At 39.4% G+C, this 72,089-nt stretch overlaps 2 protein-coding genes across 4 annotated transcripts in view; one reads left to right on the top strand and one right to left on the bottom strand.

The window, feature by feature from the left end:
• LOC127575200 (G-protein coupled receptor family C group 6 member A-like) overlaps window positions 1-8,182 on the bottom strand; it is a 10,535-nt gene extending 2,353 nt beyond the window's left edge. The window contains exons 1-4 of the mRNA XM_052024905.1: window positions 7,913-8,182; window positions 4,407-4,718; window positions 1,394-1,594; window positions 163-283 (exon numbers count right to left, since the gene is read on the bottom strand). Of these exons, the coding sequence (XP_051880865.1) occupies window positions 163-283; window positions 1,394-1,594; window positions 4,407-4,718; window positions 7,913-8,182 (904 nt within the window). The remainder of the gene's footprint in view (window positions 1-162; window positions 284-1,393; window positions 1,595-4,406; window positions 4,719-7,912) is intronic.
• Window positions 8,183-36,591: 28,409 nt separating this feature from the next.
• On the top strand, window positions 36,592-70,021 carry mcm9 (minichromosome maintenance 9 homologous recombination repair factor). 3 transcript variants are annotated; one of them, XM_052024680.1, is made up of 14 exons: window positions 36,592-36,856; window positions 41,262-41,376; window positions 41,591-41,905; window positions 42,857-43,173; window positions 46,536-46,617; window positions 50,732-50,932; window positions 53,486-53,611; window positions 55,040-55,159; window positions 59,682-59,856; window positions 62,416-62,618; window positions 62,784-62,987; window positions 65,704-65,786; window positions 66,127-66,272; window positions 67,407-70,021. In XM_052024680.1, exons 3-14 carry the CDS (start codon window positions 41,596-41,598, stop codon window positions 68,884-68,886), a joined length of 3,447 nt encoding a protein of 1,148 aa, XP_051880640.1. In that variant the 5' UTR covers window positions 36,592-36,856; window positions 41,262-41,376; window positions 41,591-41,595; the 3' UTR covers window positions 68,887-70,021. The 3 variants fall into 3 exon arrangements, with proteins under 3 accessions (XP_051880640.1, XP_051880643.1, XP_051880642.1); XM_052024682.1 differs by lacking the exons at window positions 41,262-41,376; window positions 41,591-41,905 and having other exon boundaries at window positions 36,834-36,856; XM_052024683.1 differs by lacking the exons at window positions 59,682-59,856; window positions 62,416-62,618; window positions 62,784-62,987; ... (1 more) ...; window positions 66,127-66,272; window positions 67,407-70,021 and having other exon boundaries at window positions 53,490-53,611; window positions 55,040-55,156.
• Window positions 70,022-72,089: the final 2,068 nt, after the last annotated feature.

Genomic DNA, 72,089 nt, shown 5'->3' with positions numbered 1-72,089 from the left:
AATATCCAACTCTGGAGTTCAGATTGAAATAAAAATACTTAATTTTGTTCCTGGTTTATAATGATTTGGAGATTTCATTAAATAAAAAAGGCACATGGTCCTAAATATAATTAGCAACTTTATAATAAGTGATGATTTTCTTCCTACCATCTTGATACTTACCATTTTTTTCAGAGTAAGTTCCTGGAGAGCAGGTACTACAATTGTAACAACAATTGTTTTCAGGTGAAACAGTCTTTCTTTCTCCGGGTTTACATGTGTATGAGCAACGAAAAGATCCAACCTATGAGAAGCATAAAATGAAAATGCCTGAGTAAGTGAATGTTTTGCCTGTAATAGTGCTCCTCTTAATCTATTGCCCTAAGGCATCTTTAGGGATAACTCAGAGGCACAACAAAAATATTGAAAAATAAAATAATAATGGGAGGGTGAAAGTTGATTTCTGTAAATATTTTTTATAAAAAAACTTGGTTTCAATTTCTCACTCTGGATTTAAATCATTCTCTGACAAATATCATTCAAGCTTCTTTCCTTCAACGTTCATCAGGTAATTCTGTGAAGGAAATGTAATCAGGCCTGTAGTGAAGGCCTGTCCACAGCAGGTGAAAAATATAAATATTACCAATTCTTATAGGAAAACAACATTAAAGCTCATTATTGAATTGAGGAACACCATCAGAGTTAAAATTGGCTGGAGAGTTTCTAAAGACTAGGATAACACATTTGAAAGCTGCATCAGCCAAAGCTCTGGCAAGGAATTAAACTGATGCATCCAGCCACTGGAACTTACAAAGAGAGAGGAAGAGGGAAAATGTATCCCTTCTTTTAATTAGAAAATTTGTATTCACCCAAATTGTTCAATATGCCAGGGTACAAGTAAAATTAATATATTAGACTATACTCCAGTTATCCTGATAGATAATTTGTTTAATTGCCTCGTGTAATAAATCTTTCTTATTGGAAGCTGGCAGCTCTATCACTTAATGCAATACTATAATACCTCTGTGCTTGGATTTTTAACACTAGTCTTGCTTGTTTCAGTTTTGTTTCCTTCCTTGCTATTAAAATGTTCTATCATTTGAATGTTGCATGTCATTCTCAAGGAATAATGTAACATTTAACAAGAATTTTAATTCCAAATGGTAGTCTTATTAATGTGCTGTTAAAATATTGTATATTTGATATAGTTTGTTGTAAAGTGTATAAAATATTTTAAACAAGTCACAATTCAACATCCTTCCTTAATTTTTACCTAGAATGTGAATTTGCCAAATTAAGCTTAAAACTATTAAGAAGAATTATACAATATAGGTACAATTCTAATCCAAATTACTTTATCATAGATATTTATATGAAATTGTAGAGAGAAAAAGCATCAATTTAAACTAAATACCTGTGCAATTTTTTCGAAATCAGCATGGATGGTAATCAGCCTTGTTGTTATGTTGTAGTCACCAACTTTGTTAAATTGCATGGAATTGTTCACCCATCTCCAGTTTATTATGTCATATCCACTTGAATAATCTCCTGAACTGTCAAATTGAAAGTTTCCATTTTCTGTCAGAAACCTAACATTTTTCAATTCATTGAGCAACTGTAAATAAAGCAACCACCAATTATTTGAAATTTATAAAGCAGTAAGTTGAACACAGAGCATAAATGTCACATTCTGATTCTTGTGAATGCAAAGGTGCATAATAGTTACGGGTGCAAGGTACGGTGGTCTTGGGCTGATCAATAGATTCCTTGCAACAATGGATAGAATTAAGACTTAACAGGAAGATTTCAATTTGGTTTGGTTTTGTTTCTCCTTACTTCCCTTATTATTTCAGCTCTCAGTGAGGAACTTCAGCTGAGTCCATGAGTTCCAACTCTTCCAAAGTACCAGCTCAGTGAAGTTGCGAACTTTGGAAAATAAGGGTTCTGAGGAAGGAGTTCACCCTTTTTGGTTGTGACAAAAAAAAATAAGTTTGTTAAGCAAGTGGTATACATCTTTTTTATGGAGTTTTTACTTTCCCCAAAGAAGGCTGTAACTTCCACTTCCTTCTCTGCAGGATGCCAATATTAGATCTGATGACAAATCATTGACCTGGAAAGTTATGGTAATTCTTTCTGCCAGCCCTGGTGTGTATTTCTAACATTATCTTTTTTTATTCATACTGCTGACTGATAACTGATCCTGGCCCAGATATACTAGGGCGAGTAGTAACCTGACAAAGGAAGAAAGTGATGGGAGATTGATGAGACCATCACTGGTGCCCTATTTTCATATTTTCTTGACTTGGAAATCCTGTTCATTGGAAAATTGTGTCATTCCACAATTTAAGAACAAAGGAATTACAGATAAGTTAGGTTAACTTCTATTGACAGGAAATTACTAGCCTATAATTAAGGGCAGAGTAATTTAACACCATGAAAATGTTCAGATGATCAGAGAGAGCCAATATGGTTGGACATGCCTAAAGAACTTTGTTGAATTTTTGATGAGGTGACTAAATAATCCACTGGGGAATGTCTGTTGATACTAACTATAAAGATTTTTAGAAGGCATTTGATAAACTTCCTAGTATGAAAATGTTACCTATAGTTAAAGCCCATGGAACTGAAGGTAGGTTATTGACCTGGTTTAGAAATTGGCTGAGCAGGTGGAAACAGAGGAGGGTGAATGGTCAGGTATTTAAATTGGCAGATTGGAACTAATGGTGTCCTGCAATAACCTGGTTTGAGGCTGCAAATAGTTATTATGTTTTTAACCAACAACTAGTGGGATAGAAAGTCCCGTATCCAAGTCCGCTGATAACAGGGTTATATTCACCATTGTGAGCAGTGCGCATGGAAATGCATGAATAAATTGAGTGGGCAAATCTGTAGCAAATGGATTTTCAGAGAAGATAGATTGGAGGCTCTTTGGATCTAAAAAGACTAAGACAAATTATTTTCTAAAAGGTGATAATTTGATTCAGTGGAAATTAATAAGTAAAATGATCAAAAAGGTTGATGGAATGTTTGACTTCAAATCTGGAGCACTTGAGTACCAGGAGGGAGAAGCTATTCCATCATTAGTCAAAGCCCAAGAGTACAGTGAACAGTTCTGAGAAAGATATGTTGGCCTTAGAGGGAGTCCAAAGTAGATTTACCTGACGTTACATAAATTAAGGGTTTATTCCATTGAATTTAGAAGGTTGATGGGCAATTTGAAATAAATTGTCAAGATATTGAAAGAAAACTTTTCTGTTAATTGGGTAGCCTAGATGGTATAGTTTAAAAATTGTAACCAGCCCTTTTAGGAGTGAAGTTAGGAAACCTTATCCAGAAGCTGCTAGGACTTTTGAACTCACTGCCTGAAAGGGTGGTGGATCAAAAAAAAACCTCTCTACACTTAAACATATTTGAAAGCACTGTGAACTGATTATGGACCTAATGCTGAAACGTGCATTATGGTTGGATAGCTCTATTTTGACCAGCACAGACAGAACACAGAACATAGAACATTATAGCACAGTATGGGCCCTTTGGCCCACAATGTTGTGTTGACATTTTATCCTGCTCTAAAATCTATATAACCCTTCGCTCCCACATAGCCCTCCATTTTCTATCATTCATGTGGCTATCTATGAGTATCTTAAGTGTCCCTAACGTATCTGCTTCCACAACCACGGCTGGCAGTATGTGCTGGATGACTTAAAATAATAAATCTTCTATGATTCTATGAGTAGAAGAATAGAATGTGCATATGGAGCATAGATATGAAGAGAATTTCGGAAGATTTCGGAGTGAAGATTTCGGAATGAAGTATGGAAGAGAAATATCAATTAAGAAAGTGCTAGAACTATCAATGCTGGAAGATGTACATCTGTCAGCAAGGAAGAGGAGTAGGCTCTCAATGTTTTAGAGATGCCTGGCTAATACAAAAAGAACCTTGATATTTTTACCTGCCATGGTGGGAAATCAAAATTTCTATTGCAGTTTTTTTGATTACAGTTGAGTATCCTCTGAAGAGCATAAGTAATAGCATCAATAGTTAAGTATACACCATAGTTAGATGCTTCATCAATATTTTCCATAATTTGGTAATATTGCTGAGATTCAGTTGACTGTGAACTTGTGCCAGTCTGAGTTACATTATTTCCATTGTTATTACTTGGAAGGCTTAAAAATTCTTTAGTAAAATCATCGGTATTGGGATTTGTCACCAATTTCTTTAAGTATTCTTTAAAATTTGGAATGGTTCCTTTTTTGAACGTAAAGCCCAAAATAGTTCCAATTTTTTCAATATGCTTCATGCTGGCAACTGATCTAGCGCTGGACCAGGCATCACTGGCAATCCAGGTTTTATTTACTTTTTTACTAATCAGTAAGTTTAACAGTTTGCTAATATCTGAAGACCTAATAAATGCGACCATAACTTGTGCAGTTGAATTCTGAATTTTTTGTGCAGTTTCATTGATCTTAATGTCCTGTTCTTTACTGTTGACTACAGGGATCAGAAGACGAAAATCAACACATATATTGTTCTTTTGTGCATGTAAGATAAAACTGTTCATTGCTGACTGTCCATAATCATCTTCAGTTGCAATGACTCCAACCCAGTTCCACCTGAGATGTCGAATAAGTTGGGCAATGGCAGATGTTTGATGCTTGTCACTGGGAACAGCCCGGAAAAATGATGCAAACTTTATTTTGTCACTGAGTATTTCTGCTGATGATATGTAACTGATCTGTTGAGAGTTCAAAGAAAGAGCAATGTTTCAAGATAGAACCATTATTGGCACAAACTGAAATAAATTCTTATAACCCAGTAACTACTTTAGAGACATAGTTGCAAAATGACAAAAGTTGGGAATTAAATATTTCAGAACACTAAACTTCCGGGTGAGATAGACAACATGTAAATAGTTTTCCAGATCGGTGTGTTGAGGAACTAACAAGAGAACAGTTTATTTTAGATCTGGTGTTCTATAATGAGAAAGGATTAACTGATCATTAAATGACCTTCTGGGAACAATGAATATGACATAATTTTACATCTAGACTGAAGGTGATTTAATTAAATCTGAATAAAGTAATAAAGCGGCACAGTAGTGTAGCGGTTAGCATAACGCTATTACAGCGCCAGCGACCCAGGTTTAATTCCTGTAAGGAGTTTGTACGTTCTCCCCGCATCTGTGTTGGTTTCCTCCGGGTGCTCCAGTTTCCTCCCACATTCCAAAGACGTACAAGTTAGGAGCTGTGGGCATGCTATGTTGGCACTGGAAGAGTGGCGACACTTACGGGTTGCCCCCAGCACATTCTCAGTAATGCAAAAAGATGCATTTCACTGTGCATTTCGATGTACATATGACGAATAAATAAATATCTTATCTTATGAGGATATTAGACTTGAGTTAGCTACAGTAGACATGTAAACTAAGTTAGAATTGCTACCAGTAATCCAGCAAAGATTATAAAGAGTTAGTATTGTGAACACTAGTGGTGTGGCAGTAGTGCTGCTGCCTTACAGCTTCAGTGACCCATGTTCCATCCTGACCTTCAGAGGCGTCTGTGTGGAGTTTGCATATACTCCCTGTTACAACAATGGTCTCCCCTGATTCTCCTGTTTTGTCCCACATCCGAAAGGCATGCTAGTTGATAGGTTAATTTGCTACAATAAATTACCACAAATATAGTTGTTGAAGAATCAGGGTGGAGTTGATGGGCAAGAGAATAGGTTGCAAGGAAATAAGTAGGGAAAAGGGATTGATGGAATTGCTCTGAGAATCAGCAGAAACTTAATGAGCTGAATAGCCTCCTTCTGTATTGTAAGAAAAACTGGGAATATGTATAGAAAACAAGTAATATTAAGGCAAAAATATCAAAAGATAGCATTAGGTTAAAGGAAAAGGCCTAAAAAATTCCCCAAAAATAACATTAGTCACATGGATTGGAAAATTTTCAGAAATCAGCGTAGGTATTGTTAAAAAGGAAATTGGCTAGGTTGTAAGAGTTTCTATAGCTATGCAATAAAGAAAAGATTTGCAAAAGTTAATGAAGAAATTGTACTGGGGAATAAAGAAATGACAGAGAAATTAAGGAAATACTTTTGTTTATCTTCATGAAAAAATAGTGGACTGCAGGTCTAGAGTAAATGAGAAACTAAAAGAAATTAGCTTCAGTAAAAAAAAGTCTAGTATTGCATAAATTAATGAGAATGAAAGGCAATAAATCCCAGGACCTGATTACCGGTATGCTAGGGTTTCAAACAGATAGGTAATAGAGATTGTCTTTGCACTATTTGTCATCTTCCAAAGTTCCATAAATTCTAGAATGGTTCACATATATTTGAAAGTAGCAAATGTTTAAGAAAAATGGGAGAGAGAAAACAAGGAACTGTACATCAGTTAGCCTAACATCAACAGTAGAGAAAATGCTGCAAGGTATAATGAAGGAAGTGGTTGCACAGCATTTGGAAGTAAATGATAGGATTGAAGAGCGCCAAAATGGATTTAGGAAAGGAAAATCATGTTTGACAAATCTGTTAATGTTTTAAGTTGTAAACAACAGAATAGACAAGAGCATAGCAAATGTTTTGGACTTTTCAAAGGCTTTTGAGAGACATCACACAAGAGATTATGAAACAAAATTAGAGTATTGAAGATAATGTACCGGCATGGATTGAAGTTTGGTTAATGGACAGGAAACAGAGAGTAGGAATAAAGGATCATTTTTAGTTTGGGAGGCTGTAACTACTAGGGTGTCAAAAAGATTGGTGTGGGGGCCCCAGTGTTCACAAACTATATCAATGATTTGGATGAGGGAAATCTTTTGAAATATCTAACTTTGTTAATGTTACTGAGTTGGGTTGCAGTGTTAGAAAGAAGATGCATAGAGGTTTCAGAAAGATACCATAGGGCAAGTGAATGGCTAGTACAGAAAAATAAGAAGTTATTCTCTTTGGTGGAAAAAAACCCAGAAAGATGGAGAATTTTTTAAATGGTGAGAGATTGAAAGGTTTTGGTGTTCAGTGGGGCCTGGGTGTTCTCATACACAAATCACATGCAGGTATGGCAAGCAATTCGGAAGGCAAATAGTAGGCTATCCTTCATTGCAAAAGGATGAGTACACAAGTAGAGAAATCTTGCTCTGATTCCCGATTACATAGATTGCTGGTGAGACAGTACTTGGAATTATGTGTGCAGGTCTGATCACCTTATCTATGAAGGATATAGTTGTGATACAGGAAGTGCAGTGAAGGTGTACAAAATTGATTGCTGGGATGTGCTGGTTTGTTGTCTAAGAGAGTAAGCAGACCAGACCTGCATTCTCCTGAGTTTAGATATGGGATGATTTCATTGAAACATACAAAACTCTTACAGGGCTTGTCAGGGTAAGTGTGGAGTTGATGTCTGCCCTTGCTGTGGTGTCTGGAACTAGGGGGGGGGGGGTCACAATTTTAAAATAAGGGGTCAGCAGTTCCAGAGAAGCATGAGAAGAAATGTTTGGAATTCGGTGCCCAGGGAAGTGGCATCAAGGTAAAATATCAGCCGTGATCTTGTTGAAAGTTGAAACAGGTATGAGGGGCCAAATGACCTACTCCTGCTTCTCCTTTTTTTTTGTGTCCTATGTTATTAAGACACTAGTAGTCACCACTGGCCAAAATCTAAATTGAATCAGTCACACGATTGTTATAGCTCGCTGAGCAATCAAAGGTTGGTTATTCTGCAGTGACTATCTCACCTTTTGTGTCTTTAAGGTCTCCTCACCACGTTCACAGCGGAAGTCAACAGTTTGGTGGAATATTCTCCACTTGTTTGGATGGATGTAACTCACCAACACTTCTGTGAGCAGATGACTACATCTCAAAAATGAATTACAAAAACTCACGGTTGAAATAAAAATGACTACCCTTCACATATTAAAGAATAAATGTACATACCTGTGGGATGAGGTAGAGGTTCAATATTCTTGCAACCACAATTGAAATTTCTGAGTATAAACCCCCGACAATTATTTTGGCAGCTGGTACATAGTCTGTGTAATTGCAGAGAACTGCAACACCTTTGTCCGAGGAATTAAATTTGGAAAGAAATCCCATGGTGGCTTGTACTGCAGCGGCAACATCAGTGCAGCTGTCATGAATTTCATATCCTAATTTGATGCCTGGCAGCAAGGTAGAATTGTTTATCCGCTCGATATTGTATACCATAGTCTGGGCCATGATGAAATGGGAAATATCAAATCTAGAAAGATTATAAAAGTTTAACAGTCTTTATATTCCATCTTGTGTTATTTTGATACAGTTTAATCTTAAAGTAACAAAGACAGGAATTAATTGTTGATATCTAAGCAGTACTGCTTTGTAACTTCTTCTCGTAGAGGGTGGTGAATCTCTGCAATTCCCTATCCCAGAATGTTGTGGAGGCTAGATCATTGGGGGGCGGGGGTATTTAAAGAGGAAGTGGATAATTTTTTGAAGGATCAGGCAATTGTGGGCTGTGGGGAACTGGTTCAGAAGAAGAATTGAGGCTTCAGCAGATCAGCCATGATCATACTAAATAGTGGGGCAGGCTTGAGGGGCTGAGTGGCCTATTTCTGCTCCTGTTTTCTTATGTTCTTATGTATTGATTAGGAAATATTTCCCAATGTGTCAGCTATTTCTCTTGAGGGACCACAATTTTGTGAGTTTAGTGCAAAGTCAAGGCAGCATAGTGCTTTCTGATATAGCAATTACGTTTATATAGTGCCTTTAATTCTGAGTTACTTCATGGTTATCAAGCAATAGTTAGCCTTCTGAAAACCCAAATACAAAATCAACTGTTATGTTCTTAACTATTCTGCTAGTTACAATCTTAAAAAAACTCAAAATAATTTGCCAGATCTGATTTCCCTTTCATAAATCCATGTTGACTCTGTTGAATTTTATTATTATTTACTAAGTGCTGCATCCAATGCTGTTGGACATGCTCTAGAATCCTTGGAATTTGACACGATGATAACCAATGCATCTCTATCTCCATGGCAATCTCCCTCAAAACCCTAATTCGTCCTGGGGATTTATTGTCTTTCAGTGCCATTAATTTTACTAATACTAATCTTTAACTAATGCTAATTTTCTTCAGTTCCTTATTCACTGAAGTCTCATAAAGCAGACACAAAATATGTAAAGACGGACACGAAATACTTGAGTAATTTCTCTGTCATTTTCTTGTTTCTTAATATAATTTCCCTGTCTCATTCTGTAAGGGGCCTACCTTAATGTCAGCTGATTATTTTGCAACTCTGTACACACACTTACATGTACTGTTACAGTCAATTTTTACATTTCTTGCTTGATTACTTTCACACTCTATTTTCCCTTTCCTTATCAATGGTCCTTCTTTGCTGAATTCAGAAATTTTCCTGGTCGTCAGGCTAACTGCTCTTTTTGTCATTATAGGGCTTTGGTCTATCTTTAACTTCTTTTTTTATAGCCATGGTTGGAGTACTTTCCCTGCTGGGATTTTTGCCTTCAGGGTTTTTATATTACTTGAAAGCTTTGTAAACTACTCTACACCTAAAAATCACTGAGATTCCTATGTTTTTTCAGTTCTGGTCTCTTGTTCTTCTGCTGCCTGGATCCAAAGTTCATCTTCCTGCCTCACTACCTCTTCCTCTTCCTTTAAGACACTCCTTACAATCTTCCTTTTTGACAAAGCTTTCCATGATTTCCATGATACCTCCCTACACCTTGTTGTGACCTTGTTGTTGTGACCTTGCACCTTATTGCACTGCACTTCCTCTGTAGCTGTGACACTTTACTCTGTACTGTTATGTTTTTTTACCTGTACTACATCAATAGACTCTGTACCAACTCAATGTATCTGCACTGTATAATGAATTGACCTGTACAACCGGTATGCAAGACAAGTTTTTCACTGTACCTCGGTACAAGTGACAATAATAAACCAATAACAATATCATTGCTCTATGTTTAATTTTGTATTATCTTGCTCCTGAAAAGCATATTAGGATATTTTATATTAAAAATAATATACAAATCTAAGTGGTTGTTATCATTTCCACATAAATGTAAGAGTTCAGTTAGTAGAACAGTTGCATTAAGCAGTTTGCTAAAAAAAAAAGAATGGAAGTTGATAAATATAAATAGTTGGGTTTCTGACTCCCTCATAATAACTCCCACGTAGACCCTATGTACATGGAGTGGGAGAGGTTTCAGGTGAGTGTGTCAATGTGGAGCTAATCTGGCTATACCTCACTGACTGTTCAATATTCTGGGGCATTGAAAAACTCTGAAACACAGCATAAAAATGTCTTCCATACTTAGCTTCTTTCAAACACCTTTAAAATAATTGAAATTAACTCTCCTTAACACACAAGAATTAAATCAAAGGGAAATGAACAGTGATGCCAAACTTACTCTGAGCAGTTTAATGGTCCTGGTTGTGTCCGGTTTGCTAACTCCACTCTTCTGTGGATTGGAAAGATCCCTCCAATGATGATGTCTCCTGGAGCTCTGATTCCTCCAAAATGATTAGAGTTATCACAGAGTCTGGCTGAATGTAAAATTGAAAGTAAGGTAAAAAAAACAGATATTGTAAGTGTGGAACGCATGTTCAACAAATTGTCAGGTAGGCTCTCAGTTTAGATGAGGCACATAGGAGGTAATCTGTATTATGACTAAATAAATTCCCAAGTAACACTACCCAACCTTTGGGAGGAGCTATACTTGTATCAAATTTCTCTGTCTCTTTCAGGTTATTTTAACATTACAACACTGGGCTGTGCTTTAAAATACTTTCCTGACTATTATACACTTTGGAACACCTATTTGGAATACCAGTTTTTTTTTCCTTTCTGTTTATTTTAAATGGTTAATGATTCTATTAAAATACAAGGGAGAAAGTTAACAGCACTTTGAACAGGAGTAGAATAATAGATCTAAAAATCATTTCTAGCTTTTGGAGAAGGCAGTTAAAAATACAGTTTTTTAATATTTTTTGTCAATGTCAATTACGTTTGAATTGAAGATGCTTTCACCAGAGTTGATATGTAGGAGAAAAATAGAGTGTGTTTGAGCACCAAATTTGAAATTTCCTCTGGCACTTACGACTTACATATTGGCTTATTCACCAGTGGGTGAATCTCAATATATAAATCTCAATATGTAAGCTCAATTTTTTTCCTTTCAGAACTACATGCACTGTTCTAAAGACATCAAGTCACCAAAGAACTCATTTCAGACAAATATCCAGAAATTAGATCAGAGAAAATGCATTTGCACATTTTTTTATATAGCACATAACTCATGATTTTGCCCATGTTTTGTCATGTTTACACTCATTTCCCATTGAGAAATTGGACCAAGCATTCCCTGCAGTGGCTCATCCTTATGTGATGTTATTTCCCCACTGTTTTTCTACACCTGCAAATATGTCATCAATGACAGAATATATACTTAGCAACAGAAGTTGGATCAAAAGACCAGATTTCACAGTTCAATAATGCACACATTACATCAAAAGGAGAGAATCCTTTACAATCTAAAGGGACATTGGTAGGACATGTTATCTTTATTTTTTAATAAATCACAAACAATTTCCTTTGACTTTTATCTATGGAGAATGATGTTTGGAATACCATTTTTTTCCTTTCTGTTTATTTTAAATGGTTAATGACTCTATCAAAATACAAGGAAGAAAGTTAACACAGCACTTTGAACAGAATAATAGCTTGCACCCAATCTGACTGCTGCATTTGCCCCTCAGCCTGGGGCCTAGGCATTTTTAAACCCTTTCCCCTTGATTTCCTTGCAACCCCCTTTGCCTTCCTGCATTCCCACTCTGTTTTCCGGACCCCTCCCATCCTCCACCTCTCTCTTCATTTCCCCAAAATCTAAGGTAGTCTGAGTGAATGTGTAAAATATTCAAATTAAGTTGAAATATCTCTCACAGTATGCAAATCACACTATTGCTTTCTTAAAATAAGCATGCCCCAATTTTGCAATTTGTTTGAGACCTTAGATGTCACATTAACACTAATTCAGCCCACATTTAGAATGCCCAAAATGCACACAATTCAATTTCTAGGCAAAGGTGATTTCTGCAACAGCGAAAGGCTTTGGGCCAGATTTTGCAGTAATAATGACAATATTCCATAGAGCCCCACTTCCTTCTGAACAAGCCTCCTTGTATCTTCTTGCAGTTCATAGATACCCTGTGCCTGCCAATTGATGAACAATGCAGAGCTTAGCTAAAAATCATTCTGCCCCATTTCTTCAGTGTATAGTATCATAGAGAAAGATACAATATGGAAAGAGGCTCTTTGGCCCGCCAAGTCCACGCCCACTTTCAGTCACCTATTTACACCAATCCTACATTAATCCCATTTTTTAATTCTCCCTACATGGATATGTTCTTGAATCAGGTGCTGCCTCTAAACCAGGAAAACCTGGTTGATACATGTGAATAAGAATCTCTTTGGATTGGGGAAGGTCTCATTTTGTGCTGACTTCCCTGGGGTACAAATCGTAAGTAGGATATTGCTTTTTTGAGAACCTGCAATATCAGCTATTTTTGTATCAGCCCTGCTTCTGTTGCTGGTTACTGTCCCTTTATGTGACACTACTGGTTATATAATGTATGTCTGAGATTACCACCATCCTTCTTATTAAACTATGGGCAAGCACAATGCTGAATGGAATGGTGGTTCCACAAATTGGAGACACACAGTCCAGTAGTATTTGCTTGCCTTTCTGCAATGATGATTTTAGAAATTGTTATATAAACCCTGAGTTTTCTTATCAATTATACAATGGTTAATGCATTGTGGAAGTATTTTCAGAAGGATCTTTGTGTCAAGTGAGCTAATGTAATATCCTCGACATTAAAGTCCAATGCTATGTTCTACCTTTAGGAATAACTGGTTAATCTAGTCCTCATGGGAGCTGTAGTGAGAACGACGTCCTCTTCAGTATACCCCAACACAGATCAGTGTGAGATAAGGTTTTCCTTCTTCAGCTGTTTCCATTTCCAACTCCATCCCTTTGCTGTGTGTGGATGAAGATCTGAGTGATACTACACATTAATGGCCAGGACAATGTCCACACAGTTTACATTAAGAATCCAATAAATAATTGGATGCCAATGGCACTGGGATAAAAGGCTACAGCTCACCTGTCCTGTATCAGTTTAGCACAGATATTTAAGGCCAAAAGCACTTCTAGACATTTATAAGACTGTAAAGAACTCTGGGGTATCCTCAAGTTAATAATGGTGCTATGTAAATGCAAGTATTTTGTTAATGCCTATTAGGATTTTCCAAAATTCACGATTGATGGAACTCGTTATTCTTTGTGCTGTTTCAGAGGAGAGTACCCCTTTTATATACGCTTCATATCAGCTTTGGATGCACTCAATTTTACAAAGTGTTGAATATGGGAAGGTGATTAGGTGTGCATTGAAGTAATCAAATCTAGAGGTAACAAAGGCATGGATGAACGTTTCAGCAACAGGGGAACAGAGACAGGGATGATGTTGGTTATTATTCTGGAGGTGTTCGTGGAGGCTCATATCAGGGCCAGATTTAACATTAAGGATACAAACATTTGTGCTCAGCCTCAGATCATTGCCAGGGAGAGGAATAGAATAAAATGAATCTCAATAAAAGTAAATTTTCAAAGTTGCAAGAGCTAAGGCTGACCTGAAGCAAGCTGCTGTCATTCCCTTGAGAAACCTCACAACCTGAACATTAACTGAAGTTAACTGAGCCCCCCTAGTGGTATGACTGAAATTTGAAAACTTCAGAGCCAATAACTGAAATAAAAACAAAGAATACTGGAGATACCAGCAGGTCAGGCACTATCTGTGGAGGGAGAAACAGAGATAATGTTTCACCTCAGCGATCTTTCATAGAACTGGAAATAAGGCAAGTTTCAAGTTTTTTTTAATGGAGGAGTGGTTGGGAGATCTCAAGGGAATGTCAATGATGGGTGGAGATCAGGAGAGGTTAATGATGTGTGGTGTGAGCTGAAAGAGGGTGGTCGAGGTGTATGTGGAGGAGGAGATACAAGTAGGAGGAGATAAATGTCATTTGAAATAGCAGAAGGCGAAAGGGAAAACAAACTGAATGCTGGAAAATGAAATACAAGGTTAGGATGACTTTTAATTTCAAGCCAAAAGTAGCTTTGAGTTCTTTTTCCTCCAGCTTTATCTTTACGTTCATATTTCTGGCCAAGAGTATTCACCCCAGACAGTGAATCTTTTCTTCTATGTTCAGAATTCACAGTCCACCTCTGGCCTCTAATCTACTCTGGATTACTTCATCACAAACTGCACACTTGACTGTCCCAATTATTCCACATCTCTTACTTACCCTTACTACTGCCCCTGCCACTCACCAAGCCCACCCTCCCCCACAACTAAATATGCAGCATTCCTTCTTCCAATACATTAATCACAGCTCTGGTGCTGCTTCCTGGTTTCATACAGAGCATGAACGTTTCATCTTTGGTGCCAGTTCCACCATGTTCTTACTTTCATGTGGTCCATCTTTAACACTTCCCTTTCCTCTCTCAACTCTACCATCACCATGACAGGGGATAGGTTAGAGACCAAAATCCATTACAACCTAGTACTCCCACAGTAATTGAGACTACACTTCCTCCTAACATTTTTCCTGCAAGGACTCCAGTCCATTCTTTCAAATTCTTCATCTCCATTGCATCAGTCCTGACAATGCCATGTTTTATATCACTGCATTTGAAATGTCTTCCCTTTTTCCTCAACTATGGTTTCTGTTGACAGGACTCTCAAACACACTTGTTCCATTTCCCACACTACACTCCCACCCAGAACAAATTTAGGGATCCCCTCTCCTACCCCCCCCCCCCCCACCAGCCTCCATATTAATAACAAAAATGCAACATGTACATGGAACCAAAAGTTCAATTTTTGCATGTGATATTTGTACCCAATTGTTTACACATGCATAAGGAACATGCATTACATGAATGAATTTCTAGAACAATCATTCCCCACTGGCGAGTCTAAAGGAAGCAAAGTAGTGTAGTGGTTAGTGTAACGCTATTACAGTGGCAATGACCTGGGTTCAATTCCAGTCGCTGTCTGTAAGGAGTTTGTATGTTCTCCTCATGTCTGAATGGGTTTCCTCCAGTGCTCCGGTTTCCTCCCACATTCCAAAGATGTACGGGTTAGGAAGTTGTGGGCATGCTATCTTGGCGCTGGAAGCGTGGCAACACTTGCGGGCTGCCCCCAGAACACTACGCAAAAGATGCATTTCACTATGTGTTTCAAAGTACATGTGACTAACAAAAAGATATCTATCTATATCTAAGCTATATTCAGTTCAGAGTTCAGTCCTTCAGGATAGATGTTAGGAATCATTCCTACACAGAAAAGTTGAAACTTTCTTGCAAAAACCTGAAGACTGCAGTCTTATTCATAATTTTCAATGTGAGATCAATTTTTTTAACTACTCATGTTTTTCAGGCATATGGAGCCAAGTCAGGTGGATGGAGTTAGATCAGCCATCATCTGAGTAAATGGATGAATAGGATTGAGGGCTGAATGGCCTACTTTTGTTCTTAAACAATTAAGTCATGCATAAACTGAGATAAATAAAAGTCAAGGGTTGGTCGACACACTAAATATAGCATTGCCAGCTTGAAGAAAAATAGGCAGTAAGGTGAAATAAGTTACCCCCAATGAGAAAATTAGCTTCCCTAATGTTACACATCACCAAAAGACATTTGATCAAAAACATAATGAACAATTTCATGAGAACAGTAATTAGGTTATAAGCAATGATGAGCTCCTTTTGCAGATTGTGCACCTGCAAATGTGTGAAGTTGTTAGTTTTTCGGCAGGCATTGTGGAAATAGATTGTAGTAATGATCCAAAATAATTCAGTTAAAATTTTTTTGTTACTGTAGTAACAAGTTTACTTTTGGCACATATCAGAATAGTACAAAAATAAAATGATGAATATCTCTTGGATAATTACATTGTAAATTAATCTGGAACATTTGTATTTTACAATGGTTTACTGATTGAATTTTGAATCCAACTCTCTGCAATAATTAACCATCTTGGAAACAGCATGACAAATCATAAAAGCTATGGTGCAGCTGTTTTTAAACGAGAATTTCTGAATAAATTGGAATTGTGTATTTGCTTTATTATACATATTGTTTCTCTAATAAACAGTATGTTCATGTAAATCTGTACATATGTTGCTAAGGAAAGTTCTGACAATAATTTTAAATATCACTTGATTTAGAGTAGTGTGTATATTTAGATGCATTTATTTGCTAAAGAAACTTCTCTCATCAGTGCTGTGATTAATGTAATTGCAACTCTCCTTGGTTTTGCATAATTCCAAATCCATGATTTTACTTTAAGTTATCTTGTTGTAGTTTGCTTACAATTTGTTTAAAAATATATCTGTACATCCACATCAAGTGGTACTTGTCTTTGAAATTGCTTGATAACATATGGTATACTTTATTCCTAAATTAACCTTTAAAAGAAAGCATTGAATTAAAAAGTAGGAAATGAACTGGAGCTCTGTAGAGATTGTTAGGGAAAGAAGAGTAAAGGAGGGAATTACTTGCATCCTGTGATTCACTGATTGGTATCATAGCAACAGGAAAATCAGGGTAACGTTAGCTACATCAAGATGCCATCAGCATTCAGCAATCGAAGTCAACAAATCGAGATCAAGCAACTCCAAAATAACAAGATGTGATCTACTCTTCCAAACAACAGTCTAAATCCTCCTGATATGTGATTTTTGGCAAGTGGACTTTGAATTATTTACTTTAAAAAATTGGAAACCTGCTGAATTTGATCGATCTCTGCCATAGTTCTGCTACATTTGACTCTGACATACACTGACAATGCTGAAAAGGTTATCATCTTGACAGACATTTTCTCTCAGTTTCTTTAGTCATTGGTTTTAGAGCCCCAACATCAGCCAAGCCTTTCTGGGTAAGTGGAAATGCTTCTATTTTTATCTACAACCTCTGCAGTGTTGAGTGAATAAATTCTCTTCAAACTTCAATTAAGTGATTTTTTTGATTTTCCCTAGCTCAGTGATATGGTTAAACTTATCATGGATTAAACTTTATTGTAGAATGTTTAGTATGAGAACCTGCTGTTTTTAAAGCAAACAGTGTTTCTTTGTACTATCACAGATGACAGTCATTAAAATCTGGTTTTCTGATTTCTAATTAATAATACATTTGTGGCTAATGGGACTGTTAATAAAATTGTTATGTATTTTAACAAGGTGGATAACAACATAAAGACAAAGTCATGGAGACCATTCAGCCTATCCTACCTATGCATCTATTCATTAAGAGAATGGCTGATCTTAACAGTCCTTTTCTGTATTAACTCCATCTCCCTTGATTCCCTTAATATCCAAAAATCAATCAATCCCTGCTTTGAATTTACTGAATGATTGATCCTCCACAGCCCTCTTGCATAGAGGATTCTAAAGATTCGACATCCGCTCCTGATTCGTGACTTTTGGCAAGTGCACTTTGAATTATTTACTTAAAAAATTGGAAACCTGCTGAGTTCGATCAACCTCTGACACAACTGAATGGCTAGTCCCTATTATGAGACAGTGATGCCTGGTTGTAGACACCTCAGTTAGTGAAAACATCATCCCTGCATCTACCCTTTCAAGCCCTATAAGAATTTTATATGTTTCAATAAGATCACCTCTTAGTCTGCTGAACTCCCAGCCTGCTTAATCTTTCCTCGTAGGTCAAATCCACTATCCCAGGAATCAGTCTGATAAACCTTTGTTGCATACCCTCTGTCACAAGTACAGTATATCCTTCCTTACCAGACCGTAAGGTAAGGCCTTATATTGCAGACCAGACTGGTACACAATATGTACCAGGTACAGCTTTGGCAGGGCCATAATTAATTGCTGGAAGGCATCTTTACTCTTATATTCAAATCCTCTTGAAATAAAGGCCAACATACTGTTTGACTTCTTAATTGCTTGTTGCAACAAGCAATTAAGAAGTCAAACCCAGGCCCCTCTGAACTCCAACACCTTTCAATCTCTCACCAATTAAAATATACTCCACTTTTTAAAATCAAATAAAATAAGCTGACATGTTCTGATTTGTCCTTCTGTATTATCCTCACCCATTCAGTTTGTCTGTTTACATCCCTTTGAAGCCTCCCAACAAAATCACAGCCGACACTGACACCCAGCTCAATACCATTCAGCAAAAACTTGGATATATTACACTTGGTCCTCTCTTCCAACTTACTGATATAGATGGTGAAAAACTGTGATGCCAGCACTGATCCCCGTAGGACCTCACTAGTCACAGCCCCCAACCTGAAAATGACCCATTTATTCCTTTATTGTTTCCTATCCTCAATTGACATTTGTATATCATCCCTGATTTTGCTTAACAACCTCTTGTGTGGCATCTTATCGAGTGCCTTCTGAAAGTTCAAATGCACTGCATTCACTGGTTCACCCTTACCCATGGGAACCATTCTAGAATCCATGGATTCTAGATGATGGCAGCCAGTACATCCATAATCTCCTTAGCCACTTCTTTCGAAGTCTTGGGGTGCAGGTCCTGTGGATTTATTGCCTTCAGTTCCATTAGTTTCTCCAGTTCTATTCTTTCACTGATGCTAATTTCCTTCAGCTCCTCATTATTCTCCACTATTTCCTGGAGGTTTTTCTCTGTCAGCTTCTATGAAGACAGACTCAAAGTGTTTATTGAATTTATCTGGCATTTCATTATTTCCCTGTATAATCTCTCCTGTTACAATCTGTAAAGGATCAACATTAACTTCAGCTGCTTTTTTAAAAAACTTTTTATGCATCTATATATGCATTTACAGTCTGTTTTAATTTTTCTTTCAGGATTACTCTCAGATTCTACTTTCCCTTTTCTTTCTAATGTCTCGGTTCTCCTTTGCTGAATTCTGATTTTTTTTTCCACTCAGTCTTCAGGCTTACTGCTTTTTGACACCAATATTCCTTTTTCTTTAATCTAATACTATCTTTAATTTTCCCTCATAGCGTAATTGCACTATTTTTCCTTCTACTTCTTTAGCCTGAAAAAGATAAATGATATATACATATCTGTGCATAAAGATACAAAGGTAATATTTCAGGCTGATGATCTTCCATCAGAAAGACTTTTCTCCCTTTGCAGATGCTGCCTGATTTGTTGAGCACCTCCAGCATTCTTTGTTTTTATTTCAGATTTCTAGCATCTACAGGTTCTGGCATTTAGATAAATTAATCCTTTCTCAATTCACAATATGATATCTAAAATAGCCACCTTCCTCACTGGATCATCAGCACACTTATTTAGAAAATCACCTCTTATACATCTATGAGCTTGTCTTTTGCACATTTACTGCTAATTTGGTTTGCCTAGTCCACATGTAAACTAAAGCCCCCTATAATTATTTTACTACCCTTGTTACATGTGCTTTTAATTTCCCGATTATTACTAGTCCTTATGTTACTATTATGGTTTGGTGACTGTCTCCAGACTATGTTGCAAAATAATAAACCAATATTTCATAAATAATCTTTGGATTTCTTTATGCACTGTGTGTAGGGAAAGTTTCCATTGACTTTGTAATAAGCTGAATAATTAACAACGAAATACATGCCTTAATGATTAACATTCATAATTAAGTGCAATAGGTTATATCTGCCTGGCTTCCAGTCAATAATAAAATTATACTTTTACGTTAGATTGCACTAGACTCTATTGGCCTAATATTACAATAGATATAATAATTACCATGAATCTATGTCCTCTTGTGATAATCTAGATTTATAAAATAAAAGTTTAAAATGTGACACTGAAGTATGTTTGTTACTTAAGAGTGAAAATCTTTAAATTAAATAGACCAACATAGAAAGATTGATTGACCAAAGACAGGACATATATTTACAATGACGTCATTTACTGAACATATTCTTGTTTAGTAAACCTTGACAATTTAGTGCAGTTACAATGGAAATATATGGAACTATGATGATTTTGTATAATTATCAACTTTGATATAGTTTTGTTTTTAATTCTGCCACTCTTCTTACTTTAGGTTTTTCAATGTAAATTTTATGAAATAAAGCACCTTCAGTAGTTTTGTTATTTGATAAGTTTAAAATAATGCAAACAGAATGTTTATGTAAAGAGAATGATCTTTCTGTGAACTATATTAACAATAGAAAATTTATCTCATTTATTATTGTACCTATATGTCTTAGTTGTTAAGTACTAGAGAATTACAACCCCTAAGTCTCATTTAAATTATTAGGTGGATTTATTTAACAAGATGAACAAGAAAATAACTAACCATGCATGTGTATACTGTTCTTCTTCTTCTTTCTAACACATGTAAAAGGTCACAATCCAATGCACAGAATGCATTGTATTGAATGCTGTTATATACCTGTATGCTATTTATTATTCTTTTTATTGCTTATCATCATTGAAACTAAAAAAAAACCTTGCTCTATCTCCTAAAGATTCTCTGAAGATTAGAATATCTGCAGAAATGTAGATATCCTAGGCTTGAAGACCAGCTCAATTTGAATAACTTGACATTCAAAAATAAGAGTTCAAGTTAAGCTTGGTACAATTCCGAAAGCAGCTGGCTTTTCCATCCTAAATGGAGTGTGACTGAATTTAAAACAGCCACAGCAATGGTGGCGCATGATCTATCTCTGACTCTTCTCTTCCCTTTCAGAATCTCTCTCCCTCCTTCACAGCCACAAACATCCATTACAAGTCCACAGACTCCAACAACTATTTTGGCAAAATTTCTTCCCACTCAGCTTTCTGCAAGGACTCCATTCCATTCATTCAGTTCCTCCACCTCTGTCATATTTACTCTATTGGTACTTTCCACACAGATGCTTCTGAAATGTCTTCCTTGTTCCTGAATCATGCTTCTCCCCTGACATAGTGGACAGAGCCATTGATCGCATCTCATATCCTACACTCTGCTTCCACCTCTTCTACATCTGGGCACAGTAAGAAATGAGTTCCCCAGATCTCACATTTGACCCCAATAATCTCTGCATTCAATAAATCACCCTTTGCAATTTCCACCAGCTCCAATAAAATTCCACCACTAGACATATATTCCTATGCCCTCCCCTTTCAGCATTTCAAAGGATTGTTCCCTTTGTGACTCCCTGTTCCACTCTACCATCCCCACCAACCATTCCCTGTCCTATGGCATGTTCCCTGTCCTTTCACATTCCCCTCTCATCATCCAGAGACCCAAAGAGTCTTTCCGGGTGAAGTAGCAATTCACTTCCATTTATCCCAATCTAGTTTACTGCATTCAGTGTTCACAATGTGGTCTCCTCTGCATTGGAGAAACCAAATACAGATTGTGTGACTGCATGGCAGAGCACCTGCATTCGCACTACAGAGGCAACTCTGAGCTTCCTATTGCCTGTCACTTTAATTCTTCATCCCACTCTCAGTCTGACCTATCTGGCTAGGGATCCTGCTATAGCAAGGCCCAAAGTAAGCTTGAGAAGCAGCACCTCATTTTCCATCTGGCTATCACAGGTGGATAGGGTAGTTAAGAAGGCTTATGGATGTTAGCTTTCATAAGTCGTGGGATCGAGTTTAAGAGCCGTGAAGTAATGATGCAGCTTTATAAAACTCTGGTTAGACCACTCTTAGAGTACTGTGTCCGATTCTGGTCGCCTCATTATAGGAAGGATGTGGAGGCGTTGGAGAGGGTGCAGAGGAGATTTACCAGGATGCTGCCTGGATTAGAGGGTATGGATTATGAGGAGAGACTAAAGGAGCTAGGGCTTTACTCATTGGAGAGAAGATGGATGAGGGGAGACATGATAGAGGTATACAAAATATTAAGAGGAATAGATAGAGTGGACAGCCAGCGCCTCTTCCCCAGGGCACCAATGCTCAATACAAGAGGGCATGGCTTTAAGGTAATGGGTGGGAAGTTCAAGGGAGATGTCAGAGGGAGGTTTTTCACCCAGGAGTGGTTGGTGCATGGAATGCGCTGCCTGGGGTGGTGGTGGAGGCTGATACGTTGGTCAAGTTCAAGAGATTGTTCGATAAGCATATGGAGGAATTTAAAATAGAGGGATATGTGGGAGGAAGGGGTTAGATAGTCTTAGGAGTGGCTTGAAGGTTGGCACAACATAGTGGGCCGAAGGGCCTGTATTGTGCTGTATTGTTCTATAGTTCTATGGTTCAATGTTGCAGCTTACTGGATTCAACATGCAATTCTTAAACTTCTGATCACTCACTTTATCTGCATGTATCAGAATTGGCCATTTCTGCTGTAGGTCATCTGCCTGCAATATTGCTTATTTTTTTCCTCCCTCTCCATTAGCACACCCTAACTTGCCATTTACGTCACACTTCTTTGTCACCCTCCAACTGCCCCACTAGCAACTCATCCCCACAGCAACCCTGACCTGACCCTATTTCCCTTTCTCCTATCCATCACTGCCCCGATCCTCTCTGCAACTTAAAACTGAGATTTTCTCTCTTTCCCGGTTCTGATGAAAGGTCTTTGACCCAAAACATTAATTATGTTTCTCTATCAAGAAATACAGCCTGAGCTGCTGAGTGCTTCCAGTATTTTCTGTCTATGTTTGAGAAACCCAGATTGTTTTTTCCTAAATATTTAAAAATACAATATCTACTTCTGCCTGAAACTATTTTGTTTAATTTTTGCTGAGTATGCTCTACCCCACCTCCATCCATCTTCCCTTAGATGCATAAGACCATAAGAAATATGAACAGGAGTAGGGCATTTAGTCCCAATCTACAGCAAGATCATAGGTGACTCCTTAAATAGGGAGGCCAAAACAGCACAAAACCCTGCAGAATTGTAACAGACATCCATACAGTTAGATTCCACCTCCTCTGGAATGAAGGCCAATATTCCACTTCCCTTCCCAATGACTTGGTGCATCTGTATGTTAACTTTCCTCGCTTCCTCTGTGAAGATACCCAGATCCCTTTGTGCAACAGCATTCTGCAGTCTCCATCTGAATAACATTGGGTAGCACAATGGTGCAGCTAGCAGAGCCGCTGCCTCACAGTGTCAGAGACCAAAGTTCAGTTATGACCTTGGACGTTGTCTGTGTGTAGTTTGCACATTCTCCCTGCGACTGCATGGTTTTCCTCTGGGTACTCTAGTTTCCTCCCACATCCCACTGATGGCAGGTTAATTGACCACTGTAAATTGCTGCTAATGTGTAGGTGAGTGATAGGACCTGAGAGGAGAAAATGGGAATGTGGGGAGAATAAAAGATGAGATTAATGTAGGATTAGTGTAAAAGGGTGGCTGATGGTCGGTGCGGACTCGGCGAGCCAAAGGGCCTGTTTCCGTGCTGTATCTCTCTATGATGCCAGTCGTCTTGAAATGGACAACCTTTCATTTTCCCAAGTTACATTTAAGTCACCCATTTTTACACAGAAATTGCACATGAAGCATTTTTGTGCATATTTTGAATCTCAGCCATCAGGATAAAGAGTGGGCTCATCTTGAGATGATTCATCCTTGTATGGTTGTCATTTTCTGAGCATCATTTGTGTGCAAGGTAACACCACCAAATGTGTATTTCATTCATTTCTATCTCACTGATAGAAATTGGACTAATAAAGTCCACCTTCTGATCCTCATTTTTCACTCATGATCAAATTAGGAGCAAACTTTGCAACAAATTATTGAGCAGATGTGAATTAAAGCATCCTGATGGAGATATTGCTCTTTTACTCTTGGCACGTGCCAGAGAACTGCGCTGTGCACTGCAAATGTCAATGCTGGGTTCCATATTGCTTATTGAAATAATGGCAACACACATAGAGTACATGCTGTGATTTCTGCAGGCTTATGAGCCCATATCTCACAGTGGCATGGGTCCATAAGTGAGAAAGGATCGACTGACATTGGCAATTGAAATAGGAGGGAGGAAAAATTTGTGTGGCCACAGACATTCAAGACTCCCCCTACTTCTTCATTTTCCTTCACCTCCACGGCAGCCTTATGATGTGGTACTGCAACTGCCACAGAGAGTGTACTTTATGATACTCAGTTCAGGAATAATACAGCACGTTCAAGTTCTACATACCACTGGCATCAGAATATGCACAGGCAGTGTCTTAACACAACAAGAAGGGGGAAGAACACACTAACCATTTCTCACCTACAAGTAAATTTCACCTACAAGTCAAACTGGATGTCAGAGTTAAACCATGTAATGCACCAAGAATGGATGAACTTCAATTTCTATGCACTGGTGTCTTCCTCATAATTGACTTTTCATCCTATAATGGCAATATACTTGGTCCCTTTACCCAAGTTATTTTTTTAGGTAGTAAGTAGTTGAGACCAGCTCTGTTTCTTATGGCATTCCTTTAGTTACAGCTTACCAGCCATTCACCCTAACCCTCTGTTGTCTGTTAGCCAAACCTGTGAATCTCTATTATGCCCGTACTATGAGCTCTTATATGCAGCACCTTATCGAAATTCGAAATCTATTACATCCACTGGTTTATCACCCTGCTCATTACATCTGCAAAAGAACTAGTCAAATGTGATTTCCTTCATAAAACCATTTTGGCTCTGTTTAAATAAATTAGTACTTTCTAAATCCTCTGCTGCACCTTTCTTCAAAATGGATTCCAGCATTTTTTGCATGGCAGATGCCAGGCTAACAGGTCTAAAGTTTCCTACTTTAGTTTTCTCCCCTTTCTTGAATAGGGATATTATATTTGCGGTTTTCCAATCCACAGGGACTTTTCTAGAAAAAGGGAATTTTGGAAGATCAAAACCAATGCGTCTATCATTTCTACTGATAGCTCTTTTATGAGAGAATGCAGGCCACCAGGTCCAAGGAACTTGTCTGCCTTTAATCCTATTAACTAGTAATGCAATTTTCTGTGTGGTGAATGTAATTGTTTTAACCACCCTGATTTTCACTTTTATCGGGATGCTTTCAGTGTTTCCTACCATGAAGACATACAAATATTTGTTCAAAGTCTGGGCCATTTTCTTATTTCCCATTATTGATTTGCAAGTCTTACCTTCTAAGGATCCAACATTAACTTTAATTACTCCTTTTGTATATACTTGTAGAACAAAGTTTTACATTGAATCATCAACTATTAGAAAAGCAGAGGCTTCTCATTGTGGTAGATGAGCTGTTCTTTACTCATTGCTTTATTAGTACACTAATTAACATTGTTTTTCTTTCAGGTATAGTTCCTAAGTGGATTGATCATGATAGCAACAGGGGGTGTTCTTCGCATTACAGCCAGGACAAATAATTCCTTCCAATCTTGTCGCCGTACAAATAAATTCAGAAGGAAAGGATCAAAAAAAACTAAGAATAATGTGGTAATATTGAAAGCCAAATTGAAACTGTGTTCTGTTCCAGGACTAATTACTGGCTTTGGGATCTTGGTAGTGTTGGGGGGAATTGCCATGGTAATAATGGGCTATTGGCCCCTAGCCTATAAGATTTCTGAAACCATATCTTATAACACCACCAGCAATAATACAACAGCAGAGACCACTACCTTGGAGATTATTTCTGGATTTGTGGCCAGTTACATACATTCTGATAAACTGAAGATTTTAGGACCAATGGTTATGGGAATTGGCATATTTCTCTTTATCTGTGCCAATGCAGTTCTTCATGAAAGCAGAGACAAGAAAACAAAGGTACTTAACATGCAAGATATCTATTCTACAGTGATAGATATTCACAGCATAAAGAAAAAGGAATATAGTCCTAAAGGATTTGTGAATTATGTGCAATGCAAAAGCATGTATAATCTTAAACTTCCAGATTCCTGCAACACAGTAAAATTGGCTAAGGGTTCATGTCAGACACCAACGGTAGATGATATAAAAACAGTGTGATTTAATAAAAAAGGGAAAATAGCAGTTATTTTGAAAAGTAGCAAGGACTTAACATCCGAGAACAAAAAGACATTATCAAGAATAAAAGAGGGAAAACGCCTACACCAAATGGATCCGAATACTGCACTGCTTCTGTTGACAAACTTACCTTCCCCACAAGAACAATGAACAGATCTGTTGACAGTAGAGAAGACACAAGATCTTCCGAAGATGATAGTTAAGCCCAGATGTAAAAAAATTGATACATTTAACAAAACTTGAATCAATACATCCATCATTTCTACTGACACTTCTTTTATGAGAGAATGCAGGCTATTACTTCGCTCCAGAGGAGCCATTGGACTCATTTGAGAAGGCAGTAACTCAGCTGTATTTCTGAAACAATAAAGATGGAATCAAGGGTGTGACTTTAAATGCTGTCTAGTTAGATAATATTTAACTGGTATCCACCAAAGTCTTATAAAGATTCATTATTTATGGTTCTCCGTTATAGATCTCATAGAAAACAGTTCTTCAATAGCTCTTTCTATATCTTATGCATTCACTTCAACCCTCTGGACTTAGGCAACCATCCTTTCCATTAACAACATAGAGTGAGAAGAGACATTTAGTTGGTCCAGTCAAATGAAACCAGCAGTAAAGCTTTTTTTTCAAATCGAGGTGGCATCATGTCAGGTAGAAGGTGGGCAGCTCCCAAAATAACAAAAACAGGAATAATTGCTGACTTTTATGGAACAGGATCTGTTTGCTGTTTCTCTGGCAGCTCTGTTACTGGCACCATTTGCGATGGAGCCTGAGTTTTGGCACATGGCCCTATTTAAATATGTTCATGAAGCTTGCCTGCCTGGAATTGGTGTCTTCGCCACCTCTTAAAAGGGCAAGGTTGAAGTGGTGATAGACAAGACCTCATCAGTAGTAAGCATGCAACTGCAATTTTCAATCAAATGCTTGGCCTCTTCCTGTAAGACAGGAAGGGTTAAATTTGGACCTTTAGTGTTAAAGGTTAAAGAAAGCACTCCTCAAAGCAGATTGAGTTGCCAGAAACTTCAAACAAACCTTATGGTTAAACTTTGGGAACACAGCAACAGAAGAGTAAAAATAGTTAAACCATGGTGAATGGCATGGAAATAATACAGAAACCATGAGAAACTGGTGCATTCCAAATTATACAGTGGCCTAACGATGATCAATACTGTGATGAATTTCAGAGTGGTCAGTAAAGGAGCTTTGTGCATAATCAGCCACAAAAAGCATTCATTTAAACATGCTGATTGCTGGAATAAATTACTAGAAATCACAGATAAATTTCTTGATGTTATTGATTACTAAAATTTAATCAAGCCCCCGAAGACTCAAATTTGTTATTCTTGAAGTTTTCCAACCAGCTTCTTAATTCTTGTCAAGTATGAATTCAGAGTTGATATTGTTTATTACAGTAAAATAGAAAGTAAGTTGAAAGTATGTCTAATTAGGATCACTGTCTGCTCTTGGTTTTTAGACAACTCCAGTTTGGATGGATTCTATCTTAAATTCATTTTGTAATTATATCAGGTTCTACAAATGAAAGAGAAAACAAGTAGAGGACCATGTAAGATTCTTGCAAAATACTGGCAATACTTCCCCAGTATCCAAGTTCTTAATAAAACTGATGAAAACAGATTTACAAAATAAACTTTGTGTTGTGATGCAACTAATTTTAAATTTCAATAATATGTAGCTTATTGTTTTAATAGGACCTTTTCATTTTGTGTAATAACTGTAAAGCTTTTTGAATACATTGATGAATTTCCATTGTAGTGTTTTATTCATTGTTAGTTTCGAGATGATACAAATTTGATTTCAAACATTGATCTTAAAGGGAAACAATAATTTTTACCATTGCACTAATTTAGCGTATTTGTCTTCATGAAGAGTTCCTATTACCCATTTAGTCCATTCCTAACAATAGTGAAACTATTTGGAGTAACTTTCCAAGCATACACTAGTAATAGTGTTCAGTAGTGGACTCAGCCCAATACAACACGAGCACATCCCTGCCCACCATCAGAAGTATCTACATGAGGCTCTGTCTCAAAAAGGCAACATCTATCATTAAAGATCTCCACTATCTGGGCCATGCCATCTTCTCACAGCTACCATTGGGCAGGAGGTACAAAAGCTTAAAGTCCCACACCATCAGATTCAAGAACAGCTATTTCCCTTCAACCATTTGGTTCCTGAACCAACCTGCATAACCTTAATCACTACCTCAGTATAGCAACACTGTGACTACTTTACTCTTCAATGACTTTTTTTTGTTCTAATTGTGCTCCTTCTTGTATAATTTTGTTTATGTTTTTCTTGTCAATGTTGCGTCACCAGTGCTATATACCTGTGATGCTGCTGCAAATAAGTTTTTCATTGCACTTGTGTATACATGTACTTGTGCATATGACAATAAACTTGACCTCGACTGATGAGAAAGAATTTCCATAACTGACCCCTCCCACTCACACAACAGTGTATTATGCCTGCTGAATCTCTGATATTTTTTGAGGCACATTGATGCAGAGAGTATAAATCCATGCTCCCATTAATTTACCTACATGTTCAGTTGAACAAACAGTTGATCTTGAAGTTCAGATTTATCATTTTACAAGGTGGCCTGCATGAAGGACTGTCAAATATGATGCTGAAATTCAAGTTAGACAAGCTAACCTTAGCCACACTTCTGCTGATGCAAAGCCAAAGGTCAAAGAGCCGTGGATTTCCAATAAAGCAGGCCCAAGAATTATGGATGACCTGACGGATCTTCAGAGGCAAGCAAAGTTTATACTGTGACATGTGGATCTATCCAATGTTCAAAGCACCTCTGCTAGACTGGCCCCAAGCCAGAGAGAATTTCTGTATGAACAACAGGAATGGATGCTCGGCAGTAAATTGGTAAATTGCTTTATTATTGTCACATGCACTGACATTATTGAATAATATGTTTTTGGTTCTGCGGTACCCAGCACAATTTTTTCCACTATGTTAGCATCTATATTCAAAGCACAGTAGATCAAATTTCTTCTTTTCATTACGATTTTGCATTTTGTGCAAGATCATTCAAATTCAAAGTATGGCTAAAATATGCAGAAGTTATGCTCTACATGTTGTGGTTATGTGACTTCCATCTGTGCCCATGGATGGACATCCACAAAACTTGGAAGAACAGAACAGCATCAAGAAAGTGAATGTACCGTTGAAAGAGGATGTCTCAAAAAATATATACAGCTAAAACAAATTAAATAACAGCAAGGTTGCTGCATCCATATAAATTAAGTCAGTAAATTTCTTTTAATCATCTGAGAGACACCACTACTGTGACACAATGAGCAACATCTTGCAATTACATTGGCTCTCTGGTAGGGTAATGAGTTGGTTGGGCAGAATGAAATTAAAACTGCGATGAGAGTTTCCGCTCCTAGTCATAAGAAGGAAAGAAAAAGAGATTTTCATCCAGATCTCCTACCTCTCTGATTTGTTTCAATTTCTCCAAACTGCTCTTTTTTTATCTGCAAATTTTTCTGAAAACGTAAAACAGTACCCTTTACATTTCACCTCATAAATCTCTATCTAGAAGCACAGAGTAGATTTACCCCAGGTCCAACGAGGGTGAAGAAAATTTAAAATAAGAAAACACGTATCAGAATCAGATGTATTATCACCTGCTTATATGATGTGAACGTTGTAATTTTGCAGCAGCAGTACAGTGCAAAGGCATAAAAATTACAATAAATTACAAGATAAATAAATAGTGCAAAGAAAAGGAATAATGGAATAACGAGGTAGTATTCATGGGTTCATGGGCTGTTCAGAAATCTGATGGCGGAGGGGAAGAAGCTGTTCTTAAATCATTGAGTGTGGGTCTTCAGGCTCCTGTATCTCCTCCCTGATGGTAGTAACAAGAAGAGGGAATGTCTTGGATGGCGAGAGTCCTTAGAGATGGATGCCACTTTCTTGAGACACTGCCTCTTGAAGATGTCCTCAATGGTGGGGTGGGTTGTGCCTGTGATGGAGCTGGCTGAGTCTATAACCCTCTGCAGCCTCTTTCGATCCTGTGCATTGGAGCCTCCATAGCAGGCGGTGATGCAACCAGTCAGAATGCTCTCCACCATACAGCTATAGGAATTTACAAGGGTCTTTGATAACATACCAGATTTCCTCAAACTCCTGACAAAGGCTAACATGCCTTTTTCGTGTTTGCATCAATGTGTTGGGCCCAGGATAGATCCTCCGAGATGTTGACGTCCAGGAAATTGAAGCTGCTCCCCCTTTTCACTGCTGACCCCTCAATGAGCACTGGCGTGTGTTCTCCCGACTTCCCCTACCTGGTCCATAATCAATTCCTTGGCCTTGCTTACGTTAGTGCGAGGTTGCTGTTGCAACGTCACACAACCAGCTGATCTATCTCACTCTTATAAGCCTCCTTGTTGCCACCTGAGATTTTACCAATGGTGGTGTCATCTGCGAATTTATAAATGGCGCTTGAGCTGTTCTTAGCCACACAGTCATGTGATTAGAGAGAGTAGAGCAGTGAGCTAATCACGCATCCTTGAGGTGCCTTGCCCCGATAAAATTGTTTAGTGTTTGTTTCTGTATATGTACTATTGTGAATTGTCATGCCAATCAAATCCAATGAATTTTTACCTTGATTGCCTATTGTTCTGGTTATACACTATAAGCTTTAAAATAATTTTTTAAAAGTCTGTTATAAAAAAGAGGGTTGGATTTTGAAGAACTGCAATTGAGAACAGAGGCAAGCAAGGCTGGAAAAAGTAGTAGATATCAGAGAAATTCATCTTCATCACAAGATGTGCATCTAGGTAGTGCTGCACATTGTACTCAGGTTCCAAAGTTTGTTTCATTAACTTCCAGATGATCCTATGACCCTGCACTTCCAGCAATTTATGGTGTCATTTTTTTTGCTCTGCTCAGTAAGGAAAAGAAATTAACTCATGAAACATGCAACAGGTGCTTTGCTCTAGCAAATTCTGGACTATTAAAACAGTGGGGTCAATTGAACTCCCAATGTGAATAGGAAACAAACCACCCTCAAATCTGCTCATGTTAGCAGAAGAGGAATAAGGAGTCCATAGCCAATTAAAAAGAACTGATAAAGAGGCTGTCAACCCTACGTATTTTAATAGCAAATCTATTTTTAACTACAGTCAGAGACACAAGAGACTGCAGATGCTGGAATCTGAAGCAAAAAAAAAGCAAACTGCTGGAGGAACACAGCATGTCAAGCAATATTTGTGGAGGCACAAGGATGGTTGACGTTTTGGGTTGTGAGCCTGCATTAGGTTACAGAAACCCAGGCACTTGAAGGCAAATGAGGAGGGCTGCAATCATGAGTTGAGTGGCAATGGGCCAGGCCTACAAAGTTATCAGTAAACAGACCTCTGCCTGCCACTCTCCCACCACTGTCCCCTCCCCCATATCCTTTAACATTTCACATCACAGTTTGTCTCGTTTTCATGACCACTTTCATTCAACAGAGCACAATCTGGATACTACTCCATTCAACTGAGGCATCCAATATAAGAAGGAAGCCTTCTGCCAATCACAAGACAACCCTATTTTTGACTTAGTTCTGTGTAATGAGAAAGAGGTAATTGAATATTAAAGGTAGTTAGGAAAGAATTTTATATAAAGTTGGAAGTGACATAGTTCAATCTAAATGTAGGTATTAAATCTGAAGAAATCAAACTACAGAAGTATATCTGAGTTGGTGATAGGGTAGATGGGAAACAACAATGAAAGGTTTTACAGTAAATTAGTTATAGCTACTTTTTAAAGAAATAATACATTTTTTCACAGATAAAATATTTTGCTTTGAGGCAAAAAAAAACAAGAGATATGGTCCCATGATAGCTATCAAGAGAAATTAAAGATAATATAAGAACAAGGTAAATGGTGTACAAAATTACCAAAATAAGCAGTAAACCTGAAGGTTTAATAAAATTTCAGAATTCAGCAAAAGAGGACCAAGTCATTGATAAGGAAAGAGAGAGTATAATAGAGACAGATTGCAGGAGTTTTTACAGATTTGAAAAAAAATGATTAGCAGAAGTTACATGGTTCCTTACAGAATGAGATGAAAAATTACATGGGGAAGGAAGGAAGGAAATGACAGAGAAATTAAACAACTATTTTGTGGCTGAATATACAGAAGACATAAAAATCTCTTGCAAATAGCGGAAGGCTACAGCTTGAGAGTAAATGAGGAACTCAGAGAAATTAATAACAGTAAAAAATTAGGTTTTAAGAAATGAATGGGATAGAAAGTTAATAACTCCAAAGGACCTGACAGCCTGCATGCAAGGGGTTTTAAGGGTGTGGCCAAGGATGTAGTCAATGCACTGGTTGTCTTCCAAATGTTCGTAGATTCTAGAATGGTTCCACAGAAATGTAACCCTACTATTTAATAAAGGAGGGAGAGATAACAGGGAACTATTACCATTTAGTCAGATATCAGCGGTAGGAAAAATGTTTAACCTTTTATTAAAGGAATGATAACAGGGTATTCTGTACTCCCTGCCATTTAGAATAGGAGGAGATATTATTAAAAATTTCTTACAGGGCTTGACAAGGTAGATGCAGAGTTGGTGTTTCCCTTGGTTGGGATGTCAAGAACCAAGATTTACAGTAGCAAAGATGTCGGCTAGTAAGACCAGAAACTAGAAGAAATTTATTCACCCAGAGACTAGGAAACCTTAGAAATTTGGTATCCAAAAGGACTGTGAAAGCTGTCATTGCCCATGTTCCAGGCAAATATTAATAGATTTTTCATCATTAAGGGCATCAAGAGCCATGGTGTCTGCTAAGGATCATGGTGAATAGAGAAGCAGGCATGGAGGGCTAAATGTCCTTTTCCTGCTTCTATTTCTTATCTTCTTATGCTATGTTGTAAGTCCTCCAACCCCCATCCTTTAGAAGCACTTTCTAAACAATAGAAATCCCAGATATCACTCACCCAGCCCCTTGGACTATTTTGGTCCATGGTTTGCCCATCTGCTGGAGTAATAAGTTGTGGGCTGTCATGAAATTAAAGACACAGTTCTGATGAAGAGTCTATTTTCACAGAGACTGCTTGAACTGCTGAGTTATACCTGCAATTCCAGTTTCCTCCTTTCACGGTGGAGGAGTTTTTCCTAAGTATTCATTCCAGGCTGACAGTTTTCTTGGCTCTTAGTGAGATTTTTCACCTTGGGCATTTAGGTCAACAAAGCCAAGGATCCATGAATGCTATGGTTACCAATCAGCTGCTCTTCCTTCACCTTTCACTCTTCCTTATTTCTTTTCTCTTCCTCTTTATCCCTTCCTTCGCTTTTCACCCCCTCCCTTTCCAGCTGTTGCACTCCAGCTTCAGTTGCAAAGTGCAGTATTGAGGAAGTGCTGTGCTGTGAGAGTAAATTGGTAAAGGTACAGTGAAAAACTTAGTTTTGCGTGCCATCCATACAGATCATTTCATCACGTCAGTACATTGAGGTAGTACAAGGGAAAAGCAATAATAAAATGCAGAATATAGTGTTACAGTTACAGAGAAAATGCAGTGCAGGCAGAGAATAAGGTGCAAGGCCATGACGAGATAGATTGTGAGGTCAAGAGTCCATCTTATCGTACAAGAGGACCGTTCAACTTTGAGTTGAAGTTCTGATGAGAGCCTAAATTCTAATAAAAGGCCAGCGACCAGAAGCAAAGGACTGCAACTTGCTAGGAATTGCCGGCAGTTCCATGGTACACTGCATATTTACTTCTGCTGTTGCTGGCATCTGGGATGCCTATGTGAACGCTCAAGTCCTGAACTTGGTCCCCAAGTTCTGCCAGCAATTTCCTGGCTGTGCCCCACCACTGGACGTGCATCATGTCCAAGCTAGATTCCTCAGAACCTCTGCTGGGGAATCTGTGGCACATTGAAGCTGACACAGGATCCGCGAGGAAGTACGGTAACAAGCTTCTGCATTCTCTTTTGTCTTCACACCACGTAAAATTGTTACATTTTCTTAATAATTTTAATCATCATTGCTGCACAACTGGCATTATTAAATAACGTTTTGCACCTCTTTTTTCTCTATGGATGCTTTGTCTGGGTCATGTGACTGGTATATTTCCAAGTGCAGACCAGGAGCCACAAGTCATAGGCTGCCAAATGTTTCGAATGTCACGAGTTCATACCTGCCAAATCATGAAATACGAAGACACAAGAGAGACTGCAGATGCCAGAAATCTGGAGCAACACACACAACACTAGACGAACTTAGCGGTCAGGTAGCATCCATGGAGGGAAATGGACAGTCAATGTTTCAGGTCCAGAGCCTTCATCAGGACTGGAAAGAAAGGGGGGAGATAGCCAGTATAAAAAGGTGGGGGGGGGCAGGGGGAAGGAGTCCTACCCAAGATTCACAAACTAAACTGCCCAGTAGCCCATTGTTTCTGCCCGCTCCTGTCCTACCGAACTCGTATCCTCATATCTAGACTCCATCTTGTCCCCCTTGGTTCAGTCCCTTCCCACCTACATCTGTGACACTTTGCATGCTCTCTACCACTTCAACAACTTTCACTTCTAATTTTCTCCATGGGCATCCAGTCCCTGTACACTTCTATCCCCCATCAGGAAGGCCTCAGAGCTCTCTGCTTCTTTCTGGAGAACAGACCCAACCAGTTCCCCTCCACCACTGCCCTCCTCCATCTGACAGAGTTGGGGCTGACCTTCAATTACTTCTCTTTCGGCTCCTCCCACTTTCTCCAGACCAAAGATGTAGCCATAGGCACTCGCATTGGGCCGCAACTGTGCCTTCCTTTTCGGTGGCTCCGTGGAAAAATCCGTGTTCCAAACCTACACCAGCAATGCTCCACAACTGTCTCTGCTACATTGACGACTGCACTGGGGCCGCTTCCTGCATCCATGCGGAGCTTGTCAATTTCATCAACTTCGCTATAAACTTCCACCCCACAGATTCACTTGGTCCATCTCTGACACCTCTCTCCCCTTTCTTAATCTGTCTCCATCTCGGGGAAAAGATCATCCACTGATATCTTCTGCAAGCCCACTGACTCCCACAGTTACCTCAACTACATTTCTTCCCAACCTGTCACTTGAAAGGAGGCAATTCCCTTCCCTCAGTTCCTCCATATCTGCCACATCTGTTCTCATGACGAGGCTTTCCACTCCAGGACATCTGAGATGTCCTCTTTTTTCAAGAAAGCAGGGTTCCCTCCCCCCACCCCCCACTATTGATGCAGCCCTCACCTGCATCTCTTCTATTTCCCTTACATCTTCCCTCACCCCAACCCCAGATATAACAGGGATAGAGTTCCCTTTGCCCTCACCTCCCACCCCATGAGTCTATGCATCCAACATATCATTCTCCGCAACTTCCGCCATCTCCAACAGGATCCCACCACCAGATACATCTTTCCCCACTCCCCTCCACAGGGATCGTTCTCTCCATGACTCCTTTGTCCGCTCGTCCATCCCCACTGATTCCCCTCCAGTCACTTATCCCTGCAACCACGCTGAGTGTTACACCTAGCCCAACACCTCCTCCCTCACCACCATCCAGGGCCCTAAACAGCCCTTTCAGGTGAGGCAGTCCTTCACATGTGAATCCATCGGTGTCATTGATTGCATCCAGTGCTCCCATTGCGGCCTTCTCTACGTCGGTGAGACCCGACTTGGTAGTCTCCAACGTGAGGGCACGAACATTGATTTTTCTAACCTTTGGTAACCACTCCCCTGTGTCCCCTTTTTGCCTTATCCTACTGGCCTCATCACCTTGCCCTCCCCCACCCTCTTGATCTGTCCATTACCCACACTGTCCTCTCTCTGGTTCCCCTCCTCTCCTTTATTCCATGGTCCACTGTCCTTTCCTATCAGATTCCATTTTCAAGTCTTTGTCACTTCCACCTATCACCTCCCAGCTTCTTCCATCATTCTCACTTTCTCCCTCCCTCCCCTGCCTATCACCCCCCTCACCTGGATCCACCTATCACCCTCCAGCTCTTGCTCCACCCCTTCCCCCCAGCTTTTTTATACTGCCTACCTCCCCTCTTTCTTTCCAGTCCTGGGGTCTCGACCCGAAACGGCGACCGTCCATTTCCCTCCAATTGATGCTGCCTGACCTGCTGAGTTCCTCTAGCTCCTTTGTCTGTTGCTCCAAAGAATGAAACATGCTGAGCCTATCAAAACTAAAGTTGCGAAATGAAAACCTATTGAAAAGTACAAAATACACATTTTTGCAGTAAGATAAATGACCTCTTAACATTGACTAATTAGTTTCGTTTTGTAAAAAAATATAACATTTTACTGCGCCTGCGCTGAAATAGCGGAGCCGGGAACGACCATTGTCACGGGGGGGGGGGCGGAGGAAATACAAGTTTCACCCCTTGAAGTATTGTTAGCACACAATATCGACCAATTTGGAGTGAAATATGAAATACTCAGCTTATTAGATGTTTCACTTAAATGTCGCAGTATTTATAGAAAAGGTGAAAACAGTGGAAATAATGTCTTCCTGCCACCCCTGGCGCTCTGCGGTGGCGCGGCTGGCGGGAGATGTGAACAGCTGCCTCTGCGGAACATCCTCGCTACTGTCAGTTGTTACTGTTGCCTATTGTGATGTCACCGGGCTCCACGCCGCCTGAGTTCGCCCTACTATGATGTCACTGGGTTGTTTGACCACGCGCTCTTTCTGCTGTTACGTCATTGGGAAATACCGGGTTCCCGCACGAGCACGATTTACCTCTGCGATTCCACGGGGGGGATCACGTCATTCCGTGGAACCCCAGTGAGTAGTGACGTCAGCACAGCTTGCCCAGGCCGGAGGGTACGGTCAGTGGCCTCACAGGAGTCCTTGGAGCAAACGGATTTATCAGCTTATAATGCTACTTGAGAGGTAAGCTGGGACCAATGTCACACATGCAGCCGGAGCAGAATTTACGCTTCGTGCTGCGGTGTGAATCTTTGTGGCAATGTATGGAATTCGGGAAAATAAATGTGGTTGGGAGTTTATGAAAATTTGTTGGTATTGGTTTATTATTGTCACGTACCAAGGTACAGTGAAAAACTTGTCTTACAAACCGATCTTACAGGTCAATTCATTACATAGTGCAGTTACATTAAGTTAGTACAGAGTGCATTGATGTAGTACAGGTTAAAAAAAACAATGTAAAGTGTCACAGCTACAGAGAAAGTGCAGTGGCATAAGGTGCAAGGTCACAACAAGGTAGATCGTGAGGTCATAGGTCATAGTCCATCTCATTGTATAAGGGAACTGTTCAATAGTCTTATCACAGTGGGGTAGAGGCTGTCCTTAAGTCTGGCGGTACGTGCCCTCAGGCTCCTGTATCTTCTACCCGATGGAAGAGTAGAGAAGAGAGAATGTCCCGGGTGGGTGGGGTCTTTGATCATGCTAGCTGCTTCACCAAGACAACGAGAGGTAAAGACAGAGTCCCAGGAGGGGAGACTGGTGTTCGTAATGCGCTGGGCTGTGTCCACAACTCTCTGCAGCTTCTTGCGGTCTTGGGCAGAGCAGTTGCCATACCAAGCCGTGATACATCCAGATAGGATGCTTTCTATGGTGCATCGGTAAAAGTTGGTGAGAGTCAAAGGGGATAAACCAAATTTCTTTAGCCTCCTGAGGAAATGGAGGTGCTGGTGAGCTTTCTTGGCCATGGCATCCACGTGGTTTGTCCAGGACAGGTTGTTGGTGATGTTCACTCCCAGGAACCTGAAGCTGTCAACCCTCTCGACCTCAGCACCATTGATGTAGACAGGTGTATGTACACCGCCCCCTTTCCTGAAGTCAATGACCAGCTCTTTAGTTTCGTTGACGTTGAGGGAAAGGTTGTTGTCATGACACCATTCCACTAAGCTCTCTATCTCCTTCCTGTACTCCGATTCATCACTGTTTGAGATACGGCCTACAACAGTAGTATCATCTGCAAACTTGTAAATGGAGTTAGAGCAGAATCTGGCCACACAGTCATGAGTGTATAGGGAGTAGAGTAGAGGGCTGAGGACGCAGTCTTGAGGTGCACCAGTGTTGAGAATAATCGTGCCAGAGGAATTGCTGCCTATCCTCACTGATTGCGGTCTGTTTGTTAGAAAGTCAAGGATCCAGTTACAGAGGGAGGTGTTGAGTCCTAGGTCTCGGAGTTTGGTGACAAGCTTGCTTGGTATTATTGTATTGAAGGCAGAGCTGTAGTCAATAAACAATAGTCTAACGTAAGTGTCCTTACTGTCCAGATGCTCCAGAGCTGAGTGTAGGGCCAGGGAGATGGTATCCGCTGTAGACCTGTTTCGGCGATAGGCGAATTGCAATGGGTCAAGGTCATCTGGTAGGCTGGAGTTGATGTGTACCATGACCAACCTCTCAAAACACTTCATGATAGTGAATGTCAGAGCCACTGGTCGGTTGTCATTGAGGCATGTTACCTTGCTTTTCTTTGGTACCGGGATGATAGTGGTCTTCTTAAAACAGGAGGGAACCTGAGATTGAAGCAGGGAGAGGTTGAATACGTCCGCAAATACTTCTGCCAGCTGATCAGCATAAGATCTGAGCACGCAGCCCGGGATACCATCTGGGCCAGGTGCTTTCCTCGTGTTCACTCTTCGGAAGACTGATCTTGCGTCCTCCACTGTGATCACAGGTTCAGCTGCGTTGGTGGCTGTCAGAGTGGATGGTAACAATCCACTTCCTTTTTGTTCAAAACGTGCATAGAATGCATTAAGTTCATCAAGAAGGGATGCGCTGTTGTTAGCTATGCAGCCTGACTTCGTCTTGTAGCCTGTTATGGCATGTAAGCCCTGCCATAACTGGCGGCTGTTCAGGGGTCTATTTTGAGTTGGTATTGCCTCTTGGCATCCCTTATAGCTTTACGAAGGTCATACCTCACTTTCTTGTACAGATCAGGATTACCAGATTTGTGTGCAGCAGTCCTCTCCTTCAGTAGGGAGTGGATCTCCCGGTTCATCCATGGCTTCCTGTTTGGGAACACCTGTATTGTCCTCTTTGGTACACAGTCCTCCACACACTTGCTGATAAAGTCTGTGATGGTGGTGGCATACTCATCAAGGCTGGCAGCTGAGTCTTTGAACAAGGTCCAGTCCACTGTCTCAAAGCAGTCACGTAGAAGCTCATCTGCTTCCTCAGACCAGCACTGCACGACTCTCCGTACCGGCTCCTCCCGTTTCAGTTCCTGTTTGTATGCAGGGAGAAGGAGCACAGCCTGGTGGTCTGATTTCCCAAAGTGAGGATGAGGGGTGGCTCGGAAGGCATCTTTGATGGTTGTATAGCAGTGGTCAAGAGTGTTGGCGCCCCTGGTGGAGCAGGAGATGTGCTGATAGTATTTTGGTAACACACTCCTGAGGTTGGCCTGATTGAAGTCCCCCGTGATGATGAAGAGGGCCTCAGGGTATCCTGTCTCAAGATCGTTGTTATGTTGTTTCACAGTTGAACAGGTAAAAGGGAATTTGGTTTTAGAACTTGAAATGGTGGGTTTGATGGAAAGTATTGGTTTATTATTGTCACGTACCGAGGTACAGTGAAAAACTTGTCTTGTACACCGATCGTACAGATCAATTCATTACACAGTGCAGATGCATTGAGTTAGTACAGAGTGCATTGAGGTAGTACAGGCACTGAGACCTATATTACAAGGACACATGTATTGCCTGATCCTCCTTACCTAGAGATAATATTTTACCTTGCACTTGTTTTTACAACTGATCTAAAACATCAGGACCCTGCCCCATATTGCAAGATTGGAGTTGTGACTAGGTGCTTGGATAAGGATGTTGGGGTTTTATGATAATCTGATATTGGTCGTTTTTGTTGTCAGTCCACAGTTCACCAGATGCTGTGAATTTAGTTTATGAACTTTGATCTTAAACAGATTTTCTGGGTTATTATTCCTTCAACGGCACCTGTTGGACATGGCCTTACACCTTGGACATGAATTCAGTTCTAAATCTGGGATGCTTAACTCTTTGGGTTGGGGAGTTGGGGTGCCAAAGATTAAAGGAGGTCTGTAGGTTTTAATAATATTGCTATAATATGATAAGAAAGTTCACAAAAAAGTAAAAATAAATATAGTTGGCACGTTAACTGCCTAGATGTTCGAAATTCCAGGGATAGAGACCATTCCTTAAAAAGAATGGCCTGTGGTGACATTAGATGTTTACCGGGTGGGGTGATGGAGTGGGAGTCTCTGACCAACTGGGTTAAATGTGATCTGTCACCTTGCTGCAGTTGAAATCAGTTAGGGCAGTTTTAATTCAGTTTTCAGTGGGCAAGCTAACCAGAATGGCTCCATGGTAAGATGACTGTCCTAAGAGCATGCAGCTATGAAAATGGCATTTACGATTGAGCTTTAAATTTTGGTCCAGTTGAACTTCTGCCAACTGTATTTTTACTTAATGAGGGAATGGAGACAATGAGTTACATTACTGTGTTTGTACCACTACTTGTAAGGACTATGGACAAACTATACATGCAGATCTCTGCTGGCAAGTTGGGAAAGCCTTTACTGTAGGCTTTGAAATTTGAACTTGAAGCTGCAACTTTTTGTAGGGGCTTAGGATTATCCAGAGCCACAGGGTCCAATCAGTCTGCCTCTTCCTCAAGGTGTCTTCTCTGCGAGGCGTAGGTGCCGTTATTCCCTCTTCCACCAATGCCAACTTCCACCTCCACCCCTAATTTGAGTTTATCTTCCAGTCATGGAGAAATTACTTTAGCAGATCTTAAATGGATCATCGTGCTGTGAATGATGTTCCTGCTGCCTGCTTAGTAAAAAGCAGTGTCTAAAAATGTTGGAGATACTCAGCAGGTTTGGCAGAATCTGTGGAGAGAAACGTACTTAATGGTTCAAGCTGATAACTTTTCATCAGTTCTGTTGAAAGTTAATCCAGGTGAGAGGGCATCCATCTCTCTGCAGATGCTGCCTGACATGTTGATTATCCTCAACATATTTTGTTTTTATTTCAGATTTCTGGTATTTGCAGTTTTGTTTTTCTTTTTTGAGCCATGTTTGTGAAATGTATAAGTCAGGTTTTCACATCAGTATATCATGATAATACTTTTTCAGAGCAAGGGTTTCCCAGTTTTGCAGTTTTTGATGATTTATAATTTGTCATTACATTTCATGTAGCACCCACTTAGTGCATCAAGTATGGGGGAAATACAATTTCCAGGCATATATTTGTAAAGTTCATTCTAAGTTTTATTCATACAGCACCATCAAATGCAATATGAATATGAAAACCTGGGCTGAAAAGTATATTTTTAATTTTATTTTCAGGATATAACCATCATTGGTCAGACCAAGCTTTATTTTCCACTAGAAAAAGTAGTGGTGAGATACTCTTTTGAAGTATTGCAGCTCTCATGGTGAAGATTCACCAGCACTGCTTTGGGTAAGGAGTTCCATTCAGATGTTAGATCCAATGTCAATAATTTAAGACCAACTGTCAACATTACCATGCATATTGAAGTTTCTTAAACTATCTTTTAATAGGCATTTATAAGTTTTACATTGTTCCCAAATGCACTGATTCTATCTGTTCAGTAACATTTGCTGCCTATAGTTGGGTGAACAAAATTTAATTTTTGTTTTTGTTTTCCAAACAGAAAGTATGCATCTGAATTCAGAGCAAGTTGCCTTAATTGGGCAAGTATTTGAATCGTATGTTGTAGAATTCCACAAAAATGATATCATCCATATTCTGCAAAAGCCAGACCAAGGTGCTCATTATCCGATCACTGTGAATGCGCTTACGCTGTTCGAAATCAGTATGGAGATTGGCGAATACTTAAGTGCATTTCCTAATCAATTATTTCCAATATTTGACAATGCACTACACAGAGCTGCCATGACCATTTTGCAGTCCAATGCAGAGCCTCATGGATTGGTCATGAAACAAAACCTTCATGTGAGAATTTCAGGTTAGTAGATGAAATGTTGAAGCATGTAATCATACTTGCTATGGCACAAGGATGCCATTCAGTCCACTGAATCCACACGAGCTCTCCACAGATCTCATGAGTCCCATTTCCTCCTTTTCTTATCTCCCTGTATTCCTTAAATCTATTCTCCCTTGCATGCCCATCAAATCTCCTTCCAATTCTTTTGCCTACTCTAAGGGGTGACTTACAGTAGTTAATTAACCTACCAGCACATTTCTGGAGGAAACTGGAGCACCTAGCAGAAACTCACATGGGCAGCAGTGAATGTGCATCCTACAATACACAGTCAAGGGCAGGCTTGAATGCAGGTTCTGGGACATGTGAGGCAGCATTGCTAAATTCTGCAAAGGTGTGTGGCACCTTTTCTCACATTCTGTAAACAATGATTACTCTGTACAATACTGACAGCTGACTTTTATTATGAAGTCTCATTTTCTGTTTCTCATGTTATTTCAAAATGGAAGGAAAGCAGGAATCAGGCGAACTCTATTTCACCTGCATTGTTAGTTTTACTGTAGGGCAGGTCTCAGGGAAGATGCATGACTATGAGGGTCTTCTTCAGTCAGTTTAATTTTTTTTATTCTTTTGTGCTGCCAAAAATTGGTCCCAATAATGAAGAGAGTATCTGAACGGAGCTTCATACTAGAAATCCATTGCCATTACATCTAGGTGTAAAGCCAAGTATCTTGGTGCCTTTGCTTAAGTTCTGACCCAGATGTATGTTGCCTGCTATATTGGTATTGGCATCTACAAATCTCTTTGGCCTGTTTTCTCAAGTGGACGTAAAAGTTCTTCTCACAGTATCCAAAAAAAAACCATATGATTTGGCGTGTTACACTTGTTGATATTTATCCTTCAATTAGAAAAATAAATTTGTGTATTTGGGCATGTGTGAATTAACTTGTCTATAAATCTTACTATTTCTAATAGGATTACCACTTTGTCCTGAGTTGACAAGGGATCGTATTCCAAAGACTAGAGATGTAGGCCATTTTCTTTCGATTGTTGGTACAGTCATCCGCACTGGAATGGTGAAGGTGTTGGAATTTGAGCACGAGTACATGTGTAACAAGTGCAGACATGTCTTCACTGTAACTGCAGACTTTGAACAACATTATACCTTCTGCCGTCCAATATCCTGCCCTAATCCAGAAGGTTGTAACTCGATGAAATTTGCACGTCTTTCTGGCTCCTCATCTTCTCCTTCAAGTTGTAAAGACTATCAAGAAATCAAAATTCAAGAACAGGTAATATAAAAAACTATACTTCTGAGTTTCTGTTAACTCTTTCATTTCATTGTAACAAGCATTTTAGGCCTATAAGGTGCAGTCTAATTGTTTATTGAAAAGAAAAAAGACTATAGATGTTCAATCTCAAATTAAAACCAAAAACAATGGAAAATACACAGCAGGCCAGGCAGCATCTGTGGAGAGGGAGGCACAGCAAACATTTTGGAATGATGATCTTGCATTAGAACACTTTGTCAGGTTCAGTATCCTTTAAAATCTGAGAATTAAACTGGTTATGTGTAGGATCAATGAAGCTTGGGTTGAGATCTGAATTCCAGCTCTTTGCATTAGCATTTCTTGATTCAGTTTTTATGATATTTTTGCATTTAAATGCTCATGCCCCAGATTTTGGTAAGTGGTGCATTCATTCTCAGCTGCCTGTTAATACTCATGTAGACAACAATAGACCACAGAGGGAATCCCTTTCCAGCTATGTGACCACATGGTGGCAGTGGACAATTACAGATCTGTTGAGAAAATATCAAGGGGAGAGTAGGAAAAAACAATGAAGTAATTGAGTAAGAATGATGTGAACCTGAATTGTGACACCTGCACAACTTTTGAGTTGATATGGCTCGTGCCTAGAAATAGACATCCAAGCTGGCTTAGTGATCGGAGGAAGACCAGGGTCTTAGGTTGAGGGAAAACAAATCTGATGAGTAGTTTGCTTGGAAACCTGGCATTACCACATGACACAAGCCCCAAATTATTAACGTAATTATACCCTGACTCAGAGACAGTTTGTTTTTCTCTATACAAATCCTTTTATGTTATCCTACATAGAACATTTTTGAATGTGCTGGCAGATTTTCAGTTCATCTGTTTCCTGCCACAACTCAACATTGGAGTCCTTTGGGAATATGATATTGGGAACTTTCTGGTAGTCGGACACATTTGAAATACAATCTTAATTTCTTTTTTTGCTGATGTTATGCTATCAATGCAGTATTTGGAGCCTGACTTTAATTGTGCAAGAGACAATCTCAAGGTTCCCTTATATGTTGACTTTGGGATCAGGGCTGATTTTGGGAACATACCCTGCAGGCAGGAATCTTGCCTACCAGTCATGCATGTTTTGGATACTATAGGCATACTGCACATGAATTCCTATCCATCTGTTTCAATGGACAGAAATTCATGGGCAAAACTATTCAATTTTCAGTATCTCCAACAACAAAAGTAGACCAACAAAATTCCTGCAGTCAAGTCCTGGGTCTCTGTTGACTTTTGAGAAATATGGAAGTATGGAGAAAAAAAACAAAGGAGATGACAACAGCTATTTCACTTAGCTTTTTGAAATTAGCTGGAATGAATTGCATTAGCTTATATCAAGTGCTGACAGCATTGGCCCTGGTAAAAGCATAGCATCATCTGCAGAAGATCTGTTTGAATAGGCAAGCAATGTGTGTTTCATTTACCCAGAGTGAATGATCCTCACTGAGCCATACAGAACCTAAACCAGGAACTGAATGTAGAATATTTAATTCTATGGCAACTGTACAAAGTGAGAAAAATATTGAGAAGGAAGGAGTGCATCACAAAAGAGATCAGAAACAGAAAGAAAGATTTTAATTTTGAAGATTTCCAACAATAATTAAAATGCCACAGAATGAGTCTCCACATTTGTAATAGTTCATCTTTGGAAATGGTGATGTTGTTTTGTTGTAAGTAAGACCTGTCGCATGTTAGAAATTCACTTTGTCTTAACTGGCAAATAAATTCTTCATATTTTCTAGCTTGCTTAAAAAGTATCCATTGCCCACAGACCACGAATTCATGCTCTTCCCTGTGCTTGAATGCTGTGAGGCATTGTTTTTAGTGAAACAGTGACAAAAGTAGTTAGAGCTGTTGCCTCACGGCTCTGATGATCCAGGTTTAATCCTGACATCCGGCAATGTCATCATGGACTTTGCACTTTCTTGCTGGTTTCCCAAGAAGGTACTGATTGTTAGGTTAATTGGCAGATCTAGGTGGATGGCAGGAGAGTCTGGTCAGGGGTGGGAGTGATGTTAATGGGCTTGTAAGAGCAGTAGATTATGGGGGAATGGGACTGATGGGATTGATCTGAAAACTGGCACACATGCACTTAACTGAATGGCCTCCTCTGTTATAAGAAAATGAGAAATCTGAATCAAATTGGCCATGTGGACAGCAACTTAGATAAGATAAGATATCTATGATTCACATGTACATCGAAACACACAGTGAAATGCATCTTTTGCATAGTGTTCTCTGGGCAGCCCGCAAGTGTCGCCACACTTCCAGCGCCAACATAGCATGCCCACAACTTCCTAACCCACAACTTCCCAGTCCTGAAGAAAGGTCCTGACCTGAAACGTTGACCGCCTGCTTTTCTCCACGGATGCTGCCTGGCCTGCTGAGTTCCTCCAGCATCCTTGTGTTTCATCGAGATTCCAGCATCTGCAATCCTTTGTTTCCCTTCTTAACCTGTACGTCTTTGGAATGTGGAAGGAAACCGGAAGGAAACCCACGCAGACATGGGGAGAACGTACAAACTCCTTACAGACACCGGCTGGAATTGAATCCAGGTCGCTGGCACTATAATAGCGTTACGCTAACTGCTACACTACCGTGCCTGCCTCTTACTTCCTGACTTTTCTAAGTTTAATTTCATGCATGTGAGTCCAGGATGTTGCTGTCAAATTTGCACCTGAATAACAGTTAATGTTGAGATTTTCTCTATTGTTGCAAAAAATGAAATATTTCAAATTCTGATCACAGCTTGGTAGCAGAAGGTCCTTTACTGCCTTACTGCAGTTCTATTACTGCAGCAGAGCAAAGGAGGGATACTTCATCAGGTGTAAGGTCCTGCATCATTACTGATTTTCCATTGGGAAACATAGATCATGAGGTAATATCAAACATCAGGATTTCAATTAGACTTCAGTTTATATGAAGAAATCTCAAATGTGTGGAAAGGAAAGTTATATTTTTTAAGAGGAGCTTATTTCAATAAGATTAAAAAATTAATCTAAATTATGAAGGTTTGAAATGAAGTAGATAATTTTACAATCTTTGTACTAATCAACAAGATAATAACATGAGGATGCAAATTGAAGTTAATTGGTTTAATAATTTTAAGGACAGAGTTAAGAAAAACTATTTTCAGTGAGTGGTTAGAATATTGTAATTCTCTACTACAAATTAGTGAGGCAAATTCTTAAATAAGTTTTAAAAGGAAATCAGCTGTTTGAATTTGAAGAGAATTGTTGTTAATGTAAACAGGGAAACAGATTAGACCTGCATACAAAACAGTTGTTTGCATTATTTCTCACATATCTTTCCTGTTTCACTAACAGGTTCAGAGGCTGTCTGTGGGAAGCATACCTCGATCGTTGTTGGTTGTACTGGAAGATGATCTGGTGGACACCTGCAAATCGGGTACGAGTTGCTGGTTAGGTTGTATGAACAGCCAGCATATGTAAACTAGCATGTGAAATTTTAACACTCCTTATAAGCAGAGACTGTCCATGGACCAGACTCCATGGGTACAATCTGAAAATAATCCTTGTCACCATTAAAGCCTTAACCAATTCACCTTGGGAATGGGTGGCACTACAATTTCACCCATAACTATAATTCTCTAATATTCCAATTTAAAAAAGACCACTGTCACTTTTTTACATAACCTTTGAAGACTACATTGTAGAACAAAATACAAACTGCTGGAGAAACTCAGTGGGTCGAGCTGCTTCTATGGGAGCGAAAGGAATTGTCACGGTTTCGGGTCAAGACCCTGCATCAGGACTGAGAGGGAAGATGGTCAGTATAAAGAGGAGAGGGGGAGGGATGAGATGGGGACTGGTAGCTGATAGGTGGATTGAGGAGGGGTGAGGGACGGACGATGGGCAAAAGGGGCCAGATGGGGAAGGTGGAAGGGTGGAGTTGGGAGACAGAGACAGGTGGGTGATGGGTGGAAGCAGGCAAGGAAAAAGAAGAGGCAGATGGAGCCAGGTAGGGGGAGGGGAAGGTGAAGATGGAGACAGAGGCCAGAGGGTGATAACTGGGGACACAAAGGCGACATATGCTGGAATCTGATAAGTAGGAAAGTGGTCATAGGAACCATAAAAAGAGAGATGAAGGGCAGATGGAACCGGATAGGGTGGGAGGGTGGGTGAAGTGGGTGGGGAGGCATTGATGGATAGAACCAGGAAGGGGGAGGGGATAAAAATGGGCAATTGGGGTGGGGGAGTGGTTGGGGGAACAGTTATGGGAGGACCAGGGGTGGATGAGAAAGGAACACAGGAGGTAAGGGTTACCTGAAATTGGAAAATTTAGTGTTAATTGCATTATAAATTGGGCCTATGGTATTTTAGTTTCTAGTTGGAGCAAACAGAATTTTGAAAGCATTGTTCAGTATTAACATTCAGTTAAACATTTATCTTAGGAAAAAAATGAACGGATGCTTGGTTTATATAATTTCATTTGACATTTGAAAGGATTTTCTTATCTATTTCATTGCTTTACTGTTCTGAAAAAGTAATTTACGTACAATGAATTTGTTTGGGCATGTAATCATTACTGCTTTGTAGGCAAACCTGGTAGTGCATGCACATAAGATCTTGCAAACATACAATAAGCAGTGCCTCATTAAGCTACATTGTTGGTGATACTGGTTGAGGGAAAATTGATGGTGAGATCATAGGGTCAACTCCACAACCTTTATTTTAAACTGGGGTTGTGTGATGTTTAATGCCCAGGTAAGTAGGTAGATGGAAGGTCTGTATAATGTCTTATCCAAAGAAATTCACATAAGGAAAGATGTCACTCCTGATATGCACTGGAAATTTGCCCTTTACCACATGATTATGTTTGGGGAAAAGGGTAAATGCCTAACTTTTGACTTGGATGAAAGTGCAGAAACCTTGGAGAGTCAAAAACTTTGGGAGTCACTTTGCTGACATAAATCATGACTATAATTTGCTAGAGATCATAGAAACAGAACAGAAACAGGCCCTTTGGCCCACTGAGTTCATGCTGAACATCAAGCAGCCATTTAGACTAATTTAGCATTATTCTCCCCTGTTCTCAACAACCCTACCAGATTCCATCACTCGCCTACACACTTGGGGTAATTGACAGTGACTAATTAATCTACCGATCGAAATGTCTTTGGGATGTGGGAGGAAACTGAAGCACCCAGGGGAAAAGGTGCACAATCCACACAGACTGCCAAACAGGCCAGGATTAAACCCAGATTGCTGGAGCTGTGAGGCAGCAGCTCTCCCAGCTGTGCCATTATGCCACCCCTCGACAAGTCAGCTAAAAAAAGGACCAATCAACATCAAGAATTTTTCAAAGTTTATTAAATTAATGCATGAAAGTTGTTTGGATGGTATAATGATATGTTGGATTCCTTGTAAGTATTTCAGAACAGAAGAAAATAGGAGCAGGAGTATGCCAGTTAGTGACTCAAGCCTGCTCTGCCATTTGGTATGACCAAGACAGATATCTCCCAGGCCTCAACTCCTCTTCTGTGCCAGTTCCCCATAGCCCCAAATTCCCTTATCTTTCAGAGATTTATCTACATCCTCTTTAATACTCCCAATGACATCTCTCCAGAGTCAAGAATTCCAGAGATTTACCAACCTCCGTGAAAAGAAGTTCCTGTGCACCTCGGGATTAGATTATTGTCTCTTAATCTTCCCCCATTTGAGATTCTTCTAATAGTAGAAATATCTTGACATCTACCCTGTCATGTCCCCTCAGGATCTTGTATCTTTCAAGAAGGTCATCACTTGTTCTTCTAAACTCCAAAGATTGTAGATATAATTTCTTCAGTTGCTGGTAATAGGACAACTCTCACATCCCAGGAATTAGCCAAGTGAATCTCTTTTGGCCTGCTTCCAATGCTACTATATGCTTTCTTATATATAGGGGTCAACACAATGCACGGTACTCCAGGTGTGGCCTCTGTGTGTTCCCTGTGGAATTGTAACAATACTTCCCTATTTTTAAACTCCAATTCTCTTGCAATGAAGGCCAATATACCATTTGCCTTCCTAATCACTTGTACCTGCCTGCTAACATTTTGCAGTTCATGCACAAGAAAATCAGATCCTTCTATACTTTATTCATCTTCAGTCTTTCTCCAGTCGGCCTGTAGATTCATCTTGTCAAAATGCATAGCCTCACACTTTCCCACATTAAACTCCATTTGGTAAATTTTTGCCAGCTTGCCTAACCAATCTATGTCATGTACTGAGTTCAAATTTCCTCATCTCAACATGTCCTCCCACCTATCTTCACATCATTGGCAGACCTGGATACTTTGCACTCTGCCCCCTCTGGTATAAATCTTAAGCAGAAGATGAAGAGCTGATCCTTGGAGCAACCCATTAGAATCAGAGTGGGGTTTATTATGACTAACTTGTATGGCGTGAAATTTGTTGCTTTGTGGCAGCAGTACAGTGCGAAGACATCATAAAGTGTAAAGAAATTTGATCCATTAGTCACATCCTTCCAGCCTGAAGAAGACCCTATTATTCCAACTCTGGTTATCACATAGAAGACAATCTTCAATCCATTCTGGCTCACTTCCCCCAGTATCATGAGCAAATATGCGTGAGCCTTGTAAAAACATAAGATGTTTGAATCTATTCACTGATTTGGCCAGATGGAATGAAAATCCTTCCCACCAATCAGAAATCAGCAGGATAGAAACTTCTGAGATCCACAGGTTTCTGTTATGGCTCTTTTGTTCATTTATTCACAAATAATATCTGTAAGGTAGAACTTGCTGGTAGCACCAATCCAAATGACCAGTTTACACACTGAGAGTGATTTGTCACGACTTAATTCAGCAGATCGGCTGTACACTGAAAGATGTTGTTTTGATATGAATAGTTGTAAGGTGGTGAATATTGGAATAAGGTTTTATAATACAGCCATTATTAATAAAGTTGCAAATATCTTGCTGAATTTTATATACACATTATGTTACGAAAATGTATCTTAAATGCTCATTTGCTGGACAGATGATTCCATCTGTTTATCTGTTGTAAATTTTAATGTGCATTCAGATCACATTTGGAATCTGTGTGACCAGTGGAATTAGTTCTGGACTTTTCTTGGTAATGCTTTGTCAGATACTCTTACCGACATATAGTCAAACTCTGCTAATGTAGCGTACTCAGGACTTTGGTGTTGGACTGGCAGATTTGCCACACAATTGGATGTTATTCCAGTCAATACTCCAACACCCTTTTGATCCACTTTTTTAAAACACCACTAAGTAATGTCTAAGCAAATTTTCAAGTTAACCTGGTGAGGTTCAAGAGACCCTGGAAAATGGTGGCCTGGTGAATTTCAAGGGAGCACAGGAAACAGGACCCCCATAAGCCAGAAGCTAAATCATGGTGTTTTCCAAACTATCGGATAGTGGATTATTGGAGTTTTGGTGCATTTCCAAATAGTTTGCTTTCTTCACCGCTTCCAAAAATGAACTGTAACTAAATGCTTAGAAATAATAAGCATGTTTTTGTTTAAATCATAGGTGATGATATTACTGTTTATGGTGTGGTTATGCAGAGGTGGAGACCTCTGACTCAGGACTCCCGTTGTGATCTCGAACTTGTCCTGAAAGCCAATAACCTTGAAGTGAACAATGAACAGCCGACTGGAGTTGTTATTGATGAGGATATCCAGAAAGAATTTGAAGAGTTCTGGGAAAATTACAAAGACGATCCTCTAGCAGGTGCAGATTTGCATAGAATTGATCAAATCACATTAGTAGATACTTCAGGTCTTCCATTGTGTGGTGGTGTAATCCTACATGAATTGTTGACAAATTTTAACTAAATTTTGCCAAGTTGTGTCATATTTCCTTACAATATTGACAGGGGCCATTTCGACCTATTTATTGCCAGCACACAGAGCAGTCCTATTCCTCATTTATTTTCCCTGTAACCAATTCTCCCCACTTTCCCATCAACTCATTGCAGATTCTACCACTTGCCCACACACTAATGTTTATAGTGGCCAATTAACCTACCAACCAGCATGTCTTTGGGATATGGGAGGAAAATGGAGCACTCATGGAAACCGCAAGGTCATGGGGAGAAAAAGCACACACCACACAGATAGTGCTGGAGGTCAGAATTTAATTAGGGTTGCTGGACCTGTGAGCAGTACCTACACTAGCTGCACCACTGTGCTGCCCATGGTAGGAAAATGTTTAAAAATGTCAATTCTGTTCATGGGTGAAAATGGCTAAATAGGCTGATTTTTTTCATTTAAAGAAAGCAGTCATTCTTATGCTTGAACTTTAACTGCATTAACACAGTACCGTCTCAGTAAATCATCATCTAGCTGAGTTGATGAAATCATTTCAGTGGTTGATGATCATTTTCAGTAAACCTGACAGGACTGGTGCTGAAAAGTTAAATGCAAAACTCGTATGGGTAACAATGAGCCCTTTTGCAAATACCTCCTTCAAAAGTGATGCAAGCAGGTAGATTTAACCTTTCGTCAAGTTGTTACCAAAGTTTCCAAAACACAAAAATTGAAAGTATTAAAGGAATTGAACACAGTTTGGTGACGTGTTTGAGTCTCCCTGTGAAAGCGTACTGTGAAATCTTCCTTTACACACAGAATTAGGATATACCAAAGAGCAAAGCAGTTATTTTCACTGTTACCATTGTTTAAGGTGTTAAGTATGGCTGTTTTTTTTTTGTTGTTCATGTCCAGTTGATGCAATCCCTAGTAGGTTTTATCCACCTTTCTCCTCCCAAAAAAATCCCTAGTATCCCAATGGTACAGAATTGTAAAGAACTTTTGTTCGAACTTGTTTTTGCAATTTTTGATCAAGTATGACACATTAAAATAATCTAAACACTTTATTGTGCTATAGCCAACATACAAATGTACTGCAGTTACTTGCCTTTGAAACCCGCAACCTCTATCATCAAGGATGGGGTAGCAGTTGCATGAGAATACTGCCACCTGCAGGCTCCCCTGTAGTTGCACATTATCCTAATTTTGGAAATGTATGTTGCTGGTCCTTCATTGTTACTGGTTCTATGTTTTATGACTCTGTACCTCATAGCACTGTGGAGGTACTTTCACCAAATGGACTGCAATAGATCAAGAAGGCTTCCTTGAGAGCATTATGTCTGGGCAGTATGTGCTATACTCTGTAAATGAGTAACAAAAAGGTAATTACCAGTAAGTCAAATAATATATTGAACAGCCTAAAGAGGATCTGAGATAAATATTTGTTGCTCTGAATGGTGTCCTGCTTATCCATCTCTCCTCTGCTCATTGACAAGACATTGGCTTCTGGTCCACCCACCAATGATTTTTAAAATGCTTGTCCTAAACGTTGAAATCTCTTCATAGCCACGTGCCCCATTCTTCTCACCTCCACCTCCACCTGCACCCCCCCACTCCCCCATCCCACTTCATATCCTCCTCAATTCCAACATGATATCTATATTACCTGCTGCGTTATCTGTGTTCTTTTAGAAAGCTGGCTTCTGTCCAGCCTTTAGCAAATGTACCTTTGGGGATCAAAATGATCACTGGAGTTTCCTTGTTTAATCTCTTTGCATTTCTGTCTTTTATTAAAACCCATCTCACTATTTACCTTTTGATCAATCTGTTGGTCACCCATCATAATACCTACAGCTTGGTGCTGAATTTTACTTGCTTGCAATTCTGTGAAATGCCTTGGGACTTTTTTCCTAGATTAAAGACATTGTAAATTGTTGTCAGATTATTTTTAGAGCTAGATAACTTTAATAGGAAAACATACTTAGTAATCAGTGCTCTGGATGAGGAAAGATGACACACTAAAAGGTACTATAAAAGACTGGAAGGCTGAAAAAAGATTTGTACAATCAGTACTGGATTTCCCCCACCTCCTCACTAGTTCCACATCCTAATGAGTAGTTTTAACATCTTAATACACGTTTTAAAATTGAAGTGTTTTAATGGAATTATGAGTGAGCTTCTTGTCAACTGCACTGGAGTCTCTTATGAGTATAAATATATGCATGAACATATTCTGTGAAAACCAGACTGGCTTAGCATGCACAAGACAAACTGTTTTGAAATGGACAAAGTAATTCCTTGCCAGCACTCTTTGTGGAGAGTGGTTCGGGGAGCTAGTGGAGCATAATGCTCATTCTGATAAATTTGTTTATAGTGGAATATAAACTTGCCTGTGTTGATTTTGATTACAAGTAATGGAGTGTTTTTTTTTTCTCTCTTCCATCATAGAAGGTCATTATTTTTTTTTATTTTTAAGGAAGAAATGAGATTCTGGCCAGCCTTTGTCCACAGGTGTTTGGAATGTATGTGGTTAAGCTGGCAGTTGCCATGGTATTAGCAGGTGGAGTGCAAAGAACTGATGCAGCTGGCACCAAAGTTAGAGGTTAGTGCTGTGGCAACAAACATGCAATATTATTGAATTGAAATTTTAAGAATTGATCTGTGGAACCCATATATATAAAATAAACCCTCATATATATCTAAACTAGAATATTATTTTCTTTGATTATTTCTGATGATGTTCATTTAATTCATGCAATTCAATGGAATGACTTGAAGCAAAATTCATGAGACAGGAAGTAATTCTGGACAAGGAAAAAAAATCTTTCAACCTGTGTAACAACAAAAATACTACTGATTTTTCTTAAATGATTCTGATATTCTACCATCAATGACTGAATCATGTATTCTTAGTAGAAATTCATTTCCCAAATTGTGCCAGTTTTGCCTTCCACCAGTGGAAACTATGACTTCTACTTGGTTTGTAAAAATATCTCAGGTCACCTTTATCTGTAATTTTTATTTTCATTTTATATGCATCTGCAAGATCACCTCTAGGTGTGTCTTTTTCAAAGACAAAGCCCTCTGCTAAGTCCCATCTAGAATCTTGTTGGTTAAATGGGCAGAAGATCTAGGTGTATTAGATATATGAAACAATATGTGAAGACACTATCATACAGGATGCACATTTAAATGCACTTGTCTTCTCGGTATCTGCAGACAGACATGGTATCTCTAATATTTTGCACTGCTCAATGTGTAGACAACTGGGGCACCTACACTTTAGCTAAGTGGGGGCTGGTGGTCAGCAGTTCTGGACAAATGCTGGATCAGCCATTTATGGTACAGCATGTTGTGGACTTTCTGAATATGTAATTAGAGGCAGGGTTTTGAGACAAACTGCAGAGGTTTGACGCTTGTGCATTTGACTTCTACCATTGGACCAAGTGAGCCCTGGGCGGAACAATGATGTGGTGAGGAGGGACCAGATGCATTTAACATCTGGGCCCTGAGCTTTATGTTAGGAAGGGTTGGCATATAATTGGCATTTGAATGGATTCTCCAGCCCTGTGGGGAGGAGGCGGGGAAGAGAAAGGTATATGTTTATGAGGCTTAATTATTCTACATTTATTTTACCCCTTAACTTCTTAGTATTCTAATCTGTTTTTAATTATTTTAAAATTTTTTATATCATTTAAAAAAATACTCAATAGATAATTTTTAAATGTCTCTGACAAAAGATCTAGAAAGCCTCTGACAGCCAGCAAACAGTCAAAGGCTGTCAGATTGTTCTGAGGCTGGGTATGCTGCCTAATTGCCTGTTCTGCCTTGAGGGACACCTCAATGGTGTTGACATCCATTTGTTCAGTCCTCTGAATCCAGCAAAAGCCCAGTCTGATGGGTAGTGGCAAGTATGAGCAGCCTGGCAGGCTCCAGTGAGCGTGCACACTCAATTTCCTGGTGCAGGCTGAGTGCGTGTAATTAATTACTGAAAGAACATGTGCCCCTTAAGATTTCCTTTGTTTTGAAGGTGAACCTCATCTCTTGTTGGTCGGGGATCCTGGAACTGGGAAATCTCAATTTCTAAAGTATGCAGCAAAAATTGTACCCCGGTCGGTCCTGACAGCTGGAATTGGGTCCACTAGTGCAGGTAAGGGAAATATTTATATATCTTACAAAGATAAAGGAAATATTTACATGATTGTAAATTGTGCAGTATGTACAATTTTAATTCTCAATTACTGTTACAGAACTGTATTTGAAATTTAATTTTTCATATTTTGGCTTGGTTAGTCCAAGTAGTGATTCTTGTTGCATATTAATTTATACTCTGGTGTAGAACACATAAATTCAAGTAATTAAATAAAAATCTGGATTAAAAAAAATCTCAGTAAAATAACCATGAAACTGCAAGATTGCTGTAAAATCCCATCTGAGTTCCCAGCTCAGCCAAACCCTGATCAGGGCCACCCCTTGTTGATTCCAGCAGCCAGCCCTACCCCATTGCAAATAAAAATGGAGAACGCTGGAAATACTCAGTAGGTCAGGCTGCATCTGTGGGAAGAAAAACAGAGTTAATGTTTCAGGTTGAAGACCCATCATCAGAACTGGGAAGGGGACAGAAGAAGCTTGTAAGTTGCAAGATGGTGGGGCTTGGAGATGTCTGCGATAGAGTAAAACTGGGTTGACCATTGGGATAAGCTGTAATCAAGAATATCTGGTCAATGAATGAACAGGAGCAGTTGGTGAGTGAGAACATAGACAAAAGACTGTAGTTGTTGTAAAATGCGAGCAGGATGATATGCCCGACAGGTTAGGCTGGGCATGTCCTGTACCCCCAGAGAGAAAAATAGAAAATAACGGGGGTAAAAGAACAACAAACAAGCTGAGCCAATATCGCAGATGGACGACTGATACAGACATGAATCAAATTACCTCAAGTTGTAGAATTCAATATTAAGGCCAGAAGGTTGCTATGTACCCAGACACAGGATGTGGTGCTGTTCCTCAAGCTGGCATTGGGCCTCATTGGAACAATACAGGAGGCCGCAGATTGATAGGTCAGAGTGAGATGGAGAATTAAAGTGGCCTCCAGTACTGTTAAAATGAGGCCCAATGTAAGCTTGTTTACAGCTTGCGTTTGGCCTCATTGTACTGTCTGGGTGCTTTGCAGCCTTTTGAACTTGATATTAAGTTCTACAACTTCAGGTAACTTGATTTCTGTCTGTATCAGTTGTCCATTTGTGATACTGGCTCAGCTTTAGTTGTTTTTTTCTCGCCTTTTTTTTTCCTTAGATTGCAGGACATACTCAGCCTATGTCTTCATGCTTTACAATTTGCAACAGTACAATAAAGGCCCACCACAATTAAACCTTGTTTACAGTTTATCCCCATGGCCACCCTGGTTTTACCCTTTCAGAGACATTCCCCTCCCTCACCTCCCTGCAGCTGATCAAGTTTCTTTTGTCTCCTCCACAGATCTGACAAAGAGTCTCTAATCTAAAACGTTAGCTATTTCTCTTCCCACAGATGCGACCTGAACTGCTGAGTACTTAGACCATTTTCTGTTTTTATTTTGGATTTTTAGCATCTGCAGTTCTTTTGATTTTCACCTACCCCATCCCAATTGTGTCCTGACCCTTTTCTCTGCCTGCCACCACCTCTGGTAACGTGAATTCAGGCACATCTGCAGGAGTGGTAGATATATTACGGAAGAATGCGTATTCTCTTGAAGTGATGGAGCATGGAAAGGAGGACATCCTCTCAGTACACTAAGTGCTCCAGGCTTACCTTGTGTCTTGCTTCCCTTTGGGCCTTGTGTGTTGCAGAATTTTTTGGTGTCGAGTCCCTGAACAAAATCGGAATTCATGCACTGTGCACCGACTGTTTAACATGGCCTTCCAAGTGTCCTACAATTTCTAGGCCATAATTGTAAACCAAAGCAAAGATTTTAAAGATTCGATTCTATATTTTAGTTTATGACTGTTCAGTTTAAAGCTGTTATTTAAGGAGTAACTTCTTCATGACCATCTGCATCCAATTTCTACAAGTAGAGTGTCTGGTTTCGGTGCTTATTTTAATTTTCAGTTGTTTGAACTTGCTCTGTTACTGCCTATTTTATTTTGTGTGGAATCTGGCTTTCAGAGACACACCAGAAGGAATTTTTAGTACACCAATAACAGTGCACATTTGTAGATGTCTTTTACATTAAATTGTTTCAGTATTGGATCAGCATCGTGGAAAAGAGTGGAAGAAAAAAACTTCTTTGCCTTTTTATAAGATGATCAGTATTTGTCAGATGTGATGAGCCTCAGTTATTCCTTGACAAAAACAAATAACCTGACTTGAGTCATGTGTATTATGAATTATGTGACTTTAAATCAGATGTACTTTTTAGAATTATCTATTGAGTCATTTTTAAATGTCTCTGACTAGAGAACCTAGAAAGCCTTTGACAGCTAGGTTGTTCTGAGGCTGGGTATGCTGCCTAGTCTTCTCCGCCCTCCCAACAACAGTTTTATTGTTTCCATGTAACGTCCTTTAATAGAGAGTAGAATTGGCCTGTGATTATTGCCAGAGCCACTGAGCTACGAATCAATGGCATGTATTCTGCAAGAAGCAGCAGCTGTGTGTAACAGTTTCAAACTATTAGCAAACTGTGAAAGAAAGCTTAATTCTTGCAAAGTTCAATACACTTGTTCTCACTGGTGTTTTGATGCTGTTTGCTCCCTGATGGCTGAGACATGCGTGTTGAGGTGCCAGCAGTCATCCCTGATCCTGCCCAAGCAACCTTTCCCTGCTTGTGAGTCTAGATAATAAGCCTTCTATTAGGGCCTGGTGGAATGATGTACAATTCCCAGTAGAGATGACTGAATGCTTGTCAGTGACCCTGCCTGATTTTCACTAATGCCCTTGCTTTCCCTGTTTATCAATAGCTGACACTACACAGACCAGACATTAAATCTGAACCTTTACCCACTAAGTGATTGTAAACGTGTATTTTTGTTGTAATTATTTCCCCTCAATTTCACCAGTTCTGTGGCTAAAAATGTATTTTGTTTGTACAAAATTCATTAATGTTCCTATGAACAACTTTGCCCTTTATGTCTATGTTTGAATTTTTTTAACAGTCAAAATTAGCATTATGTCCCATGATATTATAAGCAGACAATTACAGGAAAAGCAGTCATGGAGTTTCTCAGAATAAACTGCAGAATATCCATTTGATTACAGAGTTTCTCAACTTGATTAGTTAGCTGGTAAGGTGTGATGTCCCAGTCCTGCTGTAAAGTACTGAGTTCCAAAATAAATTAACAAAGAAAAGTGGCTAAAATCTATATGTAAAGAAACTCTTGCCTTCACACATTATTTGAATTCAATGGGCCAAATAGCTTCCTTCCATGTTGTAATGATGTTGTAATTTCCTCTCAGCTTTTTCAGCAATAACTTCACATTGACAATAGAAATTGCCAATGGACACTGCTGTAATTGTAACCTTCTGCCAACGGAATCACTACAGTGCTTCAGTGTTCAATCTCCCATCTCAGCCTGTTCTGCAATCAATTCTGCTTTTTCTGCTTTCTAATCTTAGAGGCTTACTGCACAGAAGGAGTCTGCTTTGCCTGCTTGCTGTAATGTTTTTCTCTCTAAGCAAATATCACAGATAAGAATAGAGCATTAGTGAAAACTGGTTGGATTAGCTGTACCTTGGATTAGCTTGATTAGGTTATGATCATGCTATTTACTTAGTATAGCTGAACAAAGCACAAACTGCTTATTGAGCACTGTTCTTATCCAACATAACCCATGCCATCTTGACTTGGATATGTATTGTCGCTGCTTTCGTGGTTGCTGGATGAACCATCAGTACTACAGCAGGCTTTTATACTCTGTGAAGTGTACCTTGGGATTTGTTTCCTTTTCAGAATCAGAATCGGGTTTATTATCACTGACATATGTTGTGAAATTTGTTGTTTTGTGGCAGCAGTACAGTGCAAGACATAAAGACATAAAAATTACTACGTTACAAAAATAAATAAATAGTGCAAAAGAGGAATAATGAGGTAGTGTTCATGGGTTCATGGACCATTCAGAAATCTGACTGCAGAGGGGAAGAAGCTGTTCCTGAAATGTTGAGTGTGGGTCTTCAGGCTCCTGTATCTCCTCCCCAATGGTAGTAACATGAAGAGGGCACTTCCTGGGTGGTGATGGTCCTTAATGATGGATACCGCCTTCTTGAGGCACTGCTTCTTAAAGATGTCCTCAATGGTGGGGACTGTTGTGCCCGTGATGGAGCTGGCTGAGTCTACAACTTTCTGCAGCCTCCTTCGATCCTGCACATTGGAGCCTCCATACCATCCGGTGATGCAACCAGTCAGAATGCTCTCCACCATACATCTGTAGAAACATGCAAGAGTTTTTGGTGACGTACCAAAAATCTCCTCAAGCTCCTAACAAAGTAGAGCCCCTGGCGTGCCTTCTTTGTGATTGCATCAATGTGTTGGGCTCAGGATAGATCCTTTGAGATGTTGACGGCCAAGGATTTGAAGCTGCTCACCCTCTCCACCGCTGACCCCATAAAGAAGACTGGTGTGTGTTTTCCCGACTTCCCCTTCCTGAAGTCCACAATCGGTTCCTTGGTCACTGCAGCAAATTTCCTCTTTCTATTGCAGGTTTGACTGTGACAGCAGTAAAGGACTCTGGTGAATGGAATTTGGAGGCAGGAGCACTGGTTCTGGCAGATGGAGGTCTTTGCTGTATTGATGAGTTTAACAGTATTAAAGAGCATGATAAAAGTAGCATCCATGAGGCAATGGAACAACAGACTATAAGTGTGGCAAAGGCAGGGTAAGTTTTCTGCAAAGAACAACGTTTGATACCTGGTTTCTGGTTGGTGTCCTAACTTTTAAAACATCTGTACATTCAGTCTTCCTGACAGCAAAACAAATTATTATTTGTATTTCAGCAACAAACCCTCTGTGGTTACTGGAGGAACAAGTCAAATAGTAGTAGTATATCAATCAGATTGTTCCGATGGCAATTGTAATATCAATGTTTGATCCAAATATCCTAAATGAACTTGTACTAAAAGGTGGAACCAGTATAGAATTCTAGGAATTCTAAAATAATCTATCATTATACACAGTTCATTCATTGCTGATGGTTTGATTAACTTGCAGAATGAAGTGCTGTTAAAATAATTTCCCCATTGGTGTTTACTGCCAAGTGATTCATCCATCTTCAATATAGTGTACTTTGATGTAAGATCATACTTTGCGGTGATGTCTGCTTGACATTTTTTTAAAAAAAGTATTAAACATGAGGCATACTATTTAAAAAAAACTTTAGGAAACAAATATAGGCGACCCTTGCGTTACAGCCATTTGAGTAATGAAAATTAACCCTTACAGAATTCAGAAATCACTACCCAAAAACTTGAGATAGGAATAAAATTTACTCTCTTGGAATTTATGTGAAAAATATAAAAAAAAATACAATTTAAAAAATTTTTCAGCTTGTATTTCTTGACGCCTATGCAGATGCCACAGCTTCACACTGTGGACAATTGCGGTATGGGCTGTTTTCTAGGAACACGAGCCCTCTCAGTGCAGTGGTTGCCTGTATACTAATTTAATTAAATCAAAAATAAATGTCAGTTACCTAAAATAACTGCTGAGAAATTGGAGGCAATTGGTGCTCCAATCCAGAGGAGACAAATGTTCAATTACAAGATCACAAGCCAAAGGAGCAGAAGTAGGCCATTCGGCCCATCGAGTCTGCTCCATGAGCTAAACTAAACTATTCCTATCTAGCCCCAATTTCTGGCCTTTTCCCCATATCCTTTGATACCTTGACTAATTAGATACCTATCAATCTCCTCCTTAAACGCCCCCAATGACCGGGCCTCCACAGCTGTAGGTGGCAAAGAATTCCACAAATTCACCACCCTCTGGCTAAAGAAATCTCTCCTCATTTCTGTTCTAAACGGGTACCTTCTAATTCTAAGACTGTGCCCTCTAGTCCTGGACTCACCCACCAAGGGAAACAGCTTAGCCACATCTACTCTGTCTAATCCTTTCAACATTCTAAATGTTTCTATGAGGTCCCCTCTCATTCTTCTGTACTCCAGTGAGTGCGGTCCAAGAGCCGACAAATGTGCATCGTACGTAAGCCCTTTCATTCCGGGAATCATCCTCGTAAATCTTTTCTGAACCCTCTCCAACATCAGTACATCCTTCCTAAGATATGGGGCCCAAAACTGCACACCGTATTCCAAATGAGGTCTCACCAGTGCCCCATGGAGCCTCATCAACACTTACTTTTTTTACGTTGTACCTCTCGAAATGAATGCCAACATAGCATTTGCTTTTTTTTAAACTGCCGACCCAACGTGGTGGTTAACCTTTAGGGTATCCTGCACGAGGGCCCCCAAGTCCCTTTGCACTTCTGTACTTTGAATTTTCTCCCCATCTAGATAATAATCTACCCATTTATTTCTTCTTCCAAAGTGTACAATAGCACATTTCTCAATATTGAATCTCATCTGCCATTTTTTTGCTCATACTCCTAAACTATCTAAGTCTCTCTGCAACCTTCCTGTTTCTTCAATACACCCTACTCCTCCACCTATCTTGGTGTCATCTGCAAACTTAGCCACAAAACCATTTACTCCATAATCTAAATCATTGACGTACAATGTAAAAAGAAGCGGCCCCAACACCAACCCTTGCGGAACACCACTGGTAACTGGCAGCCAACCAGAACAGGATCCCTTTATTCCCACCCTTTGCTTTCTGCCTATCAGCCAATGCTTCACCCATTCTAATATCCTTCCTGTAATTCCATGAGCTTTCATCTTATTAATCAGCCTCTTGTGCAGCGCCTTGTCGAAGGCCTTTTGAAAGTCTAAATACACAACATCCACAGCCTCTCCCTTATCCAGCCTACCTGAGATTTCCTCAAAAAACTCCAATAGGTTGGTCAGGCAGGATCTTCCCTTCATGAAACCATGCTGGCTTGCACCTATCTTGTCTTGCACCTATCTTGTCTTGCACCTCTAGGTATTCCATAACTTCATTCTTGAGGATCAATTCCAATAACTTTCCAAGTAGTCTGAATGCAAAGAAGTCTGGAACTTGCCCCTTTGTACACTGTTGTGCTGGAATATAATATTCCTTTACAGTTACAAAAGTAAATGTTAACAGTTCCATGCAAAACTAGCAATGTTTTTGAGGAGATTGCAGGCTATTGTTTCTACATGAAGTATTAGATGAGTAAAAGCTTGCTGCTGCCATTGTAACTACTTTTAATACAAAGTGCTGGACGTGGGTAAAAATTACCATTGATGTTTTTCCCATTCAATATTCTATTATAAAACATTGATACTGATTATCTTTCTATGTTTAGTCTAGTGTGCAAGCTGAACACAAGGACCACTGTACTGGCAGCTACTAATCCAAAAGGCCAGTATGATCCCAATGAATCTATCACTGTAAATACAGCTCTTGCTAGCCCACTTCTGAGCAGATTTGACCTTGTTTTGGTGCTCCTGGATACCAAAAATGAAGAATGGGATAAAGTCATTGCTTCTTTTATTCTGGAAAATAAAGGTCTGTATTTAAGATCAAAAAACATTTTTGTTTTCTTTTTGTGAACTTTGCTTTATCTGATAAGCTTACAGGGATATTTTAATAATCTTATCAAATGTTTGTAGGTTGCATGTAAGAATGTTGTTTTAATTATAGAACAACATATCCTTTCCTAAAACTATTTAGCCTGCCCAACTGTCTCTCTCAAATTGTGGAGCATGGAGAAGATGAAAACCTACTTCTGTCTTATCAAAACTTTGCAACCTAAGATTTCTGAAGAAGCAAATAAAATCCTTGTGAAATATTACCAAGTGCAGCGTCAAAGTGGGTTCAGAAATGCAGCAAGAACCACAATACGCATGCTTGAGAGCTTGGTTCGTTTAGCCGAAGGTAAGCGTTGTTTGGATTTTTAATGATCAAAACAGTTATTATGGATATACTTGACGTAAATAAAACTCCAGGAATTGAACATACCTTGAGATGGCTATGAGGTACATGAAGTGTTCCTCAGTATAAAAAGCACTAGCCCTAGAAATTGTTCCACACTATTGTTTTGACATTAGAAAAGTATCATAGATAATCCAAAGGTTATCTGTAAACGTGGCAGAAAGAGTAAAAAAATTCCATTGTGAAGTTCTCAGAAATATGAAGTTGGGTTTCTCTGTGTGCTGAAACTGATGTTCTTGATTTCAGCATGGTGTTCCCTACTGATCTGTTGCAAGATCACATTCTTCATAGCAAGAAGCACCACCAGTGTGATCTTAGCAAGAAGCTACTAAAAGATCATATGACAATTTACGCAGCCATCTGTTGAAAGTGTTGCTATTAAATGAATGGATTGTGGAATAATGGGTGTGATGTGCATCCACGAGAACCTGGGCAGGTGGTGAAGGACATAGTCTGTGGAAGCTACAGAACGACATTGCTGGCAGGCGCTTGTTAAGTTTGTCTTTGAATGACCATGCAGCCTCTGAATGCCTGCACTCTAGGCACAATCCTCATGGTCCATCAGGCAGTAGTAATCCCTGCCCTCCTGCCCACCTATTCGCTTCTAATACCTGGACTATGTAGAGCAGGCACCTTATTTCACTGGAAGCTTAACATTGACGCTATCTCCATAAAGTCCTCAGAATCCATTGAAAGGGTGAGTGAACCAATGCCAGCATCCTCTCTGGGCCAAAATTCCCAGTGTTGTGGCCATAGTTACAGTTGGTAAGCTGTGAAAGGCAAGCATTGTTTGCATGCTGGAACCAGACTCCCAAAACAGGCAGTCTGTTCACAGGAAGAAATTAGCAGCTAGACAGGAAGAATGGAAGCACAGCATTTGGAATGGTCCTAAGAACTTCTAGTCAATGCATCGGGTGCACACTCAAGCCCAGTGTAAACAGTAGAAGGAGAGTGCCAAACAAACTCCCCCCCACCCCCGGCAACCTACCCACCTGCCCACTTTGAAAGATATCTCTTGCCCCATCACCAGAAGAATCAGTGGTTCCCACATTGGCCTCATCAGACACATGATGGTGAATGAATAAAAGGCTCATGAAAAGCTGACCTCAGCTATACCATTTCTGTCTCTTGCCAAGGGGTATGCTAACTAGGATGGCAGCATGGTATAGCAATATCCATTTACCACTGATCCAAAGGATCATAGGTCCAATGACCCACTCCAGGATTGAGCACTTGATTTAGTCTAATATTTGAGGTCAGCTCTTGGTGATTGCTGTTGGAAGTGGAGCTTTTAAAATTACATTTTTAAACTGAGCCTCTACAATCAACCTGATACTTTATCAAGTAACACTAAAGGGACACCGTGATGACCAGGAGGTAGCTGGAGGTGTCTGAAGGAATGACTTTGAAGGGAATTTGAGATAGTGCACTTTGGTATTGGTATATTATTGTCACTTGTACTGAAGTACAGTGAAAAGCTTGTCTTGCAAACCAAGCATACAGGTCAATTCATTACACATTGCAGTTACATTGAGTTAGTACAGAGTGCAGAGTGTAAAGTTTCTGTTTCATAGCACCAGCAATCCGGGTTCAATCCTGAACTCCGGTGCTGTATGTGTGGAGTTTGCACATTCTTCTGGTTTCCCCTGGATGTGTAGTTTCCTCCCTCATCCCAAATACCTGTGGGTTGGGAGATTAATTGACCCCTTGAAATTGCCCTTGGAGTGTATATGAATGGTAGAATTTGGTGTGAGTTCAGAAGACTATGGGAAGAATGGGTCACAAAGAAAAATTGGTGGAGAATGGGATTTCTGTGAGCTGGTCTTGTACGTCATAAGGAAATATGAAAATGAGACATAGCAGCAGAGAGGTCAAGAGAGATTTACCGTTGTTATGTAATGGATTAATGTAGGAAGCTTGCTGATGGTGTAAAGGCAAGAACATAGGTTATAATGTTCATATATAAAACAGTCATAATGAAGCATCTCATCAACCCTCAATGAAGAAATGGTGAAGTGTCCAAGCCAAAGTGGTGTGAGTGTTTCCTGTCTAGAGGTAGCCAAGAGCCATGACAAGATATTTAAACAAAAACACTGAAAGAGCTGGAGACATTCAGCAGGTCAGGCAGTGGAAACAGAAATATTAAAGCTGTTTCAGCTCTTTGACCCTTAGTATGACTCCAATAGTTTTTTGTTTCTTGATTTTCATCTGTAGTTTCTTTAATTACCATGACATCCTGAGTTAATATACACTTTGGCCATGGTACATGGGTGGTAGAGGAAAGGGATATTTAAGCTTCCACAGGATTGATGGGACTGAGGTGCAGGGGTCCTCATGTTTTCTCAGATAGGTTCAATGTTTGATAAGTTGTTCAATGTTTGATGTATAGCAAAATATATTGGAAACTTGTAGGCTGCGAAAATAAAGACAACAAATGCCTTAAAGACTATTTTTAAATTCAAAACAATAATGAAGTAAGATTGTTCTCTGTGCACTCAGATGTTCTTTATAGGTTTGACTTTATAAGGAGAGTAGAGAGAAGCAATCTCCCCTGACTTCATCTGCAGCTTGCAACTGTCTACTGGTATGTTTAGGTGTGGCAACAGGTTTGGTTATCTGTTTTCTATTTCCTGACGATTTTTAAAAATTTGTTGTTTAGCTCACGCAAGACTGATGTTTAGGGATAAAGTAACTGTTGAAGATGCCATCACAGTGATCTCTGTAATGGAGTCATCCATGCAGGTATGTATTTTTAAAAAATATTTTCTGTAGAAATGAGAATCAAAACAGGCATCTCTTGTGAGGCACTGAAATTGGAAGTTCAGCACACCGTACCCGGAGATACAAATAAAGAGCTTAATTTCAGTTGAGTCCACAGGAAATATTTTCCATATGTATCTTTAGTAATTTATAGCTGAACCAATTTTTAACATGCACAAACAATTGACACAGAATGTTGGATTATCTCAGTGATGATTTGGTATACTGCCTTGTAAATAGATTTAAACAATGTTGGACCATGTTTGAAGGATTGATTGGTCTTTTTGTGACTTTATATAATTTATATTTTTGTCATTTCCAGGGAGGTGCTCTTCTTGGTGGTGTGAATGCATTACACACGTCCTTTCCAGAAAACACAAAAGAGCAATACAAAATGCAGTGTGAACTGCTGCTGGAAAGACTGGGCCTAACTGATCTTCTCCATCAAGAACTGCAGAGACTTGACAGGTAAAAAGTCACACTATCTCACTGGAGATTGGGAAACATTACAAAGCTTTACTACAACTATACTTGCGGAATAATAAACTTGACAATTTCTATTAAAAACTGCACCTTTATCAGAGGAAGGTGCATTAATTGGTTACTTAGATAAATGGCTTTATTACTGATGGATTTGGTGTTGCTAAACATTATAAAATGTTGCAATGAAAATTGAAACTACAGTGAAAAGGAAATATTAAGATCATAATGTATATAAGCCATGAAAGCAGCAGTGGTGATCATAATGTGCACTTAACCTCCTACTTGCTATTTGTACTGTAGGTAGCACTGCAGCTTTGTCTTGCCTGCTCATTTCACTGATTTAAGCAATTGGCCAATGCTAACAACACTGTTGATTGGCTGGATGCATTGGCAATGGCTACCTCATTGAAGGGGAGGTGTAAAAATTGAATCTGCACTGAGATATTGAAAATGTGAAATGAAGCTTTGAGATGTATTGCGAAGTGGCCGCTGCTCACCAGGGAATTTTCTATATCTATATGAGGGTGTTCTTTTAAATTACTCAAATGCATTATTATCAGCTATACTATGTCCAATGGGTCAGCATGTGATTGGATGAAGTAAAGCTTTCCATTTGGGAAAGTGTGCCATAAATACTGGGTATCTATTATGAAATCTGAACAAAGATTTCGAAGAATTCAATGCAGAAGGAGTGGTTCTCTGTGATAGTCACACAGCACCGAAAGCCTATTGGCCCACTGTGTCCACAGCAACCATCAAGCACCGACTTAACACTAATCCTGTTTCATTTTTCTTAAATTGAGGAATAGACCCCATCTGCTTATTTTTATTTTTTTTTTCCAGCTCCTTTTCTTTTTTCCATAACTGAAAGTTGTGCTTGGTCTTTCATATTGATTTAAATATTGCATCATATCTATAAGGAGAAAGCTAGCAGAGAAAAAAATCTATAACACATGAGAGCTTTTAAAAACTGAGAACTTAAAGAGATGAACCTAGACTACATCATGTTTAGTGGGTAGTTAGGGGGGAGAGTTCTGGGTTTTGATTTAATATTAGTTTCTTAGGATTATGACATTTTGCAAGCATATTCCATAACAATTTAATTTGTATTTTTAAAAGAATTCATAATGGAAAAGAACACCAGCCATCTAATGGAAGTACAAACTCAAGAAACCAATGTGATCCATTTTCTGATCCTGCTCCTTGTTCAAACACTGATGAACTGAATCCCATTGTTCAGGCCGTTGATCAAACTGACAGTGATCTGACCTGGTTTGTTGACTTTCAAAGCAAAAATCATGGAAGGGAGTCAGAAGGAGAGGGAACCTGCACTCTTAAAGTAACAGCAGAAAATTTTTGCCAGCATCCTTTTTCTGAATTAAATTCCAGCCTGCAGCCAATAAAAAGTACAGATAATGAAGCAACAGCTAGCAATTCTAACCAGGTTTCACCACCTATAGGTTTTTGTGGTCCAAGTAACATGAAGTCTGCTGGCCTAGCCATTGAGAATTCAGAAACTGAGAAAACAGCTGACACAGATTACACAAAAAGACAGACAAATGTTGAAGTCAGTGCTTCTTCAAACACACCTAACACTGCTATAACTGTTCGGGTGTCAAAAAAGCTACATGCTTCCCGGGTTTCACAGAGTGGAATGTTGTTCAAAAATAACAAAACTTTCAGCGAAAATCATTTGTCTGAATCAGGTGAAACCAGTGCACTTCTGAACCTGGATGACTCTTGTTCAGGTGGTGGTAAATCACACGAAAGTACTTCACCTAGACTCCAGCATGAAGCAGATAAGACAATAAAACCACTTGGAACAAAGCATACCTTACAGGGCAGTGATGCCATTCTGCTAGAGTCTGAGACCAATGGGAATTCTAACAGTCTACTGACCAAACTGAAAACATTTGCATTTAAGCCAAAGCAAAAACTAAGCCATTCAGCTGCAGATAATTCTACCACTAAACCATTGATCCTGTTCTCTGATTCAACCAAAGTTGAGGAATTGACATGTGCTTCTGAGCAGCCATCCCAAGCCAGTGATCATACAGAAAATCTCCGAACATTGCGTGGTTGTAATTCTAAAAGTAGTCTCTTATATAAAAAAGCAAGTAAAGTTGTTCCCAATTGCAGTGGAACAGAGCCGTCATTTGAACTGCAGAAGAGTCTTAGTACTGCACACATGGGAAACGTGCAAAAGGTGACACGGGATAAACCTAAACATCCATTTCCCACAGAGTTGAATACAGGGGAACAGACCAGCCAAAGTTCGGCTATGGCAGGCCAGCTAAAGGTGTCCTCTAGTACATTAGTAAAGCTTGCTAGTTTCTCTTTCAGTCCATCTTCTGACAAGAAAAATGAAAAGACCACAGGTGGAAATGAAGTATCTGTTGCGAAGCAGAATAGTGTGATACAGAATGATGCTGCTGAGTCTGGGGTGCTGTCCAGAAAAAGAAAGACCTTTGGATTTCCATCAGCCAGCACTACAGGAGCTATAATGAGTAGGTACCTCTTTTCTACTGATGAGATGGAAGATGATTGTGTTCTGGATTTTGACTGGGATGAAGAAGAAAGGAAGAAGCCCAAAACTTAATTGATACAGGTGCATCTGAATTTTAAAAAGCATGTAGTTTTTGGACTTTGTGATCAACCTATGCAGCACTATGAACAAATAGCTGTATCACACCCCATGTAAAACATAATTTTGCAAACTGCTGGCTTTAAAAACAGTAGATTCTATCATATAGAATCTCATCTGATATCAGGAGAGACTAATAAAAGAAAACTTGCATTCTGTCCTTGACTAATATGAATGCTAGATAAATCTTATGAATGTGCAATGAAAATTGTGTTTAGACATTTGAACAGCTTCCTCGTGTACCTCCAGGATGTGAAAATTGCACATTAATACCTTTGTTTAAAAAAAATCCTTTTTATTTTTAAAAAAAAGACAAACATGAACTGAGTTGATTCATTTGCAATCCACTGACAGTAGCTGAGTATTAACAAAGACTAGTAAGATAGCAAATTATAAGATGCTACAGTGAATAAATAGAGGAAGCACTCATTTCTCTCATTTTAAAACATTTTGCTTAACAGCAAGTCATTCTGGCACACTGGGTGAAATTCAGATGAATATCTACTATATGCATTTTATCCTGAAGATCTATAAATGAACACAAACTGTTCATTTTAGCATTTGCTGATGGAAAGTACAGGTACTCCACTAACAGACACCCAATCACCAGATGAAGCATTGCACTTAATTACTACATTCTTGCTAATAATCTTTTTATTTGATCTTTAAGCAATTATCCAGGCTGTCAGAGATTATTGCTTTTTGTCCCATCTTCCCTCCTCCACCCTCTAATACAATTTAAAAAATTGACATGTTTTCTCTCTTTCCCAGTTCTAACAAAAGATCTCAGACCTGAAACATTAACACGGTTTCTCTTTCCATAGATGCTGTCTGGCCAACTGAGTGTTATCAGCATCTTCGGTTTTTATTTTACATTTCCAGCATCTGCAGGTTTTTTAAAAATTTTAATTTGCTCCATATCACCACACTTTTAAATGGTAATTGTTGGGATAATTAGTAATCCAAGGTGAATCATGTGGGTCACGCATCACTAATTGTATTTAATGAATTGCATTCAGTTATTGACACATTTATTTATTCTCAGGATTCCATTGTGCCATCAATGCATAATTAGTTAACACTTACCTTAATTCTGCCCAGGCACTTCTATTTCTGTAGATTTCATTTGCTCTCCAGCACATAAGAATTCATTGATTCAGCCAAAAGAGTGCTTTATTTCACGGTTTCCCCAGTTCAGCCAGGACAGAGAATTGAATTACGAAATTTAGAAAGCTGCATTTAATTTACTTTGCTTCGTGTCCTTTAATTAATTAATTCTCTGGATTCAATTTAATAGTACATGGGTCCAATTAAGTATAATGGCTTTCGCTAAAATTTAGGCTCCTAATACGGACAAATGGAATCGGTGTAGATGGGCGAGAAGGTTGGCAGAATGGAGTGGGCCGAGGAGTTTGTTTCTTTGCTGTACGACACTGACTCTATGACTCTGTAAAACCAAGGGAAGTGTGTGTGATTCAACAGGGCTGCCCAAACCCAGGGGAATAAGTGCAGTAGGAGAATGAACATGCTACAAAACAGGTTTAGGGCAGTGAAGTGGCTTTGTGAGTATGGCTGCAAGGGACCAAAGCCCGGGAGTAGAATGGATGGCAGCAGGGCCTTAAACAATAAGCAACTTCAGGAGTTGCTTCAGCAACTGATTGAAGTAGAACACTGGACAAATGCAGCAGGTCAGGCAGTATCTATGGAGGCAAAAGGTATCAGTGGACGTTTCGTGCTGAGGCCTATATCAGTACTGAGAGGAAATGGGAAAGGTTGCCAGTATCTAGCAGTTGAGACAGAGAAACTGAGCTGTCACTGAGGGGGAGCATTTGGACACGAGTCTGTAGTGGAATGGCACCCCCTGGATATTGTTCTCCCAAGCCATGGCCTTGTTTACTTATGACTATGACAGCACAGAAGGCCATCAGGTCCACGTCTGCTTTCAGCTGAGCAATCCCATCAATCTACTTTCCCCTTCTTTCCCTTGACCAGTGTAACTTATTCTGACACCTGACCACCAACTCCCTTTTGATTCTTGTGTCACTTAGCTACACGAAGGGCTAATTTACAACAACTAATATTCGGTAGCCAATAAACCAACCAGCATCTCTTTGGGGTACGAGAGAAAACCAGAGTTTCTTTCAAAAACCCGCACAGGCATGGGGAGAACATGCAAATTCCAGAGAAACGTCATCTGAGGATTGAACCCCGGTGATTGGAGCTGTAAGACAGTGCTATGAACCACTGTGCCACCACGCTGGCCTTGTACTGAGTGACCCATTGCCTTTTTCTTCAGTTCCCGTTTCATCTCTGGGAAATGACCTTAGTGGTCCTATGGTAACAGCAACATGACAGAAGAGTAAGAAGATTCCCCTGCTTGAAACTACAGGAAGACAATTTAGAGATTTTTTTACTTCATTGTACAGTTGAAAAGGATTCTTTTAATTGATTCAGGTGAAGCTGATTTTTCAGAGAAAACTCGGGCCTGTGACCTCAACTACAATTTAGTTGAATGAGCCATAAACATATTTAAGCTTGTAGCAATGAGGACTTAGCTAAGTTGCATGTAATTCTGAGGTACATGTGAATTTCTGGGGGAGAAGCTTTGATTAAGAATACCATTTTGGGGACATATGCCTTTGTTTTTAAAAAAAATCCTCAAGTTTTGAACCTAAACTCGATGCCCAACTTGAACAAAACAGGATATTTGTACCTAGCCTATGAATGGAAAAGTAAGTTTGAAGTACTCGACAGGACCTGCAAAATAAAATTTTACCTGACACCAAAGATTTTCCTCTAGTTGCACTTCTTAAGATTTCTTCCGCTGCATGTATCATAAAAAAATTATTTATAGTTTATTTGAAGTTGATATAATTATCTAGAACAAGGTACCACTAAATGCGCTATCTGGTAGCATCAAAATACATCCCATTGAAGTTAATAGAATGAACTTTGGAGGCCAGGTAGAAGGTATTAACTTGACTACATAGTGCTACTCGCACTATCAGTTAGGACTGAATTTCTAGACAAATATATCTAAAGGTATATTATTTGCTAGATATGTTTTAGAAATTTAAAAAATCCAGGTGTCCTATTGCCATTTCAGATGTTTTAAGGATAAAGCTGAGAAACCCTGAAGGAAAGCTTCATTGCCACTC

Source organism: Pristis pectinata, chromosome 10 (genome assembly GCF_009764475.1).
Source record: "Pristis pectinata isolate sPriPec2 chromosome 10, sPriPec2.1.pri, whole genome shotgun sequence".
Lineage (NCBI taxonomy): Eukaryota > Metazoa > Chordata > Chondrichthyes > Rhinopristiformes > Pristidae > Pristis > Pristis pectinata.
Note: the sequence above shows the minus strand (reverse complement) of the source record. Positions and strands in the feature narration are given on the sequence as shown.

What these genes read in the sequence shown, in the direction of transcription:
- mcm9 (XM_052024680.1), top strand. Translation starts at nt 41,596, where the DNA reads ATGCATCTGAATTCAGAGCAAGTTGCCTTAATTGGGCAAGTATTTGAA. An exon ending in AAATCAAAATTCAAGAACAG is followed by an intron (nt 43,174 to 46,535) that starts GTAATATAAAAA and finishes TTTCACTAACAG; the next exon opens with GTTCAGAGGCTGTCTGTGGG. An exon ending in TTTTATTCTGGAAAATAAAG is followed by an intron (nt 62,619 to 62,783) that starts GTCTGTATTTAA and finishes AAAACTATTTAG; the next exon opens with CCTGCCCAACTGTCTCTCTC.